Source organism: Dermacentor variabilis, chromosome 1, assembly GCF_050947875.1.
Source record: "Dermacentor variabilis isolate Ectoservices chromosome 1, ASM5094787v1, whole genome shotgun sequence".
Classification (NCBI taxonomy): domain Eukaryota; kingdom Metazoa; phylum Arthropoda; class Arachnida; order Ixodida; family Ixodidae; genus Dermacentor; species Dermacentor variabilis.
Window position 1 is genome coordinate 136,017,134 of NC_134568.1, and position 61,910 is coordinate 136,079,043.

At 46.6% G+C, this 61,910-nt stretch overlaps 2 protein-coding genes across 2 annotated transcripts; one reads left to right on the forward strand and one right to left on the reverse strand.

The window, feature by feature from the left end:
- The first annotated feature begins 24,733 nt into the window (after nt 1-24,733).
- LOC142585815 (sulfotransferase ssu-1-like) lies at nt 24,734-25,693 on the forward strand. Its single transcript, XM_075696877.1, has one exon. It carries the CDS (start codon nt 24,734-24,736, stop codon nt 25,691-25,693), a length of 960 nt encoding a protein of 319 aa, XP_075552992.1.
- Nucleotides 25,694-52,119: 26,426 nt separating this feature from the next.
- LOC142585014 (antimicrobial peptide microplusin-like) lies at nt 52,120-59,321 on the reverse strand. The gene is made up of 5 exons (XM_075695445.1): nt 59,098-59,321; nt 58,060-58,121; nt 56,846-56,935; nt 55,993-56,019; nt 52,120-52,374 (listed from the first exon to the last, which is right to left on the reverse strand). Exons 1-5 carry the CDS (start codon nt 59,171-59,173, stop codon nt 52,297-52,299), a joined length of 333 nt encoding a protein of 110 aa, XP_075551560.1. The 5' UTR covers nt 59,174-59,321; the 3' UTR covers nt 52,120-52,296.
- Nucleotides 59,322-61,910: the final 2,589 nt, after the last annotated feature.

Genomic DNA, 61,910 nt, shown 5'->3' on the forward strand with positions numbered 1-61,910 from the left:
CTATCTGCAGACATCAAACTTGCCGGATTCGAAACACTCGCTATGTAATGAACGAGAAGACAGGAAGCCGAGAAGCCCTAGTTTTATTGGTGATAACATAAGAAGGCATCGAAGAATGACACGAATAGCAGCATGGGAGATATGGTCTTTCAACATCAATCATTTCCTGTTTACTATTTATATCTTTAATACAATTCGCAAGAGCAAATAATTTCCCCGATGCTGTGCTTCGGGCCAATGTTTATTCGCTCTTTATAATATGACGAAAAAAAATCGGTCACCTCAGTTTCCTGTCTGCTCTTTCAATAGATAGCGAAGATCTCGAATCCGGCAGCTTTGATGCCTACCGACCGATCGACCGTCAGACGAACAGACAAGACAAGACAGACATGTCTTGGGGGAGCTCTCATATTGCCACAAAAGAGAAAATGAATATTATTTACATAATATCCCCGTGTCAACTTTTAAATGCAGTATATCGTGGGTTATCTTTAAAAGGGACGTTTGGGCGAGTAGGTAAGCCATATTTGAAAGAGAACAGCGCGGTTTTGACGGGGACAGCAGGGAGAACGACACGGCAGCGCTCGTTCGTGTCGTTCTCCCTGCTGTCCCCGTCAAAACCGCGCTGTTCTGTTTCAAATGTGGGTATCTTGCTGTCAGCGCCCACTTGCAGCAAAAGGGAGCTGCACTTCGATAAATTATACCTTATATTTTCCTGGCCTTGCATTCAGCAACACCAGATATCATTTGCCTGTTCTGCCTGCAGCGTTTTTCAAGCACCGAACCCATTCTACAAAAGGGAAAGCGATCGCCTTACGGTACTAATTTTAATGCCGTCTCCACGCAGGCTGTAGAGCTCTAACGACGTAGGTCTTTATCAATCCTAGTGATAATTGACAATTCGTACAATTCGTAAAAAAATGTCTGTGTTTGCATTTGAGGGAAAGGGCAGATCGTGCGAGAAATTGATGCTGCGAGAATTCGTACATATTATAAGAATAAAATATGGAGCTCTAATGTTTCGTGGCTGTGCTAATAGCGGATATCGCTTCAGCTAGCAGCTGGCGATTGGTGTGCAAATGGTACGAGCGGAAATGCTATGTGCACAGTACGAATTACAATGTTAACCATAAAACGCCCGCAAATCTCACGTTCTTTTTTAGGCATACGACGACGGTGCCAGCACTTTGCGGACGAACCTCGATCGCTTATCAGCATTCGATCTGTGAGTACTGAAGCTAGTTGGGGGACGAACAAGTCGCTTTTTGTTTTGTCAAAGAACACACAAGAATGCACGCAGAATGTTGGGATAGTTGGTGTTGATGCAGTTTCTGTGACATGGTTAACAGCGCGAGCAAGACTAGCGGAACATGGAGTGCGACAGGACACAGCGCTAGAGTAGGTGTCGATGCAGTTTCTGTGACATTGTTACAAGCGCTAACAACATTTACGTAAAAAAAGGTGTGGAACAGAAAGCGCGCTAGAGTTGGTGCAGTTTCTACATGTGACGTAGTTACCAGCTCGAACAAGACTAAAGAAAAAAAGGGTGGGACAGGATAGAGCGCTAGAGTTGGTGTTGATGCAGTTTTTGTGACAGAGGTACTCTGCGCAAAGAAGACTAGCGGAAAAAAAAACGGTTGCACAAGACAGAGGGCCAGAGTTAGTGTTGATGCAGTTTCTGACATACTTACTACACTCTAAAAACAAAGAGAGTTCCGGGCACTCTCTTTTAGGGAGTATCTGATTGTCCCATATTTCACTCTTTTTGAGAGTAGATCGACCTTCTTTGAGAGAGAGTAGGACAACTCCACCGCAAGATAGTGCTAGTACTCTTCCGGAGAGTGCTAATACTCTCCCTACAGGGATAATAGTACTCCCCCATACCGAGTGCTTCTACTCCTCCCAACTGAGTACTTCTACTCTTCCAAGCCGAGTGTTTATACTCCCCCAAACAGAGTGCTTGTACTCCTTCAGAACAGAGTGCTAGTACTCCTCCCTATAGTGTGAAAGCACGATGTAGATCCATGGTCACGTTAGAAGGGATGCGCAATACTTACATGTGGGGAATATTTGATTCCTTCATAAGCAGCTCCTGCACTTATGCTTGGTGAATGGGATGTAATCTGTAGTCACCGAGTTACTCAAATGAAACATTTTCTCTTAAACGGTCAAAATTTTTATTGATCAGTCACAAGACAAACTGAATAATAATTTGAGAAACATACTGACAAACACATAAAATCAGATTACAATGATGCCCATGAACTTTAGAACATATCTTGTAATAAAACATAAGTATATTCTCTAAAGTTTCATCAGTATTACACTGTAGAAATATCCTTTAATTTCAATTAGCTCCTTCTTTTCAAAAATAAAGTATACAATGGAAAGTTAAACATAGAACAAAAGTGTGCAAACTCACAAAGTATTGACGCTATGACCGATGAGAAATATCCACCACATTACTGGCCAGCAAACGCATTTCTGGCACAAAACGCGTGCACTTATATGGCAGAGGTTACCAGATGAGCTGCTAAGCATGGGGCTGGTAATTTAGATAAATTGTGCAAGAAACTTTTTCTGTGCCATATTCTAAGACAGCAGCTCATATAATAGCGTCCTGTACAGCGCATGGATGTTCCTGACTGAGAGTAGTGCATTTAGAAATGTGTTGTATATTCTGATGTGAGGCCGCAGGTCTAGCTAGCTTTGCTTATATTTCACATAAAATTATTATGTATGGGCTGCACCCCATTGTTTCTAAGTGTAACTTGTCGTGGTTCTGCAGCAATATCTTGCCCGGTCTCAAAGCGGTACAGAGGCGTACCATATTTCCTGTTCGGTTGGCCTCCTCACGAAAGTAGTTTCCTGGTGCTGTTGGGATTGATCCGTTGCAGTTTCTCAAAAATAAATAAAATTAAATTTACAATATTATCTAGTGTGCCGCAAATCAGTAGAAAACTGCAAGGAGCATTCGCATTAAAATCTTGCGCATCAAATTTCTGTCATATATGGTAGCTTTACATTTCCATTACAGTAAGAATGCTATACTTCTGAGGAGCAGCTTGCATAATTTCATGATCAATTATTGTGACTCGTTGAATATGCAATCTAATTAAAGTATAGCATGGCTTCAGATGTGAACCAAAAATCAGGTGTGACGAATATGATGCATCAAAGACAACATAAGCATAAGTACAGGCAGGGAAGTACACGAAAGAAACAAAGAAGCAAGACATAAAATGAGAATGGCACCACCCTGTTCCACTTATCCCTTACATGCATGTGGATTTTGCATGCGACTATGCATATACTTGCACAATAAAGCAACTACCTTAACCAAAGCTTTTTTTCCTACTGAAGTGGTGAAGATGCGCTAAGGTAAGAAAAATTATCGCACTTCACAGAATCTGCGTCTTAAAACAAGTACATATGTGTCTGGGAAGATTAATACATCGCCTCACTCTGCACTCTATCTTAAGTCCAGAAATTTACCGTGTGCAAAAATGCTTTTATTTTGCCGTATAAAAATTATGTCTACAAAGCCATGAAACTAAGGGGCTTTTGCTTAACACTACATGTTCACATCCGCCAATTGATGAACAAGTGTTCTCTCAGATGCTCTCAGTTCTCTGCATTGAACACATCTCTACCTTCACTAACATACTTGGTTGGCAAGCAGATTGAGTTACCCTAATCAAAATATCAAATACCTGCCAGAAGCTTTCATATGACTATTTCACAGAAGGAGAAATCACAATTTTACATTTTAAAATATGTTTCAATTCCAAGTGACTCTCCGCCTTCTAAGACATAAGCTGGGCACCATAGTGTACACAGTTAAAGGCCTTAATTGCTCCTTGGTTTCGCTTCGGGAGGCACGAGCGGTTCTAATAAACTGGTTTCGTGAACACGCACATAAACGATAATGACTTCTTAATCATGGGATTCCCTTCCCTCATTGCTTCGCCTTTTTGGATCCTAAAAGGAAGCCATACTTCTAAATTTAGGTGTAAAAAATGCACAAAAGCGAAGACATGAAAATCTGTCTGCTTCATGTCAGCATTTAAAATACAGAATCACTGTGGTTTGTATTTGCACCCTTGCATTCAAGTGCTGTTAAATGTAAGCTATTAAAGCTGTTAAATGTATGTAAGCACCTAACCAAGCATGAGCTGTTGCTTTTTGTAGTGAACACAGGCACACTGCTCATTGCAAGTATGTATCATGTCACTAAGCAAATATGCAATTTCATTGTACCACTATTTTTTATCACATGGACATATCTGTTGAGAGGCAAGGGAAAGAGCAGTCACTTCTCACAAAACTAATCAGCTGTTTTTAAAAACATTGCTAACTTTTCAATGACACTTGCTTCTATGTGTTTGTCTCCAGAGAGCATACTTGATTTTGACTTTCCCATCAGAGACATTATGTAAATGTAACATGTTAAGATGACTGCCTAGAGCACGTGAGAATTTTCACCTTAGTGTGGCATACTGTATTTTGATTTTGTTGACATTTAGTCAAATGGTACACCCAATATACCCACATCCTAGTTTTCTCGTCCAAATTGCATGGCAATGTATTTTGATTCTTTGGCGGGCGCTCCTCTGCACTACGTGGAGTCGTGCTGGGCTCACTCTTTGACATCCTTGTGTCCTTGAAGCTGCCTTCTTGCGTTATATAAAGCGGGTGCCTGAAAAATATCGTGTGCAAAAGTCAACACGAGGACACAGTGTAAAAAACATCAATACAGTCAATGTCATGGCACTAAAAGAAAGTCTTAACTCTTAGTCTTCCTACTGAAATGCATGCGAAACATCTAAATGACTGCATCCGTCAACTGCTGAACTAACATCAGTTTTTAGATTTAAACAAAGAAGAAATAAACGAAAGTTCATCCTCGTTCAGCACCAATGTTTATATACTCCCGCTAATAAATCGAATATTAGTCATTGTCAGTTGTCATAAGTCTGTGATTAGTCTGGTGTGTCGCAAACAGCACTTGTGACACATCTTAAGCACGTGCCCAGTGTGCCCTCCGCACCATCTCTGGTTGTGCCACTGCTCAAGCCATAATTTGAGGATCATATCTGCAAACGTGATGTTCAGTAGGGATTAAAATATGGTCCTTCAGTTCAATGCATATGACTGGATGTGCTTATAAGAAAGGACAACAAGGCTTGTTATGGCAAGCTTACCCACATTTCAATAATAACAAGAAAGTTCACTGCGGCCTGCATATAAGCTTACTAAAAGGCATGAACTTCTTTTCATTTATGAGGTGCGCAATGGAGTTCATTTTTGGCAGACTGGACTAGTGCTGCAGTTTGAAATCTGGCATTTTACATTCTTGAAGGAATGTAAAAGTTGCAGTTAGACCGCAGTTATTAATTTATTAGACCACCTCTTTGTTTTGTGTACAACAGACGACTGGTAACACGGAATTAAAACAACGCTTTATTTTGATACTTTTATTTCTTCACTAAAAATATTAAAGCAATAAACACATTTTGATCTGCCGTGGAGTAGCAAGATGCACAAATTACGCTTGTGACCTCCAGAGGAAGGGTGATTTAGCTGTTAATATGACATAACTCTGAAACGCCAACTCATATTAGCAAATGCACAGGCATGTCCAAAACAATAAGCGTATGCAAAGCACCCCTGCAACTGTAATTCCACACAGCATTCGATGCTGATGCATAACTCGCTGCTTGACAATTCGCCGAGTTCCTAGACATAAGCACCCATTCAGATTCACACCGTTCTCTAAAGCCGCAACAGGAGACATAAAATCAGACATATAATCACACCATTTCAAAACATAAGCAAAAACAGTTCAGTGTTAGGGCTAAACACCATGAGAGCGATTTAGTGCGCGACGGCGACGGGCGACAAAACGGGCCGTCGCTTGAACAGATCGCTCGGTTCTGAAAATCTAGAAATCAAGACTAACAAAAAGAAGGGCTGGAATGGTACAGAGTACTAGGTTTTGTGTTGATGGAGTTTTTGTGACATAGTTACAAGCGTGAACAGGACTAACGGAAGAAAGGGTGAGACAGGACAGAGCGCCAGATTTGCGGTTGGTGCAGTTTCTGTGACATAGTTACTAGCGCGAAAAAGATTAATGAAAAAAAGGGGGGGGGGAGGGGCAGGACAGAGCGCTAGGGTTGGTGTTGATGCAGTTTCTATGATATAGGTACTGGCGCGAGCAAGACTAGCGCAAAAAACGGTTGCAGAAGACAGCGCACTAGAGTTCCTGTTGATGCAGTTTCTGTGACGAAGTTAGCAGCTTGAACAAGACTAACGAAAGAAAATGTGGGACGGGACAAAGCGCTAGCTTGGTCTTGATGCAGTTTCTGTGGCATAGGTACTCACGCGAACAAGACAAGCGGAAAAAACGGATGCACAAGACAGAGCGCTAGAGTTCGTGTTGATGCAGTTTCTGTGACATAGTAACTAGGGGCGTGAATAACAATGACGGAAGAAAGGGTGAGACAGGACAGTGCGCTAGATTTGGGGTTGGTGCAGTTTCTGTGACATAGGTACTATGTAGGCGCGAACAAGACTAAAGAACAGAAGGGATGGGACAGGACAGAGCGCTAGAGATATAGTTGATGCAGTTTGTGTGACATAGTTAATAGCGCGAACAAGACTAACGAAAAAAAATGGCTGGAATAGGACAGAGTGCTACGGTTTGTGTTGATGGAGTTTTTGTGACAAATTGTTACTAGCGCGAACAAGACTAACAAGAAAAGTGGGCGCGCGGGACAGGACAAAGCGCTAGAGTTGGTGTTGCAGTTTCTGTGACATAGATACTAGCAAGAACAAGACTAAAGGAAAATTGGGTGGTACAGGACAGAGCAGTAGAGTTGGTGTTGATGCAGTTTCTGTGACATAGTTACTAGGCGCGAACAAGGCTAACGGGAAAATGGGTTGTACAGGACCGAACACTAGACTTGGTGCTGATGCATTTTCTGTGACATAGTTTCCAGCGCGAACACTACCAACAGAAGAAGATGAAAGAAGAAAGGATGAGACAGGATAGAGTGCTAAAGTTGGGGTTGGTGCAGTTTCTGTGACAAAGTTACTAGCGGTAACAAGACTAAAAGAAAAATGGGTGGGGCAGGACAGAGCGCTAGACATATAGTTGATGGAGTTTTTGTGACATTACTAGCGCGAACAAGACTAACAAGAAAAAAGGGGGGCGGGACAGGACAGAACGCTAGAGTTGGTGTTGATGCACTTTCTGTGACATAGTTACAAGCGGCACGAACAAGACTGAAGGAGAATGGGTGGTACAGGACAGAGCACTAGAGTTGGTGTTGATGCAGATTCTGTGACATAGTTACTAGGCGTGAACAAGACTAAGAGAAGAAAGGGTGAGACAGGACAAAGCGCTAGAATTGGGGTTGGTGCAGTTTCTGTGACATAGATACTAGGCGCGAACAAGACCAGCAGAAGAAAGGGTGAGACAGGAGAGAGCGCTAGAGTTGGGGTTGATGCAGTTTCTTTAAGATAGTTACTAGCGCGAACAAGACTAAAGGAAAAATGGGTAGTACATGAGAAAGCACTAGCGTTGGTGTTGATGGAGTTTCTGTGACATAGTTACTAGGCGCGAACCAGACTAACAGAAGAAAGGGTTAGACAGGACAGGGCTCTAGAGTTGGGGTTGGTGCAGTTTCTGTGACATAGTTACTAGCCCGAACTAGAAAATGGAGATTAGATTAGATTATGGGGTTTTACGTGCCAAAACCACTTTCATGATTATGAGGCACGCCGTAGTGGAGGACTCCGGAAATTTCGACCACCTGGGGTTCTTTAACGTGCACCTAAATCTAAGTACACGGGTGTTTTCGCATTTCGCCCCCATCGAAATGCGGCCGCCGTGGCCGGGACTCGATCCCGCGACCTCGTGTTCAGCAGCTCAACACCATAGCCACTGAGCAACCACGGCGGGTAGAAAATGGAGTGAAACAGGACAGTGCTAGGCTTTGTGTTGATGGAGTTTCTGTGACATAGTTACTAGCACAAACAAGACTAACGAAAAAATAGGGTGGAACAGGGCAGTGCTAGGCTTTGGGTTGATGGAGTTTTTGTGACATAGTTACTAGCGCGAACAAGAATAACAAAAAAATAAGCGAAACAGGACAGAGCGCTAGCGCTCTGTCCTTGCGAAATCGCTACTCCTCGAGATAGAACTCCCCATGTCAACTCGGCGCGCCTTTGACCTTCAGTCAGCGGCGCGCAAAGTGAAGCTGTGACGTCACGCCACGGTATTCGCTGCGGAGAGGCGTCGCAGCTGAGTACCACGTGACTAGGCGAGGTTTTTAAGGGCTAAATATAGTTCGACGTAGCGTAAGCGCGCGCGCACGTTACGTCACGTTGGCCAGAGCAACACCGTCTATGGTTCGACCGATGGTTGGACGCAGTGGTGGAGCCAAGTAACCGCGGACACTGCCAACGCCCTCGGACGCGCCCGGCATGAAACAACGGTTGCACGCGCGCCGGAAACGTCGGAATATCAACGCGCCTTAACCGCTGCTTCGGCGGTGCTCGGTCGCTCAGTCTCGCCATGGATGAAGCTCTTCAACTCTTCGCTGCAGGTGCCAGGCTAAGTCTGAGCACCCTGCAGATACAGCTCGCCGGGAAGAACCACTCAAGAACATGTGCCTAACCATGCTTAGCAGCGCTTTCACTCGTATAACTACGATGAAGCCACGTTGAACCCCAGACAATTTATTCCATTAGTCTTGTTCCCACTAGTAACTACGTAACGGAAAAGAATTCATACAGTGTAACTTAGTTTCTAATGCGCAGATAAGCTGCAAAATTTAGATTTTATAACTTGAGAATTCAGGGAGCAATTCAAAAAGGACGACGGTGAACAATGCATTCGTGATGGTTCGACAAGTACGCGCCGCTTCTGCATAAAATATTAAACTGTGCATTGTAATAGTGACATTTCCTGCGGTCTTTTCCCCAAAAGCCGGGTTCATTGTATTGATGAGAATGATGACCCTGAAACGTCCATTGATATGAAGCGTTTCGGCACGCCTAGAGTGTATACATCACGATTTCGGCGACATGGAAGATACGAAGGTGCCTTTAATGTTTCTGCGTGACACTGTTTTTGCTGAGTTACCTTAATTTTGGATATTTTGTGCGGTGGTGGTTAACGTACCTATGCATCGCCTCGCGCCCTGTGTGTATATTTCATATATCATTGTTCCAACTGAAAATATCTTGCTAGGTGTGCCGCCAAGCAAAGGTCTTCAATTTATATCAAATGGCATCTTTTTTGTCTCGTTGTCTTTCAAGCCTTTTTTTTCGCCGAAAAACAGTTTTGAGCTTGAAATGTCGCGACAACTTCGTCCCATAATCAATTACACTTTGGTGCAGCTGCGATTCGAAGTAACGAAAAGGTAATCTAGCAACTACACAGGGTGTCTTTCACTACGCGGATTTTTTATAAAATTTCTATATTTTAAGAGACTAGTGAAAAATTGGTTAATTTACTTTTTTTATTTGAACCGTGTGTGCCGTTGTTTATATGTTAATTTAAAGGTAGTCACATTTTGAAGCACCTCCATTTTTATGAAGATCTCGAAAATCGTATTAGTTCAATATAATCTATTTGTACGCTCATTCCAGGCAACGCAGAAACCGAGCGCCCCTGGAGCGTAGAAAAGGGCGACTCGCTATCGCATCAAACGGAAACGCCCCATGAAGAAAAGCGCGAGAAAGTTTTAAACTGAATGTTGGGGCCAGTCGAACAATACACTGATATGGCAAGATTTGCCTGGCGATCATTTGCCGCGACATGTCATCATTCAAACTTCGTCACACATTTCGTCACGGGGCGTTTCCGTCAAGAATGGCAGACTTGAACAACGGCAAAAGAACGAGGGATGTTAAAAAATGGGGTTTTAAGTGCCAAAACCACGATCTGATTATGAGGCATGCCGTAGTGGGGGACTCCGGAAATTTGGACCGCGTGAGGCTCTTTAACGTGCACCTAAATTAAGTACAAAGTTACTTCGCATTTTGCCCCCATCGAAATGCGGTCGCGGTGGCCTGGAAAAGATGCCGCGACCACGTGCTTAGCAGCCCAACAACATAGCCACTAAGCAACCATGGCGGGTAGGGATTAAAGACAGTGGCATGAAAATGCCAGTAAAGAGATGAAAAAATTGGAGGACGCCTAAGCTTCACCTTTAAGAGAGCAATTCGACAGTATTCAAACATCCCTGACTGCTTCTAACGCTTCCCGGCAAATGCACCTCATGTATGCAAATGCACCCCATTGATTGATTGATTGATTGATTGATTGATTGATTGATTGATTGATTGATTGATTGATTGATTGATTGATTGATGGTTGGACGGATGGATGGATGGATGGATGCATGCATGCCTGCATGCATGCATGCTATGGGCGTCCCCTTTGGAACGGGGCGGTGGATTGATCCACTATGGTCTTGTTATTATATTACCGAATATCCTACATATGCTAAAACAAAAAAAGAAAAGGAAAAAAGACCTACAATGAATTCCCATAACCAAACTTTCTGAACCCCTATTATGAACTTGTTTGTCGTTTGTTTGAACCCCTGAGTTTGTTTGTCGTTTCCCTATTTCCACCAATCTTCCAATTGCCACTTACTAATCTCTACTGCGGATATGTTTACTTCCCCCCCTGTCCTCGCTTAACTCAGGGGCTTCAAGGAGGCCAGAGGGGCCGAAAACGACCGCTGGGCAGATATCTTCCCATTCTGAAAAACATGCTCCATCGTTTCCCTAGCTCTGCCACAGCAAGCAGATACTTCTTCTTCCTTGTTGTATTTCGGTTTAAAAGTGCGTGTTCTAAGGCATCCTGATCTAGCTTCGAAAAGTAAAGAGCATCCCTTTGAGTTATCCCAAATAGTTTGCTTCCTGATTTTGTTTTTGCCTCTTTAGTAGTTACTCACAGCAGGTTTCTTTTCCATTGGCGCCACCCATGAGATTATCTCAGCCTCTCTGACTTTCCGCTTGACGTTTCTTGTTGCCATGTTGCTCACCATACAGGTCGCATACCTGCTGGTAAGCTTCCTTGTTCTTTTCCTACACTGTGAATCAGTTTTTCCTGTACAAATACCTGAAAACTCTGGCAGCCCATTTGCTTTCTTCCATATACCTCAGTCACTCTTCATAATCAATTTTTCTGTGAGCTTCCCTCACTTCAAAACTAGTCCAGCCCTTATCACCCTGCACAGCTTCATTTGTAGTCTTCCCGTGAGCGCCCGATGGGAGGCGTCCCACTGACCTTTGGTTGTCATCGAGTCTTAATTGCACCCCTGATTTCAAGCAAACAACCGCATATCGAAATGTAAGTCCTTGAACCACTACACCTTTTCACATACCCAGCAGCGTCTCGTACCAGTTGTATCTCCACAGCGCTCTGTGTTTCATTACGGCCGCATTTCTCTTCCCCTTTACTGTTATTGTTTCTTCCTGTGTTTCCATATATCTATTCCCTTCGTTAATCGATATGCCATGGCATCTATATCCTTCCATGCGAGGTATTTCCTGGCCCTCTATTGACCCTGTCTGTCCAGAGTTTTCATTAAATATCGCAACACTTCATTTTTAACCCTAAATTTCAGACCTAGATTCTAGTCTTCCTGTCCACAGATATTATTCAGACGTTGCATATCACTCTGCTTGTTAGCTAGCAATACAATGTCGTCCGCATCAAACAAACCTGGAAGCTGCTGCTCTACTACTGTACCCGCCTGTTTGTATGAGAGATTAAACCCAATATTACTTCCTTCTAGCGCCCTATCCATCTTCACCAAGTACATCATAAACAGCAGTGGGGAAAAGGGCACCCCTGCCTCAGTCCCTTGTTGATAGCAACTTTCTCCTCGCTCCTCATCTCTTCGCATTCAACGGAAACGGTATTTTCTAGGTAAATCCCTCTCAAAAGCTGTAGACAATCATCACCTAAGTCTTCCTCTTCCAGAATATCCCACAAAATGTTGCGGTCTACGTTGTCCTGCGCTCGTGTAATGTCTAAAAAGGCCCCATATAACGGTCTTCTTTCTACTCTGAAAATTTGAATACCCTGGAGTCAGGGCAAATAAGTTATCATCCAGACGCCTACCGATTCTGAAGCCATTCTGAAGTTCTCCCAAAACGCCATTATTCCCTGCCCATGCTTGCAGCTTTAATTTAATTGCCTGCATTCTAACACGTATATTACCGATGTAATGGTCAACGGTCTACACGAGTGAATTCTATCTTTCTCTCCCTTAGCTTTATAAATTAAATTCATTCTACTTTGTCGCTAACTGTCTGGTATTCGTCTATATTTTAAGGTTTTTTCTACTGTTTTCAACAGAGCTTCCTTACTTTTTTCCTAGTCTTTAATCAGCGTAATGGGAACCTCGTCAAGCCATGTGGCTATGCGCTTACGAAAGTCCTCTTCGGGTTTCTTCCAGCTGAAATTTATCAGCACCAGCTCCTTTTCCATCTGGTTTTCATTCATGCACATTTTTTTTTTCCTCAAGTACAACCTCGTCATTGCCTTGGAATGATTCGGCTATTGTTTTTCACGTATAACTTAATGCTGCGTCCCCTTCCACTTTGTTTCCATCTTGTTCTAGGATATGTTGTACTGTGCCAGACTTGCTGCCTAATAAGTTTATGTGGTTGCAAAATATTCTAGGCGCGGCCTTGTTTTTCTCGCGTATTTCTGACAACCAACGTTCACTTTCACCATTTATCCTCGCTTGAACCAGTATTTCAACCAGAAATTTTTGCTCCCGCTATATTTCCCATTTTCTGGTTACTTCATCCTGCGGTAACTGCGCTTTCTTTTCTTTTCTTTTTCTTTTTTTTGCCTGCCTGTGCTCTTGGGATGCTTTCTGTGGTTCGGCGATTGCTTCTCGTATCACCCTATTCCACTAGCTTTTTTGGTTTCTTTTCTTTCTTTCCAACGAGGATGTCGCTTCTCTTTCCATATTTCTGTCGTTATTACACTTAGACTAGGGTTGCCGCGGCAGGACACCTGTCCCACTTCGCGTGCCAGCGGGATGTGTTAGTGCTCTTTTGCAGGTCCCCTGGGCACGCGGCGACATTGCCCGGTGCGGTAAAGCCCCTCAATTTTTCAAAAGTAGCGCCATTCTTAGATCTTTCCGCCAGCCCGCTCACCCTGGAGCCTCCTCCTCCACGCTTCCTGTCGCCCCAGCCTCCTCCGCTCCCCCATTGGCCAATCTGTGTCACGTGGAAGCAGGCGCCGCGCTTTTGTATATTTTTACTTTCCAGCGCGGAGCAGGCGCCATGCTTTTGTATATTTTTTTCTTTCTAGCGCGCGCCGACCTCCATTGTTGGGCCTGCGCGACGAAAGTACGGCAAGCGGACTGACGGAGTACGTTAGCGTAATAGAATGTGAAGAGCCGAGAACTTAATTGCGATGCCATGCTGCTGCACCTTCGGTTGCCGCAACAGACACAGCGAGGGCAGAAAGCTTTTTGCTTTGCCATCCGGCGGGCGCAACGCAAAAAAAAGTGTGGATTCGCAGGATCGGGCGGCCTGACTTCGAGGAAGTGGCAAAGAACGCACGGCTTAGTGAAGTAAGGGTCACGGCTACTCACAACCTCTTATTTCGAGCCTAGTTCACGCCTTCCGCTTCGAAAAAGTGTGTGTTCATGCTCTGCGTGGTTTTTAGCGCGTTGTTTGACTTTCTTTTTTTTCGATTGTGCTCTCTTTGTTTCATGTGGTTTCGTCTTGCGGTGAAATGCACGCGCCTGCAGCTGGCCTGTGACATAAAAGCGACTTTATTCAGTGTGTTTTTTGAACTCCACCAGAAGTTAGCACATTTTCGACGCTTTTGCAAGGCTCAATATGACTTACGATGCAGTCTTTTAGCTTCGAATGTACGCCCGCATGTATTGATTTGGTTTGTGGTGATTAACGTTTTTAACGTTCCGAAGCGACTAAAGCTGGGATGCAGGTTGTAGTGGATGGCTCCGGATAACTTTATCTATCTCGCCTGGGGATGTTTAACGTGCACTTTGATCGTAGAGTCGTACGTAAGCCGGTAAATTCCTCGTTGGCGTTTCATAATACTCGCGCGGGCGCGCTAGCGCTGCTTTAGAAGTTGGCGGGTCGGCGCGAGTGTATTTCTTCAAGAAATTTTATTTACTAGTTGTAACACTTTGTCATTATTTCGTATTATTGACGGCGCCTCCAGGGCACAAAAGTGGCAACGGGAACACCAAAGCTAGAACCAGGGCTCGATAGGGCTCGCCGAAGCCTGTGCATGCCAAGGGGGTATAAGGTCGTGGACAGCCAATTTTGTACGCGAACACTCCCTGCGACGCCTGCATTATTGTAATGTCACGTGCTCTTCAGATGCCTCCGTTAGCCATTACATGTGCCCTCCTCGTGCAGTACTTGTAAAAAAAAAACAATATATCGTCACGATTACCAAAGCATCCCGCAATGAAAAAAACGGCCCTGTTGCCAGGTGTTGCTGACCGCACACGGCCATTCCGGCTGTGTGCGGTCAGCAATCTCTCACGCGCCGGCCGAACAAAAGTATCCTGCAGGTACGTAAATGAACCTACGAAACCACGTACACATACTTTCACGCTGCCAACACCTGAAACTTTGGTAATTACGCGCGTGTTTGAGTACACCGCGTGCTTGCGTCGTGTTTCAGCAACACGAACTCTCAACGTCGCGCGCTTTACGCCTTAAATACGCCTTGAATAATGGTCCTTTTCTCTATTTCTTCCGCAATTCCAACACGAAATTCTAAAGGCCAGTTACCTACTGACGAAGAAAGATCTCGATTGAAAAAACTGCTCCGCAGGGCTCGAGCGAACTTTTCTGCGGATTTCCTCCCGTAGCGTGTTAGCCATCGTCTGCTACGGCAGGACCACCACCGGCGGCGCAACCATCGAGGCCGCGCCGAGCGGAGGAGAAGGGAAGCGAATGGCGCTACTTTGGGAGATTGAGGGGTTTTACGGTGCGGCGGAGGCGAGCGCCATCTGGAGGTGTCGTTAAGAACCGGGCGCGCCGCTCTGTCGCCGCTCTGGGGCCAGTCCATGAATGGTAAAAACGCTGGAAAAGGGGCTTGTGTTTGACTTTCCGCATTAACATAATTATGTTTTCTCATACATTCAAATTACAATCCGACGTGACCATGTCTGTAGGTTGTGTGTATGTCGTCCTTTACGACATTTATTACATATTTTACTTTGAGAAAATCAATTAGTACAGTAACATCTTTTTACTACATGGAAGCCCTGCGTGATTGAGTTTCCTCGGTTCGGAATCATATTTGCCGTAACGGTAGTCGACGGTGGGCACGAGACACCGACGCCGAATTTTCTGCGACACAGAGTCTTTAACGCTGTCGCGTTAAAATGTCAGGGCAAATTACTGCGTCACATCTCAGCCAGGGTGCGGAAACTCCGTATAGATCCCGTGGGGCGTTCGCTTGCATGACGATAGGCTGCGCCAGCGCCGCTTCTACCACTGGCGGGTGCTGGGTATCGAACTGGAAATAATTCACAAACAAAACAATGCCTTCAAGAGGTCAGAAGGTTGAGGGAGAGGGCTGCTGCGGATAGCCTCCTTTCCCGCTTCGCATGCCAGCGGGATGTGTTCGTGCTCTCTTGCAGGGCCGCTGGGCCCGCGGCGGCATTGGCCAGCTTGCAGAGACCCCACTGAAGGGGGCGGAGTTTACTAAGCGTTTTTAAAGCCCCTGAAACTTCGTAAAGTAGTGCCACTCTCCTCCTCCGCCTTCACTCCTCCTCGTTTCTCCTCTCTTTCACGCTCCCTCCTCGACCATGGCGCCGCCTACGATGCTCGAGCGCAGCAGACGACCTTTCGCAGAGTGAATGCACGCATAGCAAGGCAGTGCTCTTTAGGCGTTCACGTTGGCTTTCCAGCTCCGCGTAACTTTTTGTACAGCATAGAATTTCTAGTCGGATGCTTGTACAAATTCGGTAACGGCAGCTTTTGTTTATTTTTTGATAACTATTTCTTAAAAAAGTATCTGAAGGAGTGTTAACGCTGTGCGTTGACGACTGCGAATGTATCGCGTGCCCTACAATTAGGTACGCCACATTTGTCAAGGGCGTGTCGCAAGATCTTGTTGCGAATGGTTGTAAATAACACGTTTACCATCGAATGACAACCTCTTGGCTTCCAGCAAGCCCTCAGCCTAAAGAATCCGCGCCGCCCTTACCATGTGAATTCGCGGCGCGTATGAGCTATGACGTACAAAGGCTGACGGAGATCACTGCTCTGGAGGTTCGAAAGCCTATTACAAGCTACAGTGCCGCCAACGTGCGTGCTTGCCAATCTAAGCGCGCGCAAAGCCTCAGAGGTGGGCGCTGGTGCTATTATGTTTCTCGTGTCTCAACGCCGACAGAAATACCGCGGCCGATCATCGAGTCGGGACTGTGCGTACACAAGAAAATAAAATGAGTTTTTAGCATTCGTGCGCGAAGCGGGAGCGCGATAACAATGCTTGACTCAATCTCAAACAAGACCACTGTGGCCTTCAGTAATTTTTTCAGGTTAATGACTATCACGAATAACACTTCATCGTGCGTTGGTTCGTCCGTTTACTAAGTGACGTACTTGTCGCGAACCGAGTTGCACTGAGGTGCATGCATTTAGGACGGTTGCACTCCCTTCGAAGTAACATTTGCGAGACAATACTTTATTAGTGAAGTCATGATCGCGCAAAGAATCCCCCCGCCATGACGCGGCCGAAATTGCGGCAAGAGAAATGATGTTTTATCCATAGGTTAAAATGATATGAAACGGCATTCGAGTTGCAAGTTAACAGTTTATTTTCACATAGATGCATTACAGATTTGCCTTTGCAGTTACAAGTCCGTGTGCATCATTTATTGTCTCATTTCGTAAATAAACGCACCAGCCTAAGAGTCCTACAGCAAGCGCGTCTCAATTAGGCATAATGACTGTAGAAACTAATAGTAACATAGACGAGCAAGCGAACGACTATATGAGCGCGTGAACTAAACAAGCGTGCGAACGAACGAGCAAACTACTAAGCACGAACGACGACTAAACCAGCCAGGGAACGGGCGGGCGACCGCACGTTTTTTTTGCGAGTGCTCCACCGCCGCATCTTAAGCTTCGCACACTTTAAAGCTCACGCGAATTAGCACATACGTCTCAATTACCTATGATGCGGTCGCTCGACGACGAACGCACCGCGTAACACGGTTTCGGGAGAGCACGCACGCTTTTCATCGGTGCCTCTGTATCGCAAATCCACCGGGCGACCACCAACAAATGTGGCAAACAAAGCTAGTCTATCTAAAGAAGGCTAGTAAGTAACCACAAAAGGCAGAGAGTTGCTCTCCTGAGGCGCTTTCATGATCGAGACTGAAATTTTATCAAAAGGACTGCGCTGAATCTTAAAAATTTTGTAATCACGTTATCGCAAGCAACCTCGCGTGCCCGCGAACTCAAGCCGGTTGGCGTTCAAAACGATTAAGCGCACCAAATATGACTAACATGACCACGTAGTGCGCATATAAGCAAATCAGACGTTGCGTACAAATCATGTTAAAGCGTGCGTACAAATGACAACATGCACAGTGAACTGTGCAATATCTACTACGTTATTGCCCGCAGCACAATACGCAAGCCTGGCACATACAATACTCTGAGAGAGCCAAAACTTACATCACATAGTCGCGCGGAGGAAGTTGGTCGGAAGTTCTCCCTCCCGATTCGGTGACGCCATGTCTTTCTTCTTAACGCGTTGCGCTTACCGGACGGTATCGCGAACATACTCTTGCCTTTGCTAAAACTACATTGGCATCCAAACGCGCAGCAGGTCATGGCAACTGAAAATGACGTGAAGCGACATCGCACTTGCAAGAAAACATCCTTCAAGGCGTTCACAAGATCAAAACAACGCAGAATAGGAACGGAAGGAACGCCGCCAACAAGCGCCGCTTCTCGAGCAAAGATGGCACTGAAGCGCGACTGTAAACAAACGAAGCCGGCGCAAGGGGCCACGTGATGCCATTAGGCCAATAGCGACGCGGCGTCGGCTTCGGCCAGAGCGCTGGAGGAGGAGGCGGCGTTCTTCAAAGCGTGGCACTACTTTACGAAGTTTAAGGGGCTTTAAGCGTTTTTTATTGCGATAACATTTATATCGACACTCCAGGCGCATTTCTCCGTCACCATCGCCGTGAGGTTCCGTACAGAGTCCAATGGCGATATAATCGTCCGCGCGTGCCGTGTGCTGTGTGTGCGAGTGAAAGCTTGCGAGCGTGAGCCGGCGGTCGCTCCTCAATCTCGCGCGCGCAAGCGAGGAAAGCGGGGAGGAAGCGCGCCGTCTTCCGGCTGCTGTGAATCGCTCCGGCGCGTCACCCACGCGCTGCCTCCCACGATCTCCCGATTAGGGCGGCAGACGCACCACACTTCGGTCCCTTTGGAATGTGCTGCGCGAGATAGATTGACCGCGCCAGCCAATATATCGCGAAATGAATACACGTATAAAGCTGCGCTTAAATTTCGCATTAAGGAGTATCATAATCGTTGGTGGCCAGGCCGCCATTAGAATCAGAACATGGCAACGTTTAACGCTAGAACGTTTTCTAGTGAGGCGAGTCTAGCAGGGCTATTGGAGGAATTAGAGGGCAGTAAATGGGATATAATAGGGCTCAGTGAAGTTAGGAGGAAAAAAGAAGCGTATACAGTGCTAAAAAGCGGGCACGTCCTGTGCTACCGGGGCTTAGCGGAGAGACGAGAACTAGGAGTCGGATTCCTGATTAATAAGAATATAGCTGGTAACACACAGGAATTCTATAGCATTAACGAGTGGCAGGTCTTGTTGGGGAACCTAATAAGAGGTACAAATTGAAGGGCGTACAAGTCTACGCCCCTACGTCCATTCGTGATGACCAGGAAGTCGAAAGCGTGGAATCGACGATGGAAAAAGTCAAAATAAAATACACTATATTGATGGGCCACTTCAATGCCAAGGTAGGCAAGAAGTAGGCTGGAGACAAGTCAGTGGGGGAATAGGGCATAGGCACTAGGAATAGTAGGCGAGAGCTATTAGTAGACTTTGCAGAACAGAATAATATGCGGATAATTAATGTCTTCTTCCGCAATCCGGATAGCCGAAAGTGGACGTGGAGGAGCCCGAATGGCGAGACTAGATATGAAATAGACTCTATACTCTGCGCTAACCCTGGCATCATACAAGATGTGGACGTGCTCGGTAAGGTGCGCTGCAGTGACCATAGGATGGTAAGAACTCGAATTAGCCTAGACCTGAGGAGGGAACGGAAGAAACTGGTACATAAGAAGCCGATCAATGAGTTAGCGGTAACAGGGAAAATAGAGAAATTCCGGATCAAGCTACAGAACAGGTATTTGGCTTTAACACAGGAAGAGGACCTTAGTGTTGAAGCAATGAACGACAATCTCATGCCCATCATTAAGGTGTGTGCAATAGAAGTCGGTGGTGACTCCGTCAGGCAGGATACCAGTAAGCTATCGCAGGAGACGAAAGATCTGATCAAGAAACGCCAATGTATGAAAGCCTCTAACCGTACAGCTAGAATACAACTGGCAGAACTTTCGAAGTTAATCAATAAGCGTAAGACAGCTGACATAAGGAAGTATAATATGGATAGAATTGAACATGCTCAGGAGTGGAGGAAGCCTAAAAGCAGTAAAGAAGAAATAGGAATTGGCAAAAATCACATGTATGCGTTAAAGGGTCCCTGAAACGGTTCGGACAAACTTTTTAGATGCGTAGGGTACAGCTTAAGTAGAACATTCACACCACAACTTAAGTGAAGCGTTACGTATTAATGGAGCTACAAGCGATTACAAGTTACCCTCCTCTCTAGCCATGCTTTTCCTCCTCAACTCGTTCGCCGAGCGATCGGGGCTAAACTCCGCGTTGACTGGTTCTGCGTCACGATGCGACGTCACATCGTCAACTTCCGGTTGTTTTGGAGCCCGCTCGCGCGAAACCTCTCCGCTAGCCGCTTGGCCGTCGACCCCAAGCGAGAGCTATCGAAGCAGCGTGCGTTACGAGCATTCTGTCGTAGCGCCGAACGTGTCTGGTATTCCGATAATGACACACTAGTTGAACGTTTAGGCGGAACAGTGGAGGCATAAACCAAAGTTGATGACGGAACTTTAGCGGAGCTTTAGCGTAGCTTTATCGGTCTCCATGGTCCAGCCACCCGTTGGCGCAGAACTTAACCAGCCAAAGAAAGAGCTAATATAGCTCTAACCAAGTGCAAAACATTTTTAACATTCACAAAAACGACGCGCTAACGATTACACTCCTGCAAAAAATTTACACCAACAGCAAAGAAGAATACATTTTGTTACTGCTACTATGTGTGGTTGAGCTCTATGCCATCAGGTGGCTGCACCGTGCAGACCATTCACATTTGCGCTTCTGTTCATCGCCTGAAGCGACAAGCAAGGGGACACGGCCAGGCCCAGTCCCCTTGCGCTTGCGTTTACCCTAATACCGGACTCGCGAAACGCTATTGCGTTAGTGATCTTCCAGTATACAGTGATGGCCGTGTTCGCGCAAATCCTGACGCCAATCAGATAGCGGTATTCCGATGCGCTGCAGCCAGTCCACAGCTTGACATATTGTCGCAGCTTGACATATTGTCAGTCGCTACGTTTGTAGTCCACAACGCAACAAAGTCAAATCATAGCGCTCGCGTAAAGACAGACCGACACTGACGGCGGAGCTCTCGTCAAAGACGGAGCACGTTGCAACACAAGCAGACCACACTTGCTGTGTGCCAGAAGTGCTTAAGTGTACTGAAAAATTGTTTTTGTGCATTCTCTTTATGTTACTTTCTTTTTATAAAAACAAATTAACTAACATTCCAACTATTACGAACATCATTTGTTTACCATAAAGTTGGAAAAATTATCGATCACGCGCCCTGGTCAGCCATTCGGATAGCTCGCCCCACTGACGTCATATGGGTGATTTCCGTCATATGGGGGGAGGACGAAGCAGTCCCCGCGCGTTGAGGACGATTAGTCTTCACGGCCTCAGCGGCTAAGCTACCTACGTGTAGGTTAAGAGGCGGGCAGCCCAGCTCGGTGGAATAAAAAAGTTTTCAATCAATCAATTCCGTCATATTGGTAGGGGCGGCTTAAAATTCCGCCGAGCAGTGTGCTGCGATCGGCAGCGATGTGCATTTTTAAAACCTTGTAATAAATTACACGCTTTACGCGGAGCACTTAGATGTGTCAATTAATGATCAGAAGGACCTACTCTAACGACTCAGTGTGTTTGTAGAAAATCCTCAAAATCGTATCAGGGCCCCTTTAAGAGACAAAGCCGGCAATATCATTACTAATATGGATAAGATAGTTCAAGTGGCTGAGGAGTTCTATAGAAATTTATACAGTAGCAGTGGTACCAACGACGATAATGGAAGAGAGAATAGTCTAGGGGAATTTGAAATCCCACAATCCAACGCCGGCAGAAGTAAAGAAAGCCTTGGGAGCTATGTAAAGGGGGAAGGCAGCTGGGACGGATCAGGTAACAGCAGATTTGTTGAAGGATGGTGGGCAGATTGTTCTAGAAAAACTGGCCACCCTGCATACGCGATGCCTCATGACCTCAAGCGTACCGGAATCTTGGAAGAACGCTAACATAATCTTAATCCATAAGAAAGGAAACGCCGAAGACTTGAAAAATTTTAGACCGATCAGCTTACTGTCCGTTGCCTACAAAGTATTTACTAAAGTAATCGCAAATAGAATCGGGAACACCTTAGACTTCTGTCAACCAAAGGACCAGGCAGGATTTCCTAAAGGCTACTCAACAATAGACCGTATTCACACTATCAATCAGGTGATAGAGAAATGTGCGGAATATAACCAACCTTTATATATACATTTCATTGATTACGAGAAAGCGTTTGATTCAGTCGAAACCTCAGCAGTCATGGAGGCATTACGGAATCAGGGTGTAGACGAGCAATATGTAAAGATACTGAAAGATATCTATAGAAGCTCCACAGCCACCGTAGTCCTCCATAAGGAAAGCAACAAAATCCCAATAAAGGCGCCAGGCAGGGAGATACGAGCTCTCCAATGCTATTCACAGCGTGTTTACAGGAGGTATTCAGACACCTGAATCGGGAAGAATTGGGGATAAGAGTTAATGGAGAATACCTTAGTAATTTGCCATTCGCTGATGATATTGCATTGATTAGTAACTAAGGGGACCAATTGCAATGCATGCTCACTGACCTGGACAGGCAAAGCAGAAGGGCAGGTCTAAAAATTAATCTGCAGAAAACTAAAGTAATGCTTAACAGTCTCGGAAGAGAACAGCAGTTTACGATAGGTAGCGAGGCACGAGAAGTGGTAGGGGAATATATCTACTTAGGGCAGGTAGTGACCGCGGATCCGGATCATGAGACTGAAATAATCAGAAGAATAAGAATGGGCTGGGGTGTGCTTGGCAGGCATTCTTGGATCATTAACAGCAGGTTGCCATTATACCTCAAGAGAAGAGTGTATAACAGCTGTGTCTTCCCAGCACTCACGTACGGGGCAGAAGCATGGAGGCTTACGAGAAGGGTTCTACTTAAATTGAGGACAATGCCACGAGCTATGGAAAGAAAAATGATGGGTGTAAGGTTAAGGGATAGGAAAAGAGCAGATTGGGAGAGGGAACAAACGCCAGTTAATGACATCTTAGCTGAAATCAAGAAAAAGAAATGAGCATGGGCAGGACATGTAATGAGGAGGGAAAATAACCGATAGTCTTTAAGGGTTATTGACTGGATTCCAAGGGAAGGGAAGCGTAGCAGGGGGCGGCAGAAAGTTAGGTGGGCGGATGAGATTAAGAAGTTTGCAGGGACAACATGGCCACAATTAGTACATAACCGGGATAGTTGGAGAAGTATTGGAGAGGCCTTTGCCCTGCAGTGGGCGCAACCAGGCTGATGATGATGATGATAATCGTTGGTGAATTTTTTTCCTGCCGCGTATACCTTGCAAGCTTCTATTCATTTCTGAAGCACTGGCACATCGCTCGTTCACGCAAGCGCCAAGCAACTATTACGAGGAATATTTAGATAGCAAACCGTCGTTAACTACCAATATTCTCTGTTAAACTGTTTCATTTTGTGATTGCTTGAAAGTAGTCGCTTTGAAATTCCGAACTTGCAGATAAGCTCAGGGCTACAGTTCAGCTAGTCCACAGATAGAGTGGTAGCTAGCGTACAGAAAATAACTTCCTGTCACCACCATTCTGTAATTTTGTTCGTGTGCAGTTAAGTGGATCAATTAAAACTGGCCGATGTCTCAGTCAACCAATACTTAACCCAGTACAAATAAACTTGAATGTTTCTCTTTTTATTTACATATTGCGTACTGGAAAAGAACTGGCCTCCACGCAGTGACGCACCAGAGGCAACAAGGAAATACGTGCATGCATCGTATTGCCGTCATTGCTCTTGAAACTTCATGAAACTTCACGGCTCTCTCTTTTTTTTGTTTACATTAGCCTTGGTTGTACATGTCGACAATGAGTGCTTAAAGTATGCAGCCCAACAAACACGCCACTCAAGTCCTTCATTTAATGTCTTTCACCGGCAGCAGATGGGCTACCGTCATGACCAATGAGTCGAGTAACACAGTTCTTATGTCAGTCCACTCAGGCTTGCACTGAATTGGTCTACTCATGCACAATGAATACCTGCTCAGAAAATAGAATGAAATACTTGTACTTCCTTGTTGTCATTACGAAACCTCAAAAAGTTCGCAGAACTGGAAATCTCGATGCTATAACACCACATGCCCCGACATTGACCATCTTCGTCTAATGCTCGGTTGACCTAGTTTCCGGCGTCCTCCGTTCCTTGCACGCCTGATCAAGCTCCTCTGTCTTATTTTTCTCATCTTCAAACTGGGCACGATAACCGAAGCTGATCACACGCAGTGGTTGCTTAGTGGCTTTGGTATTGGGCTGCTAAGCACAAGGTCGCGGGATCGACTCCCGTTCACGGCGGCCGCATTTCGACGGGGGCGAACACACTCGTGTATTTCTGTTTAGGTGCATGTTAAGGAAGCCCAGATGGTCCAAATTTCTGGAGTCCCCCACTACGGCGTGCCTCATAATCAGATCGTGGTTTTGGCACGTAAAACCCCCATGATTTTTTTAAGCTGGTGACCGAGCGCGATGCCACTTGTGATATCGTTGAGCGATTGGGTCGATTGAGCGGAAGCGAGCTCGGTGGACGCACGAAGTCAACCACTTCTTGCGCTTTGCCCGATTTAAAATTGCAGAAAGGAGAAATAAAAACCAGCTAAAGAGAAAGAAGTGTGATTTGCCGTTCACCCACATTTCTCTGTTTAAACAAAAAACTTGTGAATGGCAACAAATGCAAACATCCACATCTACGTCGTTCCATCCGATCTTAGGATGCTGTCAACCGCCAGAAAAGTGCACGTTCCTTGAAACCAAAACTAGCACTTGCCTTCCGGGGGTCGTCTAGGCTTCTTTTCATATCGTTCGCATATTTGCCATATTCGCCCTGCTCTGTCGGTTCGTTCCTGTTCGCCAGTGTCACTGCAGCATTTTCTCCTGGTGCACGGCTAATAGAAATTCGGGGTTTTGTTTTTTTTTCGTTTCAGAAGTCGACCTCACTGGGAAGTTGTTGCAATGTCTCGAAGGAAGCCTTACGCTCAAATTATAGACGGCATCCCGCGCAGTCCCAACTTTGACCCGGATCTCTTGAGAGCAGCCCTCGAGTTCCGAGCCCAGAAAGGCGACCTGGTTCTCTCCACGTACCCCAAGAGTGGTACGCACTGGATGATGTACATGATACAGTTGATTCTAAAAGAAGGTAAACCAGTGAGCGGTTTTGACGAGTTCATGCACAACATGCGCGTTCTAGGGGTCGTCGAGTTCGACGCCTGGAAACCTAGTCTTCCACTACGCTTGTTTGCCACCCACCTGCCATTAAGCACCACTGCCATGAACAAAGACGCCAAGTACGTCTACGTAGCGAGGAACCCTTGGGACTTATGCGTCTCTTCCTACCACATGATCACTACCTTCGACGTTTATCGCTTCCGGGACGGAACCTTCGAGGAGCTGTTCGACGCGTTTCTGGAGGGTGACTGCGCTGGCCAGGGAAGCTACTTCGATCACGTTGCGTCCGGTTATGCCCTGAGGAACGAGCCCAACGTTTTCTTTGTAACCTACGAGGAACTCAAGACGGATACTCCAAGTGTGATACTGAGGCTGGCTCGGTTTCTGGGCGATGATTACGGCGATAAGCTGGAAAAGCAGGAAGAACTGCTTCGGGACATTGTGGGTCGGTGCGCGAGCGACAACATGAAGCGCATCCTTGCACTTAAAACCCAGGATTGCGCCGACCGTGATTGGTACAACGCAACGAAGCGAATTTTTTCAGCCAACAACAGAGTTTTTTTGGAGGACTACAAGCAATTCAGCTACGTCAGGAAGGGTGAGGTTGGTGGCTGGCAGCGGTATTTTACTCGAGATCAACTGAGACGCTTAGAAGCTAAGATAAAGCAGCTTGAAGAGCATTCACGCGTAATGGATCTTTGGATGGACACTCGAGCAGCTGCCCTCAAGATGATTGCCAATGAATGAAAATAAATGAGCGAAGGTTTCCTTCAGTGGTCATCAACGTAAATAAAAGAAGAGAGTTTCACATAATTGTTTTTCATTACAGATATGTGTCCTCGACTCACTGCCTCAAGCTCTTTACGAGTGCAATTAATTATACGCAGTTTTAGAATAATAATGGCGAGCAAACAGAAACGCATTACGTACGTAAAAAAAAAACGTTGTACTGACTCCGCATGCTCCTTACGTTATTGGGTTTCTGTGATTTAGGTACGATGTGTTAAAGTGCCTTATTACACTACTTCAACGCACGTTATGTTTACGACGCTTAGAAATAGCGTTGTCAAACATGGCTGCAGCAGTGGCCTCCACTTTAGCATAAAGTTTCAATACACCTGCGCTGTCGCTGTTCGCCAGTAACTGTTTCAAGAAGCTTTCGCTGCTCTTAAGTTCATCTGAAACGTGTGTTGTGAGAGTATGCCGAATTTCTGAGACAATTTGGCGATTCTCACGACTGTAGGCCTGGCAAGATTAGTCGACACAGAAACGATAGGATGGCTGCTAATGGTTTGACTTGGCTTGGGCATATTTGGCAGGAGGCGCCAGGCGGCTTCCTCTCTGCCAACGTATCCATCATGTATGTGGTCCCATACGTTAAACCATGTACGTTAAACGAAATGTATTCGAGGAATGCGCTCCGCAACCTACCGCCTATTTTTTCCCGTTTACCTGTCTGTTACACAGTTCTAGAACCAAGAGTGCCTAATCAACAGTGCACATGCTTACTACGTAATCGCAGCATTTGGCGCTGCATGCGCGCGTTGTGGGCTCTTGCAGTGCGTTGTGGGCTCACCAGTGGCATCACATTGCCATCACCTTGATAACAGCGACCGCGATAAGCGCTGAAGGCCTATGCAACGCACAAGCGCTTCTTGCTGCTTGGTGCGCTTTCGGATGTTGCTTCCGATAACCACACCAGTCTCAGAAAGCAAGTTTTATTTTATTGCGACAGCAATTATTTGGATACTCCTGGCGCATTTCTGCCGTCATCGCCGGCGTCATCGTGAAGTTCCGTATAAAGTCCAAGGGCGATAACGTTTTCCCCGTGCGCCGTATTCTGTGTGTGTGAGTGAAAGCGTGCGAGTGCGAGCCGACGATGGTGGCTCGCGCAAGGGAGGCAAGGGGAGAAGAACCGCGCCGTCTTCCGTCGTGCGCAAGGTAGAGGGGAGAGAGAGGACGTTTTACTCCGGCGACTGCTGCGTATGGCGCGACCGTGCCCGGTTTCGCGGGCTCTATTTTGAAAGCGATCTGCGATGGGGGACAAGATTTGCCACTTCGCGTTAAAGCGAGAGGCAGCACTCGCATCGCTCGCTGTTGCTGCCGCGCTTCCTCATTGCCGCGTTTTGGCAGCGAGTTTCCGTGGTCATCAGGTGAGATGTGTTTATGTTTGCTTGTGCACGCGTAACACCATGCTTATTAATTCAGTTAGTAAGCGAATGTTTACAAGCTTATGCGGCCGATGAGTGGCTATCCTTACTTCATATAGCTGTATAATAATTTGCTATCGCAATCGATGCTTCGCTTTCGGTCGTGAAAGCAACTTTTTTTCTTATGTCTCGCCGTCTGCCACCCCATACTGTTAAGAATCAGTATTTCTCATCGCGTCGGCTGGCTCTGCGTCACTCGGCGTGGAGGTCGGGAGAGGAAAACAGCCGAAACACCCAGGACTTCACGAAATCATGGCACCATCATTCTGTTGGTATGGACGCGCAGCGAAACGACGCCGTGAGAAACGTTTAATATCGATCGGTGTTTATGGGGTCGGCGCGCATACTGCATTCAATGTATCCAAAACTGAGAGTCCGACGAATAGGATTTCTTACTACCGCATGTGATTCACTTAACATGGTCATCCTTTACCGGGTCATCGATCTCTTTCCGATAGCACCGACAAGATACCACCGGTGCTACTCGCCCCTCCAAAAAGAAAAAAAAAGTCGCATTTTCGCCAGAAAGACGAAGCATCGATTGCGAGAGCAAATCTGTAGGCAGCGTTGTGACTTCGGGGTGGGGGACGAAAAATGGACTCTTTCCGCCGACGAAGAAGAAACGAAAAACTTTATGCAATAATTACAGATAGTGGATGACAGCGTACAGGTAGCAGTAAGAGCGCATCACAGCGACTGGGCGGCTGGAAGCGAGTCTCTCTTCTGACAATGGGCCGGTTCTCCCTTAAATCCCTTCGGCGACCCCTCGTCGGCAGGAACCAGTTTGGGCAAGTTTTCGTTGGCAGGAACCAGGCGGGGCAGGGTGATGATGTCGCCCGCGTCGAATTCTCGATTCGTCGCGGAGATGGCTGCGCGCTTCTTGAAGTCGCCTCTCGTGTCAAATTCTTGATTCGTCGCGGATAAGTGAGCTCCCGTCGCCTCGTGGTAGGCACGTGGTGCATGTAGTATGGCAGCTCCCGACGCCTCGTGGTGGCCACGTGGTGCTCGTATGGCACAACAGCAGCTATACGAAGGGTCTTGATTCGGAGGTAATTATATATTTCTCGGCTAACAAATGAAAATATCGAATGCCTTACCATCCAACTTAAAACACGAACAGTTGCAGTAGTCTTCATACCACCTCGTGGAACCAAAAGGGAATCAATCTCTGGCATGGATAAGCTGCTAGTGTACCTCTGCAGAACAGGCAAAAGGTTCGCAATACTAGGTGACATCTATATAGATATTGTGCATGAAAACGCACCTGCTAGAGAATTTGGCCAACTGCCTGACTCTTACACTCTAAAAATAGTGGCACCCCTTGGGGTGCCTATTGGCCACAGAACAATAATCGTCATCTGTCTTGTTTGCCTTTCCTTTCTTGAAAACGCTGCGTTTGTTACTTTCCTGTTGGGAATGCTCTGTCATGCTGATAATGCGCATGCCGTTTCTAACTTGGAAGTACCGGGCTCGCAGCGTTTAAGAAAGGAAATGCGGGCAAGATCGACGACGATTGTTGTTCTGTGGCGAATATACACCCCAAAGGGTGCAACTGTTTTTAGAATGTATGCATGTTTCAACATTATAACCTTACCTAAATCTGTGACCGCACGCAATGCCACTTAAGTAAATGTTTGTATCACCAATCTACAAACCCCTACTTTACCACCGAGCGTCATATCCGTCCACATAAGCGATCATCTATGTTCCGCTTTTTGCCGTGCACTCACAAATTCGACTGTAATATACGCTTCAATCATCTTATCGCCTCATTGACACAACTGCGCTAACATACTTTAGTTGTCTTATCAATGAGGAAACGGAACTCCTAGAGAGCGACGCAAATAATGCATAGAATTCATTTTTTTTGTAAGCTCGTTGCTCGCTGCAATGACCCATTCCCACAGCGCAATGGCTTAAAAGGATATCAGAAAATAAAAAAGCCATGGATAAACGCTGCGCTTTTAAAGAAAATCCACAATTAAAATAAAGTGAGCCATACTTTTCTTAAAACGCCAAATATTGATCAATTGGCTGAATTTAAGAAACATCATAACCAAGTAAATTCACAACTGAAGAAAGCGAAAGAACAACGCCATAAAAATTATTCTCGCGTATTTATACAAATCCGAGGAAAATTTGATAGGAAGTAATAAATCTGACTGGAAAGAACGACAACTTGAAAAGCCTCCGTACCTCCTCATTAAATGACGCCCTTGCTAAAGTTGATGCACCCCCTTATGAAAATGACTGTTGAAATGTTGTTGGCATACTGTTGATGAATTGTTGACTCAATAGCCTTTCAACAATACCTCAATAATTATTGAAACCACAGAACAATAATTCAACATTAAAGTTGTTGGGTAGTTCACAACAAAAAAGTCGACTAAATTCTGTTGATATATTGTTAAATGGTATTGACTGCTATTGAGCCATTGTTGAGTAGTTTCCAACTATAAAGTCGTTGACTAAATTCTTTTGATATAATGTTGAATAGTATTGAGTATTATTGAGCCATTGTTGAGTAGTTTCTAACAATAAAGTCGTTCACTAAATTCTGTTGATATATTGCTGAACTATATTGAGTATTATTGAGCTATTGATGAGTATTCACAACAATAAATCGTTGACTAAATGCTGTTAACTTATTGTTGAATAACATTGAGTCATCTTCAGCAATATTGAGTTTCGAAGTATGTGTGAAAAACACACGCACATGTGTATGTCTACGTCTTTTGCCCATTTATATTGTTTTACTGATCGCTTTATCGCCACTGCATATATTCAGGGTGCTGTTAGAAGTTACTTGAACCACAGAGTTATCTACCGAGTGGGCAAGGGGAGAGTGACCCCTGCCCCTGCACCCAGTAGATACGTCTGTGCTTTAAGTTACGTGAAACGCACGTATATATATATATATATATATATATATATATATATATATATATATATATATATATATATATATATATATATTATATATATATATTATATATATATTATATATATATATATATATATATATATATATATATATATATATATATTATATATATATATAATATATAATATTAATATTATAAATATTAATATTATATTATTATTATTATATTATTATTATATAATATTATATATTATATATATAATATATAATATATATATATATATGCGCCTTCGTGATAGAGGCAGCAATGGCTGCCGCAAAGTTTTATTTGAAAAGATGGTGGACTTCTTGCAAAGCTCTCTCTCATTCAAACACGTTTTCTTTGCCGGGTGTCCCAGCTAACTTCAGCCAGAGTTTAAAAATATGGGAATGCAATGTAGCTGGATAGAGCCAAGGTAATGTTGTTTGCCGTCGCTTGGTGATACCCAAATAATTTTTTTTTCATTCAGCTTAATTGGATAATTAATATTAATTGTCAAACTTTTCAAAATTATAATTAGATGAAAAGTTTCAATGAGAAAATCGTTGAGGAACCTGAAAAACTTCTGATACAGCTTTCTGTTGCTCAACACGTGCTACATAGAAGTGTTTTTCCGAGAGTGAAAGTAGCCCGCAAATGTATGCAAAATTGGCGCGACTCGCCGCTCGAGTCACTTTCCGTGTATTCGGGGGCTTCTTTCACGCTCAGAAAAATACTTTTATGTGGCACGTATTGAGCAACAGAAAGCTGTATCGGGAGTTGATCATGTCGCTCTACAATTTTCTCATTTGCATGTTAAATACGTAAAAAACACTGCGCGCGCACGGACACACATACGTACGCACATATGTATGTATATGACTTCAGGATAGAGGCATGTGTGGTTGCCACAAGGTTTTGTGTGAAAAGTTGACGCATTTCTTGGAAGAACTTTCTCTCTTTCACGCGCATTCTTTCTTATACCGGGTGTTTCAGCTAACTTTACTCAGAGTTTTAAAATATGCCGATGCACCATAAGACGATGCGACCAAATGCTTGTTGCTCCCTTTTGTATGTGTCACGCTATTCTTGTATTTTTCTTAATTAGTTGATTAGTCGTGAAAATTAACCATTCTGAAGCAACAAAGTTAGGCAAAAAATTCTGATTAGAACGTTTTAGAGCACTTTGTAAATTTCTAACTTTCTATGTATTAAGTATTAGTGTTTTTTAGCTTCCTGCGGATGCCCGCGAAATACAAAAAATATCACGTAACATACCTGCTTGCCCGCCGTGCTTGCAGCGCTCCCAAACGAACAGAGCATCGAGCAGGGTGTGCTGCCGCCTAAGAGGCGGCAGGGCGGTGACGAAGGCGTTGGCTTTGGTATTGACGCCACCGATGTGCTTCCCTCGCTGCGGTTCATGATGGCGATAAACGGACGGGTGTTCACACCGGTTAAATGCTATGTTCGTTTGTGCGCGGAAAGCTTAAGAGCAGTGCAATCACGACTCGCAGACGGGCATGTCACGTGGTGTTTTCTTGTTTTATTTCGCGGGCATCCGCAGTAAGCTGAAAAACACTAATACTTAACAGATAGAAATACGGAAACTGTTTATTCGGACGTGTTGCCAACTGCTCTGCAACTTTCTAATCGCAATTTTTTTTCCTACCTTCCTTGCTTCAGAAGTTGGTTAATTATCCTTGACTAATTACCTAATTAAGCAAAATACAAAAATAGCGCGACACGCTACATACAGAAGTGAGCAACATGCATTCGGTCGCGTCGTCATAGAGTGCATCGCGTCGTCACCACTGCTTTTGTTCAATGTTGGAGTAATGCCGCTATTGAAAACCGAGACGAAACACCATTTATTGTACCGAAACAGCACTATTTCCAACGACGTCTAGGGAAGTACAGAAGGTGATCGCTTGATTTAAGAAGAATACTCAGCAGGATTCGACAGTATTATGACATTCCGATAAAATATGAATCTGAAATCATTTCGAAAGTCGTAGCCCACATTTTCAATAAAATGCTCGAATCTGAAATTTTCCCAAACAAACTTAACATAGCCAGAGTTTGCTGATTTCACAAAGGCGGTGCTGACCATACGGTAAGCAATTTCATACCAATATTGGTATTACCCCTTCTTTCAAATCATTTTGAAACTGTAATAAATACTCGATTAGACGATTTTCTGAGGAAGTATGCTATATTTAGTGAGGCGCAATGCGGTTTTCACAAAAATAGCTCTTGTGAACATGCGCTCTTATATGTCCAACATAAAATATCACAAAAGATTCAGAAATTATTATACAGGATAGGCTTATTCTTGGTGAGGCATTTGATAGTGTGAACCATGGTATGCTGCTTAAACTTTATGACTGTGGTATTCGTACAACAGCATTGGAGGTAAAGAAAAGTTACTTGACTGAACGGTATCAATTTGTTTCATTTAATCAGTTCAGCTCATACTTCTGAAAGACGGCACACATGCGCAACTATGTATGTTTTGCTACGTTTTGACATTATTTCATATCAGCGAAGCACCTTTTCCTCAATGTTTGACGCTAAAGGCGACCTGCGTCTGTAGATGTAGATGTAAACAAGTGCACCGCTTTGATAAATCCGGCTTGGAAGGCTGTGCTTGAAGACTTCTTGAATAATAATAATATTTGGGGTTTTACGTGCCAAAACCACTTTCTGATTATGAGGCACGCCGTAGTGGAGGACTCCGGAAATTTTGACCACCTGGGGTTCTTTAACGTGCACCTAAATCTAAGCACACGGGTGTTTTCGCATTTCGCCCCCATCGAAATGCGGCCGCCGTGGCCGGGATTCGATCCCGCGACCTCGTGTGCAGCAGCCCAACACCACAGCCACTGAGCAACCACGGCGGGTTACTTCTTGAATATGCGAAATGTCGAAATAATGTTTAAGAAGAATACAAAACTGGAGCTCATTGTGCAGAAATCAGCGACAACAAACTCCAAGGCAGCCGTGTCGGCAAATGGAACAACTCGGCGTGCCTTTATCGACCGAACTTATTGCACAACAACGCACTCAGGCCTGCTCACCCAATAGTCATTGAGCGCTTCATGGCTTCCAGGAAGGACACTCTGCCGCGGAGAAGTCATTATTAATGATTCGCGACCCACGATACGCATAACTGATGCAACGTGGGCGCAGGTGCACAGACCAGCCGGCGAAAGTCCCGGCACCCTTTCAAAACGTTTCCGGCGACGTGCTGCAGAGGGCAGCACAGGAAAATGATAAAGGCGGATTGTAGTGGTTTCTCTTGCTTTTCCAATTTACCACATGTATAGTTCGTGGGGACGATATTTAGCGTGCAGTGTGCACGAACAAAGTATGTCACAAAACGTGCGAACAATGCATGTAAACGTACATGTATGAAATACGAAGTATACCTGCAAGCCGAATGTCATCAGGAGCAAGAACCTCTGTCAAGCCCGATGGCCTTTAGCTCTTGCTACGCTTTCTTGTATAAGAAAGAAATAAACTGCATTGGATCGAACAAAAAGTAAGGATAGTAAATTTATCGGTCTTATAAGCTTATAAACATTCGCTTGCTAACTAAATTAACAAGCATCGTGTCACGCGTGCACAAGCAAACATGAGCACATCTCACACGATGACCTCCGTCCTTACAAGTAATCCAAGAAAATTCTGGAACATAGTTAACCCTTGTGATAAGTGAATTAATACTTCATTGCATGATAAAAACAGCTCACTCTCCGTGACAGTCAATGTCCGACGGCATTCAACTAACTTTCCACATCTGTCTTTACAGGAGAAGCTAGTTCTAAGATTCCTTTTGTACCCGATTTCGATTTCAAGTGCATGGCTCCCATCATTATCACTTTAAAAGGCGTAGTTGAACTTATAGATAACTTTGAGATATCTTCATCCTCCGGCATAAATGGTGTAAATTCTAAAATACTAAAAATACAATTTTAGTATCGGGCTATATTCTGCTACGCCTATTTAACCAATCCCTTACAACTGGTATGCTTCCTACAAACTGAAAGATCGCAAAAGTAGTGCCTGTCTTTAAGAAAGGTAACGAGAGTGACAGTGAAAATTACCGTCCTGTATCACTAACGTGCAGTTGCTGCAAAATGTTAGAACACATTATCGCATCCCGCATATATTCTCAACTTGAATATAATAACTTTTTTTACCGGAAACAGTTTCAGAAAATAAATTTCTTGCGAAAACACACTACTAGAATTCACGGCAGACTTACACTTTGATGTGAACAGTAGTAAACAAATTGACTGCAGCTTTTCGGACTTCTAGAAAGCATTCGATCGTGTAGCCCATAGTCGCCTGATAGCAAAGCTCTCTGCAATTAAACTTGACTCACTAACCCATCATGGATTCGTAATTTTCTTTCTAATGGCGAACAGTTCACTGTTGTTGGTAACTTTTTCTCGGTCCTGTCTGACGTCACCGCCGGTGTAACTCAAGGCAGTGTACTCGGCCTTCTACTCTTTTTAATTTACCATATCCAGCTTTAGTGGACACGTACCAATTAGCGCCCCAAGCGGCCCCGGCACGAAGCTAGCGCGTTTTTAATGGAACAAGCGGGTTTTTCGCGAAGAACAAAAGCTGCAGGTCGATTATCGAAAAAGGCAGGTGACAGACGTGTTCTGGAAGACAATCCACACGAGCCAAATGCAGTGACCACGCTGTGGCAAGCAAGAATTTTGTTCCCAGAGCAGTTAAAAATTCAGCAATGGAAGCCTATGGAAACGACGAAGATTTGTACGCGATTTTCGAGACAAACGGTAGCTTTGATAAAACTACGGCGTCTGTCGTAAAAGTCGCTGCGGCGTATTTAGTCCGGAGACTCAGCTTTCGATTGATGCCTATCTCCGACTCTCTACCCATATGCATAACACTGTTCCCAAGAGTGATTTTTGACACAGTCGTACGTGGTATCTATAAAACCCCGAGCGTATAACTTGCAAAAACGTTGGAAGCCGTGGCCGATCCGTTTAATCACTCTCACCAATCGTTGCGCGCCACGCTGGCAGCGATGAGATGCCGCGATATCATTTTTCTTTAACGCCAGGAGTGAGCTCGACAGTCTTCTAGCAGATGGCTGAAACAAAGAACTCATGATTTGGTTCCAGTTTTGTTTCTTTCAGGAGTGCTCTTGAAATATTTTCTATTTTTGCTTCCTAAAACGTAGGAATGGGTTGCTTGTTTGTTAAGTCATTGCTTTTATTATATTTTATTCCTTAAAGAACATAACGACAAGCATGCGCATGTCTTTGTGTTACGTTAACAAATCGTATATACTGTCGTGCCTTGTAGCGTGGACATACTCAGGAAATTCTGGACATTGCACCTTCACCATCCGGTAGAACTTCACGCCAGTGCACAAGCGTAACTGAATGGGCAATAGTTTAAACAATTTTATTTCTACATAATAGCCGAGTATCAACAAGTTTCAACTGTCTGCGCCATGAGAGCAGTCTTTTGTGACAACATCTGCATTTATGACACTTAGAACATCGATCTTGCGTTAAAGCAGTGTTTTGGTCGGAGGTGGGCGGTTATGTCACACGACAGGAGCAAATGGTCTTGCAACCTCTCAGCAGACGGCACATTGACTTGAAGAAGCGCGAAATTTAAACCGTAAAGCGATATATTAGAGCTGGCGTTTTGAACGGTAATTGCTGAGCGAGTGCCATTCAGTCTGTTTGCACGCGCATGTTTTTGCGAGGCAGCAGGGAAGGAGAGGGAGTGTGTATGGGCGTACACGCCTTGAGCGTGCGTGCGTGTGTACTTGCATTTGCGTGTGTTCGCGTGTTTGTGTCTCCGTATTTAAATATGCGTGTACATGAGTGCGTGTATGCATGTGCGAGCATACGCGCGTTTGTGTATTGTTTGGGATCGCACCGCTGGTACGATCTGTTGGGAACTCGGCGCTGACGCCCGTGGTTGTACCTGGGTCGCAAGCCCCAAGGGTAGCGTTGGCCTGGCGGCCTGGGGTACAACTGGAAGCATCCGAAGGTCCCGGCAAAGCATGAGTCGACTGGTAACAACGAAACAACTTGTTTATTTTAACATCGCAAAGAGTTGGCGGTCAGGTTTGACCGAAGTAGAGAGACGGGAGAGCACTTCACTCAACAGAAGAAATCGGAGCCCTCCTTCTTGGCGTCCGGGGGCAGCTGTTTTTATACTCTCGCAGTTGAGGGCAAGAAGGAACCCCTCAAAAGACGAGCACGTGAATGTACAATGGGCTAATGGTGACGCACACTGTCGTAGCGCTGCCGTAGCACCATGTTGAGCACGATCTCGTAGCACCCTGTCGAGCACGATCTCGTAGCACCCTGTTGTAGCGCTGCCGTAGCACCATGACTGTAATGAGAGGATGATCCCTGCTTTGGCATCGCCTGTTTCGGGCACAATGACTGGAATGAGAGGATGATCCCTGCTTTGGCATCGCCTGTTTCGGGCACAATGACTGGAATGAGAGGATGATCCCTGCTTTGGCATCGCCTGTTTCGGGCACAATGACTGGAATGAGAGGATGATCCCTGCTTTGGCATCGCCTGTTTCGGGCACAATGACTGGAATGAGAGGGTGATCCTTTGCGGTCGCATCGCCGCAGTCGCGCCTGGAAACACCTGCCGATGAGTGTTGCGGCGACGACGATCGGGCCAAAATGTCTGCCGCCCCGCCGCAGTCGCGCCGGCAAAACCACGTGTCGCAGGCGAAACGCAACAGACCGCCCCGCCGGGGGAAGGAGATCCCGATGGACAGGGGACTGCATCCGCTGGCCGGAGGGATGTCGCTCGATGATGCTCATAACCGAAGTCGGGCGTCCCTCGACGTTTCTTGAGCGCAGCGCACAGAGAAGGCCTCGTTCTCTCGTTCAGGTTCGCACGGGACACTGCAAAGTGACTTCGGGAGAGTTCACATTTTTGTTCTCGTTCCCGGCAAGCGTTAGAACTACGCTGAAACTCAACCGCTCAGTCAGCAAGCACGGCACAACCCTCACTAAGCCCTGCCAGGCTCTTTCCCCTTTTTATACCACTGCCTAGTTCCTTACAGTAGTCTAGCATCACTCAGAACGCGTCCACAAATTGAAAAATTGCACTAGAAAGCATATCATCACTTTGAAACACTAAACAAAAGCAATATGTTAAAAAAAATCCTGCCTCAGGAAGAAAAACATCAGTAACAAACAATTTTGAGGCTGATTCCTACGTTAGGGGCTTCGACTTAAGCCATCGGCGTTACCGTTGAGACTCCCCTTTTTGTAACGCACCTCAAAGGAATATTGTTGTAAAGCGAGGCTCCAGCGCAGGAGGCGGCCATTTTTGGGAGAGATGGTCTGCAGCCATTGGAGAGGGCAGTGATCCGTCTCAATGATAAACCTCGAGCCGGCTAGATAGCATGACAATTTCTGAACGGCCCACACGAGACACGCACACTCTTTCTCGGTGGCGCTATACGCCTGCTCGCGACTGGACAGCTTACGACTAGCATACAGGACGGGGTGTTCTACTTCTCCATTTTCCCGTTGGCACAGTACAACGCCCATGCCTCGCTCACTAGCATCGCACTGAACAATGAACCCTTTTGTATAGTCTGGCGATCGTAGCACAGGCTGGCTTGTTAGGGCACTCTTTAGGGCGCTAAAAGCTCTTTCCTTTGTCTCGTCCCAGACGACTGTTTGAGGCTCTGTTTTTCTTAGAGCATCCGTCAGGGGAGCCGCGATATCAGAGTACCTAGGGATGTACCTCTGATAGTAGCCGGCGACACCCAAGAACGACCGAATATCGGTCTTGGTGCGCGGTTGCGGAAAGTCTCGCACAGCGGCCACTTTTATTTCAGAGGGGCGGCGACGACCCTGACCAATCACGTGACCGAGGTAGACAACCTCGGCCTGTGCTAACTGGCACTTAGGAGCCTTGACTGTCAAGCCCGCTTCGCGCAGGCGGGTTAGCACTGCCCGCAAGTGTGTCATATGCTCAGACCAGGATGCGGAGAATATCGCTACGTCGTCTAGATACGGTAAAGCGAATTCTTGCTGTCCCCGCAACACTTTATCCATGAGACTTGAAAAACAGTATGGCGCGTTCTTCAAACCAAAACTCAACACTTTAGGACGGAATGTTCCCATTGGTGAAATGAACGCCGCATACCTACTAGCCTCTTCTGTAAGTGGAACCTGCCAATAACCCCTGACAAGATCTAGGGTGGAAATAAACTGAGCGCTACTAACTTTCTCAAGGCGCTCCTCGATGTTAGGGATCGGATAAATTTGATCCTTAGTGATGGAATTAAGCCTGCGGTAGTCGACGCAAGGACGAGGTTCCTTGCCCGGTACCTCAACTAAAATCAAAGGGGAGGTATAATCACTCTCACCTGCCTCAATAACACCGAGTTGTAGCATTTTCTTTACCTCAGCCTCCATAATATCGTTCTGGCGGGGTGACACCCGATACGCCTTGGATCGTACTGGCTCTGGGGAGGTAAGTTCTATATCATGAGTAAGTACAGAAGTCCTACCAGGCCTCTCAGAGAACAGACCTTGAAACTCTTGTAATAGCTGGTGTAGTTCGGTTTTCTGCTCGGGCGACAGCGGTGCTTTACTGATAAGGTCACTAATGACTTGACCGGTGTCTTCCCTGTTCGTCACTGAGCCTAGTCCCGGAAGCTCGACCGGAAGCTCTTCAGGAACGTTTACCATCATGCACACCACTGCTTCCCTTTGTCTATAAGGTTTGAGCAGATTACAGTGGTAAACTTGCTGTGCTTTCCGCTTTCCTGGCAGACTTACCACGTAGTTAACGTCCGACAGTTTCTGAACAATTCGTGCTGGGCCCTCCCACTGCACGTCTAGTTTGTTGTTTAGCGATGTGCGCAATATCATGACCTCATCGCCAACCTCAAAACGACGGGCCCTGGCTGTCCGATCATAATAAACCTTGGCCCTCTGCTGGGCCTTTGTCATTGCTTCACCTGACAACTCCTGTGCCCTTCTTAAGCGTTCGAGGAGCTTAAGCACGTACTCCACCACGACTGGGTCGTCGCCCCTACCTTCCCACGATTCTCGAAGCATGCGAAGCGGAGATCGAAGCGAGCGACCGTACACCAGTTCAGCTGGCGAAAACCCCGTAGCCGCATGCGGCGCGGTCCTTAAAGCAAACATCACCCCAGGCAGACACAGCTCCCAGTCAGTTCGATGTTCAAAACACAACGCTCTCAACACGCGCTTCATGACGGAGTGGAGCTTCTCAACGGAATTCGACTGTGGGTGGTACACTGAGCTGTGTAACAGCTTTACCCCACACCTTTCGAGAAAAGTTGTCGTCAAAGCGCTAGTAAACACTATGCCCTGATCTGATTGGATTTCCGCAGGGAAACCAACTCGCGCAAATATGGACAGTAGTGCATTAACTATCTCAACTGAGCTGAGTTCTTTAAGCGGCACTGCTTCAGGGAACTTTGTCGCTGGGCAGATCACAGTCAAAATGTGTCTGTACCCCGTGGCTGTTACCGGCAGAGGTCCCACTGTATCAATAACGAGCCGTCTAAAAGGCTCCGTAATGATAGGTACCAATTTCAACGGCGCCCTTGATTTGTCCCCTGGTTTGCCCACCCGCTGACAAGTGTCACATGTCCTCACGAAATGGTCTGCGTCCCGAAAACACCCTGGCCAATAGTACTCTTGCAAGAGACGGTCCTTAGTTTTCTTAACTCCAAGGTGTCCGGACCACGAACCCCCGTGTGACAAGCGCAACAGATCCTGACGATAGCATTGAGGCACGATCAGCTGATCGAACTCCACTCCTCTGCGGTCTAGATACTTCCGGTACAGGACTCCACCTCTTTCCACAAAACGCGCAGTTTTCCTGGCGATACCTTCTTTGACATTGCAGCGCACGTTTTCCAGGCTGCCATCCTTTTTTTGCTCGGCTATCAAAGCCGACCGGCTGACTTTTAGCAACCTATCAAGTCCGTCTGACGTAGGCGCGATGAGCAAATCAGTAGATAGCTCTTCTAACTTTCCCGAATCGGGATTTTCCTCTCCAGTATCTGGCGCCTTCAACGCTACAGACTCAATTTTATTCTGTTCGGGCGTGCTCTGAATATCAGCTTGCTGCGCCTCTGACCCTTTTTCGTTGTTTGATAACGTCGGCCCCGCAACTACCGCCTTTGCAGCGAGCTCCCGAACCTTCGACCTGGTTAAGGCCTGAACACTAGCTTCACCAAACAAAAGCCCCTTCTCGCGCAGGAGGTGATCGGACCTGTTTGAAAATAGGTACGGGTACTGGGGTGGCAGCATAGATGACACTGCCGCCTCTGTCTCAAGCGCTCCGAAAGGTCCTTCAATAAGCACCTTTGCTACTGGCAGACACACGCTATGAGCTTCCACGGCTTGCTTGATCCATGCGCACTCGCCCGTGAACATATGGGGTTCTACATAAGACGGGTGAACTACATCCATCGTAGCTGCGGAATCGCGAAGCACTCGGCACTCTTTCCCGTTCACGAGGAGGTCTCGCATGTAAGGCTCGAGAAGCTTCATGTTCTCGTCAGTGCTGCCTATTGAAAAAAACACAACTTTTGGTGTCGTTTCCGGACACTGCGCCGAAAAGTGACCCGGCTTCTGGCACGTATAACAAACGCGCGCTCGCCTCATCTCGAACCGCTTTCTGCGTTTGGCTGCCGCCGTCTCTTTACGTTTGGTCGGACTGCTTTCACTCGCATCCTCACTACGCGTGTCCCTCTTTAATCTCATGGGCGTGAATTTCGGCCTCTCAAACTTCGAGCCAAATTCACCCTTTTGACCGTCCTTAGCTCCGCGAGCTCGACGCGTCACAAACTCCTCGGCTAGCTCAGCGGCTCTAGCCACCGTACAAACGTCTGGCCTATCCAAGACCCAGTATCGCACGTTCTCCGGTAACCGACTATAAAACTGTTCTAGCCCGAAACACTGCAGAACTTTATCGTGGTCACCAAACGCTTTCTCTTCTTTGAGCCACTCCTGCATGTTCGACATAAGCCTATACGCAAACTCTGTATATGACTCACTTCTGCCTTTCTCATTTTCCCGAAACTTCCGACGGAACGCCTCCGCAGACAGCCGGTACTTTTTTAGAAGACTCGATTTCACTGTGTCGAAATCCTCTGCCTCCTCTCTATCCAAGCGAGCGACTACGTCGGCCGCCTCGCCGGGTAACAAAGTGAGCAAGCGCTGTGGCCACGTTTCCCGAGAGAACCCCTGCTTCTCGCACGTTCGCTCAAAGTTAACCAGGAACAAACCAATGTCCTCTCCAAGCTTAAACGGCCGCATCAGGTCAGTCATTTTGAACAATACGCGTTCTCCTGCACCGTGTGCCTGACTTCCATTACGAGCGCGTTCCATCTCTACCTCAAGACGCTTCATTTCCAAAGCGTGTTGACGGTCACGCTCTTGTTGCTCTCGCTCTTTCTGTTCTTTAAGTTCGCGCTCCTGTTTCTCTTTTTGCTCTTTAAGTTCGCGCTCCTGTTTCTCTTTTTGCTCTTTAAGTTCGCGCTCCTGTCTTTTTGACCTCTCCTCAATAGTCTCAAGGCATTCCGACAGCTCGTCATCCTCAGCCTCTAACTCAAGAATAGCCTTTAGCAGTTCTGGTTTTCTGAGTTTGTCTGAGACATCCAGACCCAACTCTCTTGCAAGCTCCAACAATTTCGGTTTGCGCAACGACTTCAAATCCATGGCTGCTCTGAATGCTGCTTTCTCTACTGCCTATTATTGTCTTGCCGCAAACTAACCCGGCAGCAACGACAACCACAATTACCAGCTCTGTTTCTGACACTAACAAAAAGCCTGGCAAAGCTCAGAAGAAGAAAGTCCCGCACTCACCAAACCTCGCAGCCAAGAGTCCAGCGCAGTCGTTCCGCTGCAGGCAACCAGTCATCACACAGGGCTCGTTGCACTGCTCCCGGATCGTCGATGAGCTGCTCAGCATACAGTCAACTGCATCTCTTCGCTGCTGGCCTCCGTTGTCGCGATCTCACCGCTGGCAGACAGTTGTTTGAAGTCGGAGGCGATCTCACCGCTGCCAACCAGATGTTTGGAATCGCACCGCTGGTACGATCTGTTGGGAACTCGGCGCTGACGCCCGTGGTTGTACCTGGGTCGCAAGCCCCAAGGGTAGCGTTGGCCTGGCGGCCTGGGGTACAACTGGAAGCATCCGAAGGTCCCGGCAAAGCATGAGTCGACTGGTAACAACGAAACAACTTGTTTATTTTAACATCGCAAAGAGTTGGCGGTCAGGTTTGACCGAAGTAGAGAGACGGGAGAGCACTTCACTCAACAGAAGAAATCGGAGCCCTCCTTCTTGGCGTCCGGGGGCAGCTGTTTTTATACTCTCGCAGTTGAGGGCAAGAAGGAACCCCTCAAAAGACGAGCACGTGAATGTACAATGGGCTAATGGTGACGCACACTGTCGTAGCGCTGCCGTAGCACCATGTTGAGCACGATCTCGTAGCACCCTGTCGAGCACGATCTCGTAGCACCCTGTTGTAGCGCTGCCGTAGCACCATGACTGTAATGAGAGGATGATCCCTGCTTTGGCATCGCCTGTTTCGGGCACAATGACTGGAATGAGAGGATGATCCCTGCTTTGGCATCGCCTGTTTCGGGCACAATGACTGGAATGAGAGGATGATCCCTGCTTTGGCATCGCCTGTTTCGGGCACAATGACTGGAATGAGAGGATGATCCCTGCTTTGGCATCGCCTGTTTCGGGCACAATGACTGGAATGAGAGGGTGATCCTTTGCGGTCGCATCGCCGCAGTCGCGCCTGGAAACACCTGCCGATGAGTGTTGCGGCGACGACGATCGGGCCAAAATGTCTGCCGCCCCGCCGCAGTCGCGCCGGCAAAACCACGTGTCGCAGGCGAAACGCAACAGTATGCGTGCAGCTCCGTGTGCCTGCGTGCGTACCTTTTCGTGCGTGTGTGCACGCGTGGACGTGTATAAATGTGAATGCGAGCGAATATGTGTCGTATCTCTCTATGTGTGTGCGTGCGTGTGTGTGTGTGTGTGTGTGTGTGCGAGCGTGCGCGCGAATGTGTGTGCGTTGTTGCGTTTCGCCTGCGACACGTGGTTTTGCCGGCGCGACGGCGGCGGGGCGGCGGACATTTTGGCCCGATCGTCGTCACCGCAACACTCATCGCCAGGTGTTTCCAGGCGCGTCTGCGGCGATGCGACCGCCTAGGGATTTCGTTCCAGTCATTGTGCCCGAAACAGGCGAGGCCAAAGCAGGGATCTCCTTCCAGTTATTGGGCCCGAAACAGGCGATGCCAAAGCAGGGATCTCGTTCCAGTCATTGTGCCCGAAACAGGCGATGCCAAAGCAGGGACCATCTTCTCGTTACAGTCATTGTGTCCGACCGGCAGCGCCACGACAGTGTGCTGCGCAGCGCCACGACAGTATGCTGCGCAGCGCCACGACAGTGTGCTGCGCAGCGCCACGACCAGGTGCTACGAGATCGTGCGCAGCGCCACGACATGGTGCTACGGCATCGCTACGACAGTGTGCGTCACCATTAGCCCATTGTACATTCACGTGCTCGTCTTTTGAGGGGTTCCTTCTTGCCCTCAACTGCGAGAGTATAAAAACAGCTGCCCCCGGACGCCAGAGGAGGGCTCCGATTTCTTCCGTTGAGTGAAGTGCTCTCCCGTCTCTCTACTTCGGTCAAACCTGACCGCCAACTCTTTGCGATGTTAAAATAAACAAGTTGTTTCGTTGTTACCTGTCGACTCATGCTTTGCCGGGACCTTCGGATGCTTGCAGCTGTACCCCAGGCCGCCAGGCCAACGCTACCCTTGGGGCTTGCGACCCAGGTACAACCACGGGCGTCAGCGCCGAGTTCCCAACAGATCGTACCAGCAGTCGGATCCAAACATCTGGTTGCCAGCGGTGAGATCACCTCCGACTTCAAACAACTGTCTGCCAGCGGTGACATCGCGACAACGGAGGCCAGCAGCAAAGAGATGCAGTTGACAGTATGCTGAGCAGCTCAACGACGATCCGGGAGCAGTGCAACGAGCCCTGTGTGACGACTGGTTGCCTGCAGCGGAACGACTGCGCGGAATTCCTGCCTGCGAGGTTTGGTGAGTGCGGGACTTTCTTCTACTGAGCTTTGCCAGGCTTTTTGTTAGTGTCAGAAACAGAGCTGGTAATTGTGGTTGTCGTTGCTGCCGGGTTAGTTTGCGGCAAGACAATAGTAAGCAGTAGAGAAAGCAGCATTCAGAGCAGCCATGGATTTGAAGTCGTTGCGCAAACCGAAATTGTTGGAGCTTGCAAGAGAGTTGGGTCTGGATGTCTCAGACAAACTAAGAAAACCGGAACTGATAACGGCTATTCTTGAGTTAGAGGCTGAGGATGACGAGCTGTCGGAATGCCTTGAGACTATTGAGGAGAGGTCAAAAAGACAGGAGCGCGAACTTAAAGAGCAGAAAGAAAAAGAAGAGCGCGAACACGCTTTGGAAATGAAGCGTCTCGAGGTAGAGATGGAACGCGCTCGTAATGGAAGTCAGGCACACGGTGCAGGAGAACGCGTATTGTTCAAAATGACTGACCTGATGCGGCCGTTTAAGCTTGGAGAGGACATTGGTTTGTTCCTGGTTAACTTTGAGCGAACGTGCGAGAAGCAGGGGTTCTCTCGGGAAACGTGGCCACAGCGCTTGCTCACTTTGTTACCCGGCGAGGCGGCCGACGTAGTCGCTCGCTTGGATAGAGAGGAAGCAGAGGATTTCGACAAAGTAAAATCGAGTCTGCTAAAAAAGTACCGGCTGTCTGCGGAAGCGTTCCGTCGGAAGTTTCGGGAAAATGAGAAAGGCAAAAGTGAGTCATATACAGAGTTTGCGTATAGGCTTATGTCGAACATGCAGGAGTGGCTCAAAGAAGAGAAAGCGTTTGGTGACCACGATAAAGTTCTGCAGTGTTTCGGGCTAGAACAGTTTTATAGTCGGTTACCGGAGAACGTGCGATACTGGGTCTTGGATAGGCCAGACGTGAGTACGGTGGCTAGAGCCGCTGAGCTAGCCGAGGAGTTTGTGACGCGTCGAGCTCGCGGAGCTAAGGACGGTCAAAAGGGTGAATTTGGCTCCAAGTCTGAGAGGCCAAGGTTCACGCCCAAGAGATTTAAGGGGGACACGCGTAGTGCGGATGCGAGTGAAAGCAGTCCGACCAGACGTAAAGAGACGGCGGCAGCCAAACGCAGAAAGCGGTTCGAGATGAGGCGAGCGGGCGTTTGTTATACGTGCCAGAAGCCGGGTCACTTTTCGGCGCAGTGTCCGGAAACAACACCAAAAGTTGTGTTTTTTTCAATAGGCAGCACTGACGAGAACATGAAGCTTCTCGAGCCTTACATGCGAGACCTCCTCGTAAACGGGAAAGAGTGCCGAGTGCTTCGCGATTCCGCAGCTACGATGGATGTAGTTCACCCGTCTTACGTAGAACCCCATATGTTCACGGGCGAGTGCGCATGGATCAAGCAAGCCGTGGAAGCTCATAGCGTGTGTCTGCCGGTAGCAAAAGTGCTTATTGAAGGACCTTTCGGAGCGCTTGAGACAGAGGCGGCAGTGTCATCTGTGCTGCCACCCCAGTACCCGTACCTATTTTCAAACAGGTCCGATCACCTCCTGCGCGAGAAGGGGCTTTTGTTTGGTGAAGCTAGTGTTCAGGCCTTAACCAGATCGAAGGTTCGGGAGCTCGCTGCAAAGGCGGTAGTTGCGGGGCCGACGTTATCAAACAACGAAAAAGGGTCAGAGGCGCAGCAAGCTGATATTCAGAGCACGCCCGAACAGAATAGAATTGAGTCTGTAGCGTTGAAGGCGCCAGATACTGGAGAGGAAAATCCCGACGCGGGAAAGTTAGAAGAGCTATCTACTGATTTGCTCATCGCGCCTACGTCAGACGGACTTGATAGGTTGCTAAAAGTCAGCCGGACGGCTTTGATAGCCGAGCAAAAAAAGGATGGCAGCCTGGAAAACGTGCGCTGCAATGTCAAAGAAGGTATCGCCAGGAAAACTGCGCGTTTTGTGGAAAGAGGTGGAGTCCTGTACCGGAAGTATCTAGACCGCCGAGGAGTGGAGTTCGATCAGCTGGTCGTGCCTCAATGCTATCGTCAGGATCTGTTGCGCTTGTCACATGGGGGTTCGTGGTCCGGACACCTAGGAGTTAAGAAAACTAAGGACCGTCTCTTGCAAGAGTACTATTGGCCAGGGTGTTTTCGGGACGCAGACCATTTCGTGAGGACATGTGACACTTGTCAGCGGGTGGGCAAACCAGGGGACAAATCGAGGGCGCCGTTGAAATTGGTACCTATCATTACGGAGCCTTTTAGACGGCTCGTTATTGATACTGTGGGACCTCTGCCGGTAACAGCCACGGGGTACAGACACATTTTGACTGTGATCTGCCCAGCGACAAAGTTCCCTGAAGCAGTGCCGCTTAAAGAACTCAGCTCAGTTGAGATAGTTAATGCACTACTGTCCATATTTGCGCGAGTTGGTTTTCCTGCAGAAATTCAATCAGATCAGGGCACAGTGTTTACTAGCGCTTTGACGACAACTTTTCTCGAAAGGTGTGGGGTAAAGCTGCTACACAGCTCAGTGTACCACCCACAGTCGAATTCCGTTGAGAAGCTCCACTCCGTCATGAAGCGCGTGTTGAGAGCCTTGTGTTTTGAACATCAAACTGACTGGGAGCTGTGTCTGCCTGGGGTGATGTTTGCTTTAAGGACCGCGCCGCATGCGGCTACGGGGTTTTCGCCAGCTGAACTGGTGTACGGTCGCTCGCTTCGATCTCCGCTTCGCATGCTTCGAGAATCATGGGAAGGTAGGGGCGACGACCCAGTCGTGGGGGAGTACGTGCTTAAGCTCCTCGAACGCTTAAGAAGGGCACAGGAGTTGTCAGGTGAAGCAATGACAAAGGCCCAGCAGAGGGCCAAGGTTTATTATGATCGGACAGCCAGGGCCCGTCGTTTTGAGGTGGGCGATGAGGTCATGATATTGCGCACATCGCTAAACAACAAACTAGACGTGCAGTGGGAGGGCCCAGCACGAATTGTTCAGAAAATGTCGGACGTTAACTACGTGGTAAGTCTGCCAGGAAAGCGGAAAGCACAGCAAGTTTACCACTGTAATCTGCTCAAACCTTATAGACAAAGGGAAGCAGTGGTGTGCATGATGGTAAACGTTCCTGAAGAGCTTCCGGTCGAGCTTCCGGGACTAGGCTCAGTGACGAACAGGGAAGACACCGGTCAAGTCATTAGTGACCTTATCAGTAAAGCACCGCTGTCGCCTGAGCAGAAAACCGAACTACACCAGCTATTACAAGAGTTTCAAGGTCTGTTCTCTGAGAGGCCTGGTAGGACTTCGGTACTTACTCATGATATAGAACTTACCTCCCCAGAGCCAGTACGATCCAAGGCGTATCGGGTGTCACCCCGCCAGAGCGATATTATGGAGGCTGAGGTAAAGAAAATGCTACAGCTCGGTGTTATTGAGGCAGGTGAGAGTGATTATACCTCCCCTTTGATTTTAGTTGAGGTACCGGGCAAGGAACCTCGTCCTTGCGTCGACTACCGCAGGCTTAATTCCATCACTAAGGATCAAATTTATCCGATCCCTAACATCGAGGAGCGCCTTGAGAAAGTTAGTAGCGCTCAGTTTATTTCCACCCTAGATCTTGTCAGGGGTTATTGGCAGGTTCCACTTACAGAAGAGGCTAGTAGGTATGCGGCGTTCATTTCACCAATGGGAACATTCCGTCCTAAAGTGTTGAGTTTTGGTTTGAAGAACGCGCCATACTGTTTTTCAAGTCTCATGGATAAAGTGTTGCGGGGACAGCAAGAATTCGCTTTACCGTATCTAGACGACGTAGCGATATTCTCCGCATCCTGGTCTGAGCATATGACACACTTGCGGGCAGTGCTAACCCGCCTGCGCGAAGCAGGCTTGACAGTAAAGGCTCCTAAGTGCCAGTTAGCACAGGCCGAGGTTGTCTACCTCGGTCACGTGATTGGTCAGGGTCGTCGCCGCCCCTCTGAAATAAAAGTGGCCGCTGTGCGAGACTTTCCGCAACCGCGCACAAAGACCGATATTCGGTCGTTCTTAGGTGTCGCCGGCTACTATCAGAGGTACATCCCTAGGTACTCTGATATCGCGGCTCCCCTGACGGATGCTCTAAGAAAGACAGAGCCTCAAACAGTCGTCTGGGACGAGACAAAGGAAAGAGCTTTTAGCGCCCTAAAGAGTGCCCTAACAAGCCAGCCTGTGCTACGATCGCCAGACTATACAAAAGGGTTCATTGTTCAGTGCGATGCTAGTGAGCGAGGCATGGGCGTTGTACTGTGCCAACGGGAAAATGGAGAAGTAGAACACCCCGTCCTGTATGCTAGTCGTAAGCTGACCAGTCGTGAGCAGGCGTATAGCGCCACCGAGAAAGAGTGTGCATGTCTCGTGTGGGCCGTTCAGAAATTGTCATGCTATCTAGCCGGCTCGAGGTTTATCATTGAGACAGATCACTGCCCTCTCCAATGGCTGCAGACCATCTCTCCCAAAAATGGCCGCCTCCTGCGCTGGAGCCTCGCTTTACAACAATATTCCTTTGAGGTGCGTTACAAAAAGGGGAGTCTCAACGGTAACGCCGATGGCTTAAGTCGAAGCCCCTAACGTAGGAATCAGCCTCAAAATTATTTGTTACTGATGTTTTTCTTCCTGAGGCAGGATTTTTTTTAACATATTGCTTTTGTTTAGTGTTTCAAAGTGATGATATGCTTTCTAGTGCAATTTTTCAATTTGTGGACGCGTTCTGAGTGATGCTAGACTACTGTAAGGAACTAGGCAGTGGTATAAAAAGGGGAAAGAGCCTGGCAGGGCTTAGTGAGGGTTGTGCCGTGCTTGCTGACTGAGCGGTTGAGTTTTCAGCGTAGTTCTAACGCTTGCCGGGAACGAGAACAAAAATGTGAACTCTCCCGAAGTCACTTTGCAGAGTCCCGTGCGAACCTGAACGAGAGAACGAGGCCTTCTCTGTGCGCTGCGCTCAAGAAACGTCAAGGGACGCCCGACTTCGGTTATGAGCATCATCGAGCGACATCCCTCCGGACAGCGGATGCAGTCCCCTGTCCATCGGGATCTCCTTTCCCCGGCGGGGCGGTCTGTTGCGTTTCGCCTGCGACACGTGGTTTTGCCGGCGCGACGGCGGCGGGGCGGCGGACATTTTGGCCCGATCGTCGTCACCGCAACACTCATCGCCAGGTGTTTCCAGGCGCGTCTGCGGCGATGCGACCGCCTAGGGATTTCGTTCCAGTCATTGTGCCCGAAACAGGCGAGGCCAAAGCAGGGATCTCCTTCCAGTTATTGGGCCCGAAACAGGCGATGCCAAAGCAGGGATCTCGTTCCAGTCATTGTGCCCGAAACAGGCGATGCCAAAGCAGGGACCATCTTCTCGTTACAGTCATTGTGTCCGACCGGCAGCGCCACGACAGTGTGCTGCGCAGCGCCACGACCAGGTGCTACGAGATCGTGCGCAGCGCCACGACATGGTGCTACGGCATCGCTACGACAGTGTGCGTCACCATTAGCCCATTGTACATTCACGTGCTCGTCTTTTGAGGGGTTCCTTCTTGCCCTCAACTGCGAGAGTATAAAAACAGCTGCCCCCGGACGCCAGAGGAGGGCTCCGATTTCTTCCGTTGAGTGAAGTGCTCTCCCGTCTCTCTACTTCGGTCAAACCTGACCGCCAACTCTTTGCGATGTTAAAATAAACAAGTTGTTTCGTTGTTACCTGTCGACTCATGCTTTGCCGGGACCTTCGGATGCTTGCAGCTGTACCCCAGGCCGCCAGGCCAACGCTACCCTTGGGGCTTGCGACCCAGGTACAACCACGGGCGTCAGCGCCGAGTTCCCAACAGATCGTACCAGCAGTCAGATCCAAATAGCGTGCATGTGCATGCGTGTGTATGCGTGCGCGTATGTGTGCGTGCGAGCGTGTGTGTGCGCGTGCGTGCGAGCGCGTGTGTGAGAGAGAGCACTTCCCCGCCTACGCCTACTCTCAGGGATGAATGGGATACAGAGTTCAAACCCGTATTTAAATCTACGAGGCGAGAACGAATGACTCTGCATTCACAGTACTATCTCTTTCTGAAAGCGCAGTCAACGCAAAAAAAAAAAAAAAAGCACCTGAGCCGTCAATATCGCCGCCCCAGATTTCGTCACAATGGCACCGTCACCATCGGCACGGCTCCGTGAGCTGTTCACCTTCGTTATTTTCCTTCCCACGGCGGCGGCTCATTGTCTTCAAGCCAGCGACGCGCAAATCCTGCACCATCGTTACGTCATGCGTCGCTTCTACGACAAAGCAAGCTTTCGGCGACACACGTTCGCTGCTATATTGATATTAAAACTGTGAACTGCTTGCTTTCGAATAAACAGTGTTAATTAAAATCGAAAGCGGTTTGGCGACAAGGAACACGCTTACGGAGCCACATTATTGACATCACAAAAGGCTACGTGCGGTCAGGTTGATTTTACTTACAGACGCTCTTTTTCTGCGTCAATTGAGCTTTCCGAGACCGTTTAACTGGAAAATATTTGTTCGCATAGCTCTTACAGAAACATGTTTAATCAAAATGTCTTCGCTCGGCTATATAATCTCGAGGATGGGCTCCAAACTACTCACTTTAACCATTTAAGATCAATACTTGAAAATATATTTAACGTAGCTTCGTCAATTACGCACACAACGTCTCAACTTACTCCGTATCTAGAGGTTACCATTATGAACACTCGAATGATAAGATGATCTCACCAAGACTTGTATTGGTCAGTATTTTTATTTGGTGCAGTTAAAAGCAGCCGACATATTGATAGTGCAGCAGGCTCGCTATGAAGCAAGTGTGAAAGCATGGACAGGTTTTCTTGGCCCAAATCAAGTTCATGAGCTTAACCGCGCGTGCCCAGCGTGCACTTCTGCCTTTACAATGCTGAGTGATTCTCGGATTCTCACCGGAACGTTCCAGCGGCTGGCGACAGCTGATGACTGCTTGCTCACGACTCAGACGATGTTCAATGGTGGCGGGCCTGGGGCCACCCCTGCTGCGGGGTGCGCGGATTGCTCGCTGTTATGTCAATCCAGTTAAGGAAATGACCACGACGCCAACACGACCAGCAGCACACACATAGTGGCCCAAATATCATCTCATGCCATGGCATTCGTCTCATGCATGCATGCTCTGGATGTCATGCGTATCCTTATATAAATTTATTTAAAGCAACGGCCACGATGGCATCGTGACCACGAGCATGCCATGACATAGCCGTCACGACATTTATGCCATTGCTGTCATGTCATGCATGCATTTCTTGTCATACCTGTACTGTATACAACGATTTCGATGGCAAGATGACTCGGAGCACATACCTTGCTGCCCATATATTATGAATGTCATGAGGTGTCATTCATGTCATGCATATATTCATATGCAGGGTGATAATGCTTAGGTTTTATAGAACTACCCGCGGCGGTTGCTCAGTGGCTATGGTGTTAGGCTGCTGAGCACAAGGCCACGGGATCGAATCCCGGCCACGGCGGCCGCATATCGATGGGGGCGAAATGCGAAAACACCCGTGTACTTAGATTTAGGTGCACGTTAATGAACCCCAGGTGGTCGAAATTTACGGAGTCCTCCCCTACGGCGTGCCTCATAATCAGAAAGTGGTTTTGGCACGTAAAACCCCATAATTAATTTAGGTTTTAGAGAGCTGAAATACTATGAACTGAAATACCATGAACTGAACTGAAATACTAGCACCCTGTATATACGGTTTGAAAAACTGCCACGATGACATCACGACCACTTTGGCATACCCGGTGGTCAGAGCTAGCAGACAATTTGGGTCACTGAAAGATCTACTAACGCTGGACAAAGAATGCTTCGTATTCAAATGTAGCACCAAATTGAGAGTGTGCATTTCCACGTTTTAACAAATGATCATAAAGAGTCGTCAAAGTTTTACGCAAAGTGTTTTTAATTGCCCTCAACACAACAAAGCTAAAAAGTTTTAACCTTTCATTACAACAAAGGTAAAAGCTGTCCGGAGTCCCTCGATGGCACACCTCTGGACAGTGTAGGAACGTTCAGCCCATAGAAGGCTCGTCTCTAAAATATTTTCAAAACTGGGCAAAACTCAGTGGTGGTGGTGGTGGTGCCCGGCCTCTGGATCGCAGGTGGTTGCAGCACTGTGAATCTCCGCGATTTGCGGCTTCTGTAAAAATAATAAAAGTCAACGATCGAGGGTGTCATATGCAACGCATGTCTAAATGTACACGTAATACGAAGGCATGAGTTCGTATCCCACCTGCGGCCAGTTCTGTCATCCACTTTTGTTTTCATATGATTTGCATTATTCATAATTTCGTACAATTACAAATACACTTAATTATAACTTATAAGCAATTTCTCCTGTGCTGTCGTTTGTCTTTGCTTCTTGGCTTCTTATCCTTTGACTAATATATATATATATATATATATATATATATATATATATATATATATATATATATATATATATATTGCTGTATTGCTGTTCGAATAATACTATGCTGTATACTCATACTCAAGCCCACAGGCAACAACATGCCACACAGGAGATATTCTTTTCCTTGCTTCGTGCCCGTTCACAAATTAAATGTATTTCGTTCTTATGTGTCAAGCTCCTAAAAACCACATATGTCAAACAACGACTGCGTTTACAATCACCCTTTTAATTGAATATCATCGCAATAGACTAGAAATTACGATGTGGCAGGGGAACTAGCTTATACCAGAGGGTCGACATGATAAAGTGACTAGTTCGAAGGCTGCTTTTACATTGGTCGGCCACCTCCGCTAACAACACGTTCCCTGCCACCTTTGGCTGGTGCCTCTTACTACCTCATTTATCGCGAGCACAGCTTCGCGCGTTCGAACCGAAATGCAGTGTACCTGAAGCTTTGTTCGATATAAACAGTAGTTCCAGCTCCCGCGCACTTAAGCTTGTAGAAAGGCTAGTTTCAATGCGTAAAATAATTATTTTAAGAAACATAATTATAATAGATTCAATGAGTATAATGTGATGTCAAGGACCCGTTTGCGCCTTGTCTGTCAGCTGTGTAAAATCGCAACACGAGCGCATTTTTGACAAGGCACATCCTTCTTTTACGAGTGCTGTGCATCTGTCCCACGCGCAGAGGCTCTATATCAATGTATTCTTTGGGGTGATTCCCTGATAAGGTGAACCTGGCTTCACTGTTTTCATTTCGTGCACCGAGGGCGGTGCCTAACTGGCTAAGGCGCTGTGGTGCTGAGCAAGATGTCGAGGGTTCGATTCCATTTCGACGGAGTAGAGATGCAAAAGGAAGAAACCATCGTGCTTAGGGTATTCGTTAATGAAACCGAGGTGCTCAAGTTAATCCGGAACCCTCGACTAGGTCGTCCCTCTACGTCATCCCACTACGTCATAACCCTCTGCGCAATTTAGGAATGTTAAAATCCAAAATTTATTCGAATTCCGCCACTGTTCTTTTGTTTCTTTCGTTTCTCAGCATTCTGATTGTGAAGGTTTTTGAGGGCCTGCGAGACCGCCCTGAAGCCGCGATTCAGCGGAACCGCCGATTGCTGTGAGCACAGAGAGGATATGCCCTTCTGCATGTGTCGCGCAACGGCGTGAAAAGCACACGAAAAGCACTTCCAGCGTATGTCGCCTTTTTGGTTGCGCTGAAGAGCAGACACGATCAATGTCTGCCTACTCGATGAGGGCGCCTCGAAGAGGCACACACATCTACCTGCACGTAATTAATCAACAACGGGAGGCAGCTGTAAACAAACATAAATGTGAAAAAACCGGCTTCCTCTACCTTTCCAAGAAAAGTAGCTGTAATAGCAAAGACAAACTTTTGTAAGATTACGTGGAATCGCAGGATCATTCAACACAAAAAGAAATGTGGAAACTGTCAGACTGGTCACCAAAAAAATCACGCCTACACGACGCAACGCACCCGACCATTCTGTGCCTGTTACAAACGCTGCTCACGTGATCTCTCCTCCGCCGGCTCTGCCACCGCACCTTAAGGCGACCCGCTCAGATTTCCGAATTTTTAAATCCGTTTTGAATTACAATACTGGCTCGTAAAGAGATCCAGGCATACCTTTGAAATTCCTAGTTACGTATCTTTATTTACCGGCTTAAAGCAACTTGACTTCATTTTAAGGTTTTCCAGCAGGCCACACGGTACGTTTTCTTGAACCTTCGCTAAATTGACCCTCACGCTTGAATTTATCCCTTCAGATGACATGCTAGGTTGGCCCTCTTTCTCCGAAACCCTCTTGCGATCACATTTTTCGAACTTTTATTTATTTTTCGTACGCCTGTCATTCCAGTCCCTTGCTGATCTGTTTTGCGTAGTTCACGCAGTGCTAATTTTAATTTCTTTTTACTTTCCTTGTTGTGGCTTTTTTTAGCTCCTTTAGTAAATATTCCAAGGTGATTTCTCTTCAGGCGAAGGATAATTTTGTATCCTTTTTCTTATTTTCCTGCAACCGCTGAATTTATTCTGATCGTCGCGTTCATTGGTAATTAGCATAAAAGCATTGCCTACGACGTCTTCAAGTAACCCACGTTATTATAATTGGGCCATTATATTATAAGAGGTGTTAAGTTTTAAGTTTTACGGAATTTTTTCAAAATCGCGTGTTGCAAATAACATAATGCTGGTCGTTAAGCTGGATTATTCAGAGAGACGAACATTACTTCGAAGAGGAACCGAAATATATATTGAACCAATTAACAAAAAATCACTAGTTCACTTCTTAATTCATTACCTTACGGCACATATTCCAATTTGCTCATCGTAGCCGATGAGTTTGCAAGGCGTGCCCGCTTGTATTCATTTTCTAAAATGACACAAGTCTTCAGAGATGCGCCATACAACGTCGTAAAAAAAGCTCTGCTATGCATTGAAGCAGAAACGGGAACGCCCAAGTATTTCGTCCCTGAATTTGGGAATTAATATCTCTAAACTGGTGGCAACCTGGAAAATTTTATGTGGATACGTCTTCGAAACTATCCGGCTACAATTAGTTAATTGCAATATGTGCCGTAGAATATTCAATTAGGAAGATAATTACTTATTTGTTTCCTTAGTAATTGAATGTGTGTTTCGATTTCTCGTGCTAGCAGTGTCCACCTCTTCGAATAATCAACCTGCAGGACCAGAATTATGCTATTTGCTTTTAAAAATTTCGCAAACCTTTAAAGTGATCACCCCGTACACAACATCCGTGGAATTTCTGCAAAATTTTTTCGTGACCCTGTTTTATTTCTCTTGCAGTGAAAAGTGACGCTTGCAGTGAGCACTTTTTCAGAAGGCTTTCTTTTTTTATTCTTGCGGTTGCGCTCTAAAAAGAGATCAACAGTTTGCACCGCCAATCAGTAGACGCTAGCGCTGTGTGAACTGGAAAGTAAACCAGGAACATGGTATTCCCGCACTATCCATCCGAAATAAATATACGTGCACGTTCAGAAACGAATCACTGACAACATTCTCCCGGCTGTAATTTTAAGTCCCCAGCTGCAGGATAATAATTTACTAATGAGCTTTCCGAAAGTAAATAACTGTCACTTCAAATTGCAGTGTTTTCAAGGCAGTGACACTAGAGTATGTTCTTTCTTTCGACATACATTTTAGTTCATTTTCCGTTTTTATTAGCGCTCACTCCTAGCAAACGAAACAAGCCGTAGTCAAAAAATACAGGGACGCATTTGTCAGTGGCTCTCAACCCTTAGAAGATTTAGAGCGAGTGGTTCCATAAATTCTAACGTCCACGTTGTGGCTGATAAACTCACCGTGAAGTGGTTGGCCATGGCAGCTTCCTGTTGAAGAAAAGTATACGAAAATTATATGAGTCTTTGAAAGTATTACGCACGACTTTTTCCAATGATTACACCCCTTTATTTATTATAAAATACGGTGGCATTTGACTTGACTGAATTATAGAGCAAGAATTTACGGACTTATCTTCTGCAGTTGCCAAAATATTAACGAAGTCGAAGTCGCTAAAGAACGACCTCATTTTATTGTCATTCAGAATGCCTTCATACGAAGCAATAAATCTTCTAATAGTAGCGTTGAATGAAAATATTTGTGATGTGAAAGGTCAGGATTTCTAGTCTCTTTCTTTTACAGCAGTGTTTTGAAAACAGAACTCAAACGCCTTGCCTCCACATTCGTGAAGTCTTGCTTACGGCGAGCCACAGCTGTGGTCATGCAGCACCATTACATGATGTAGAGTTTCTTTTTGTTTTAAACTTTCCTGATTCTCAAGTTTGTACTACCTAAAGAGCTAACTTCCCTCTACGGCATTGTGAACAAGGTGTCGTAGAGAAGAGAGATACCAATTTCATTAACGTAACTAGGGCCAGTTTGAGTTCGCAAAAGCACAGAAACCACCCGTGCAAGCCGTATTTGGTGTGGTCGTGATAGCCGTTTTCATAATAATTACAATAGCGTTCTCTTCTATGGTCGTGCTTCAAAAGCTTCCGAAGGACATGATATTTTACACGTTGTAGGTCACAAATTCTAGCACTGTATTACGTCGACGCCTTACTGGCCCGTTCGCATGTAGACACAAATTATGCCTTAATGCGCGAGTGTATATCCTGTGTATTAAAAACTTCCAGAGAGGAAAAAAGAACTCACCAGGTTGTTTCCGACGCAGAGCTTCCGGATCACGCAGCTCCAGTCCTGGCAGCCGAGAGTCTTCACCGCCTTGTCAAAGTTTAGGTTCGCCTGCATTAAATGGCCAGGAAAAGTTAAGCTTATTACGGTTGAGTCAAAAATTACTCGCGCTTCATTCAGTGTATATCGGATTGGAACACAAAGCCGCTCGTACGCAAGAATGGCTCGTAATAAAAGGTACCGACTAACAGTGGCAGCAAACCAAACCAGCACACAACCAAACCGAATGCTGGCTAACAGGTGCTAAGCAGAATATCATGGCGAATCAAAAGAACATACAATCTGGAACTCCGTGCAGAGTATCTGTGTTTTGAGTGGCGCAATTTCCAGCGAATTGGTATTTGGATGCCTGTCACTGAAGCATATAGTTGTGCAAACGTGGTCAGCATAAGCAAAGAAAATAGCTTAGTTGTGTTTTGTGGCGTTTAATTTTCCTTTATTTTCCATTTCTTCTTGTGTACCTGTTTCCACGCTTATCTTTGAGAAAGATCCGTGCTCGTGTAGCGAGCAATATTCCACACGGGCACGTATCGACACGTCCACAAACAAATATTAGAACCATGTGTACGTACTCAATAAACGCAAGACATCCTCTTTAAACACACATAATGTTTCTTCCTTTCACGTCTACTTCATATCTGCTGGCATGAATGTGCGACGTGTCTGCATTTGCCTGTGCGCGTTCTCTGCCTTTGCATGAGCCTCACTGCTCGCATTTGTGCGTCTCAGTGTGAAATTCAAACGTCTTTTCATTCGCTGCGACTGCTTAATCGCCTCCACGTAAAAAAGAGAAGAAACAAAGCAGATGTGGAGTCATTCCACATCATTTTCGGACGAAATTTACTCTATCATAATTGTTCACTAACTGCAATATCGCCTGTAATATGATGTTACAGGAGAGCAGCGTCTATTAAAGTAACGTGTCACTTATTTCCATCATCACATATTTACAGTCTACTGTGTTCGCAAGTAGGCTAATGATTTGTAGCATCTGCAGCGAAACATCATTCGGCCATGCGCTTCCCGGATCTTCATCGGGGCCTCTTCCATCGCAATAAACTCTCTCGTCGAAAGTTTAGAAGCCCGAATTAACGCTTCAGGAACGGAAACAAACCTAACACGCCATCATACTCTTGAATCACAAGCTGCAATACATATATCGCTGTTGTTCTTACCCCTCGTGAGATGTGGAGTCCAATGCATTGCAGTTCATTTTTCAGCTGTCCGTCTTGTTTATCTGCGCAGAACATAATCGACCACTGTCGTTATGGAGACACACAACAGAAACTTTAGAACGCGCTTGTTATAGATATACTTGAGCGGCACATAACACGAGCCGATTTTACCAATCTCCTTCTATCCACTACGGCCGTAGGTGTTTATGTGCACCACGTATATGTGACATGTATAACGGTATAACAGAGGTGCGAATGAAAAAGAAAACGTGGACGGCCCAATTCCTGACAAAGATTCGAACTCGCCGCTCTCTTAATACGCCATTGGCCGCAGTATTTCCATCAAACATGATTTTCACCTTCGCGGGCACTACACCGGAAATTAACGTTTACCTGTCAAGCGCATGCATGTATACTCTCACTTCCGAAGGATTGCCAAACTGAATTTCATTTCAAAAGGGCCATGATAAATGTCTTAGTCTGGAAAATGAACAACCGCAAAGGTAGAAAGGAACAGCTACGTCCACTGAGTCCTAGAGCATCTGTCGGCATTTTGGTTCAATTAGAATTTAATTCAATTTCTTGATTTCCAACAGATTGGGGGAGACAAGGAAGAAAAGCTGCAAGTGCAGCTTGAAAATACACCCTGCCCCCTATGATCGCAATACATGGCCAGCGCGGAGCTGCCGCGTGTTTTTGACAATACAAAAATACAGATTTGCAAGAATGCATGAGACGCACTAAATGACGTTTCACACATCACAGAATATATATATATATATATATATATATATATATATATATATATATATATATATATATATATATATATACTTATACTTATACTATCAAGCTAAACAAGAAGCTGTACACTCAAATAATCTGCACTCCTGAAATAGCTGACCGTATAAACAGGAATTATTAGTCTTGCTGATTAAGTCGAGAAAATCCTGATGGGGTAAGGGCACATATATCAACTCCAGCTTTGTGTTAAGAATTTAAAAGCCTTGCACTATAAACCACAGCCCGTATACTCACCGCAGAGCTCGAGGTGGTGAGCATAGCTCACAGCGGCGACCATGGCGAGCAGGACACAGAAAAGAAACGCCTTCATGGTGACTCTCTGGCTCTTCACGATACGGGCACAGCAAAATCAGAAATCTCAAATGAAGCTAGTGGTGTCTAGGGGCGATACAGGCCCGTTTTTATACCGCAAAGAACGTTGCTGTCGAGCTGCTGCAACCCAGGCAAGTTGCCACCTACACAGGGTGCCGACAGACGTTGCACACACGAGAAATAATGAGGCAACTTCAGCTCCATTGGTCAGTGATGGCGTCAGGAACAAGTCACACGTGCGATTCCTGACGGTGCCAACATCCTCCCGCTCTCATTGACGTATCCCGCTTATGAACCGGCACGCACTGCATCTGCAAACTGCCGCCGCCGCACGTGACATAACCAAGGACACGAATACGCTCGCCATCGAAGACGCACGCCGTTTCCCACTTTCAGCAGTTGCGCGACGTCGGGAAATAAGCACCGCGTATTTACTTGCTCTTGGTGTCTCTGGCTGAGTGGGGAACCGGGTGCGTAGGCTGAGCGCTGCGTTATAGCCATTGGAGCTTAGTCTGTGTACTGCGGTGTCATTGGTTACATTTATTTACTTTGTTACTGTTGTTTCACTATTTATTCACGCTTCTTGGACGTTCATTACGAGTGTATTGGTACATTCCACGTGCAGCTGGAGGGCTCTGCGCAGTCTTCCCTCCTGCGTTGCTGGCTTTGTTGCTTTTTTCTCACGATCAACCTGTGAATCTCGATCTCTGCTTGCAAGCACGAAGGTATTCGTGGTAGCGGACATGCGCTGCAGAGAAAGCAACACTACAATAACAGTAGCGTCTGTTTCACTTCAGGTTCTCTCCATCGGATGCATGTTTTGTCGCTGAGCTGTTCTTGTAAGCATGGCTACGCTGTTGTAGTTCAATGAGGTGTATGCCTTCATAACATTGTGCTCTCATGTTCTTGACGATGTACAGAGGAAATTTACAGTAGCGTGCTTCTGTTCATAAAGTTCTTGTTACTTATTCTCCCGTCATAATATTGCTGTTGCAGTTGGAATAGCGAAGTCTTTAATGAACTTCGAATATGTAAAAAACTCCCCCAGAATATATTGTATGGGGAGTGCGCGAGAGGCCCAGGCAGCGTGAAGTAGGGGTGTCATGCAAACTGCTCAAGAACTGATCTCCGGAGATGGCGTGGTAAACCGAGCGAAAATTCTCGTCCTTCAAGACGTAAGGTGCGACGGTAGAGAACGGCGTCGCGGAGCACGAACATTGGCAGCGTGGGCTCCTAATGTCCAGCATTGATACGATCAATGAGAACACGTTAGCAGTCATCACGCCGTTGTTCTGTGCTGCTGTCGTGCACTGATCAGAAATGGAGAAGACTCTCTCACTTCTGCGTGCTCCTCGCCTCTTGTCAGCCAGTTAGACAAGGAAACTATTTCAATATAGGCAATGCTATCCACTTTCAAAGCAAACAAGCGTGACCTAATATAAATGAACATAAAGATTGATTAGGCTCTTCAAACAACGCAGCAGCTTACCGCCCGATGGTTACGTAGGTGGTTACTTAAATTTCGCGTCAGGCGATTGGAATGCAAACAGATTAGAAAAGTTTTACGTTATACGGCCTATCGTCTCTTTGGCTGAACTACAACGTAGCAGGCATTCGCTGTGTTCTTCAGAAGTCTAGGCAGCCACGCGTCTATGTTGGGTAACTGTGTCGCTCCAGGGCCTCCGAACGTTGCTTGACGTCCTGCAGCTCCTGCCAGGCGCGATACGAATGACGCGTTTGGGCGATACGGCCTTCGTGAGTTTCGGCTGTCTTCTTGGCATGGCTGCAGCCTGCTTTGGCGAGACGAGCTTCATGCGCGTCGGCACTCTCACTGGCCCGTCGAGCGCGCTATGGTTTGCTCTCTTCACTCTCGACTGCTGTCTTGCAACACGCGGCGAACTGGCGTTACGAACCCATGACACAAACTATATGACCCGGCCGGCAGGTGGTTCTCCGTTCGCCCTTCGACACAGCCTTCGTCCGTCCCGATGATGATCGTAATGTATTGCCATTCCCTTTGAAACGGGGCATCAACAAATAGTCATCAAGCCTGCCTCATTTAATAAGGTATGCTGTACGTGTCTTTCGTTCTAGCATATTCGTATACCTCTCCATAATCATATTCTTGTTTGAAGCTTCTCTATCTCCCTTGTAGCGCTACCTTCGCCTGTAACGGATCCGGTCGTATAAATCTCTTCCCTGGTTTTCTTCCACCCATACTCTAAATGCCTCTTGCTTATCTCGACTGCTGACCGGTTGATGACGATGATAAGCATATACTGAGTGGCTTAAGTTCGTAGGCACCGCCAGTCCCGCGGCTTAGAAGCCTAGATACCCGTCGTGCTTGCTTAGGGGCTATGGTATAGGGTAGCTAAAAACGTGGTCGCCGAATCAAATCCCGGCTACGGCGACCGCATTTCTGTGGAGCCGAAATGCGAAAACACCCGTGTCAGATTTAGGTGCACGTTAGAGAACGCCAGGTAGTCCAAATTTTCGGAGCCCCCGACTACGGCGGGCCTCATAATCAGATCGTGGTTTTGGCATGTAAAACCCCATAATTTTTTTAGGAGGCTAGATAGGTAGATAGAACGCTCAAACTACTTGAAATTCACAAAGAATACTTCGCATCAATGAGAGCTTGGTGGTGGAAGCTACCGCCCCGCTCTAAAGAGGACGCGCATTGCATCCATCCGGTATGGAAGCCGTTTGTTTCCCCTGACATGCTCTGCAACCAC

Bases quoted from the DNA above. Each gene is read 5' to 3' on its own strand.
- LOC142585815 (XM_075696877.1), top strand. From the start codon at position 24,734: ATGTCTCGAAGGAAGCCTTACGCTCAAATTATAGACGGCATCCCGCGC.
- LOC142585014 (XM_075695445.1), bottom strand. From the start codon at position 59,173: ATGAAGGCGTTTCTTTTCTGTGTCCTGCTCGCCATGGTCGCCGCTGTG. The intron at 58,122-59,097 runs GTGAGTATACGG...TGTTCTGCGCAG, and splicing joins TCACCACCTCGAGCTCTGCG to ATAAACAAGACGGACAGCTG. The intron at 52,375-55,992 runs GTGAGTTTATCA...TTATTTTTACAG, and splicing joins CCATGGCCAACCACTTCACG to AAGCCGCAAATCGCGGAGAT.